This window comes from Numenius arquata, chromosome 2, assembly GCF_964106895.1.
Source record: "Numenius arquata chromosome 2, bNumArq3.hap1.1, whole genome shotgun sequence".
NCBI classification, from domain to species: Eukaryota; Metazoa; Chordata; class Aves; order Charadriiformes; family Scolopacidae; genus Numenius; species Numenius arquata.
This window is the reverse complement of record NC_133577.1, coordinates 4193735-4265823: the sequence shown is the minus strand read 5'-3', so window position 1 is coordinate 4265823 and position 72089 is coordinate 4193735.

The following is a 72089-nucleotide window of genomic DNA, read 5'->3' as shown; positions in this document are numbered from 1 at the left end:
CATTATTATAGCTTATAATAACATATGAGGGCAAAAAGTCATCTTTAAATTAAATAAAACCCTGAGTTAATCTTCTACTTCATCCCAAATTATTGCCGTTCCATCACCTTTCCTTGAGTACTTTATACGTTACAGTGAACAGCGCAAAGTTCCCCCACAATCACAAAATTCGGGGGCTGCAGTATTACATATTATTAGCTTTAAACGACCCAATGCCCTGAAACAAATGAACATTAATAAATAATATTAAAAGAAAACAATATTCAACCATTGAAATAAAGGGTGGGGGTGATATTGACTGCGTTTCTTGGGAATTAATTTGCAATTGTCTAGTGACAAAGAATACCATACTCAATAGAAAGTTCCCATTGGAACGGGTCCAGCGGAGGGCCACGAAAATGATCAGAGGGATGGAGCACCTCCCCTATGGGGACAGGCTGAGAGAGCTGGGGTTGTTCAGCCTGGAGAAGAGAAGGCTCCGGGGAGACCTCATAGCAGCCTTCCAATATCTGAAGGGAGCCTACAGGAGAGCCGGAGAGGGACTCTTTGTCAGGAGATGTAGTGACAGGACAAGGGGTAATGGTTTTAAATTGGAAGAGGGGAGATTTAGATAAGATATTAGGAGGAAATTCTTTCCTGTGAGGGTGGTGAGACACTGGAACAGGTTGCCCAGGGAAGTTGTGGATGCCCCATCCCTGGAAGTGTTTAAGGCCAGGCTGGATGGGGCTTTGAGCAACCTGGTCTGGTGGGAGGTGTCCCTGCCCATGGCAGGGGGGTTGGAACTGGATGATCTTTGAGGTCCCTTCCAACTCTAACCATTCTATGATTCTAGGACTCTGTGAAAATGCTTGGATATCTTGCTGTGGCAGTAAATATCAGATGTGAAAAAAATCATCCTTGAGAAGGAAAAGTTTTTTGTAGTTGAATTTTTGGGATAAATCTGGAAAGGGTCCTTAAAAGCTGTATGTAGCAGAACAAAATGCCGACCTTTCAACAAAACGGTACAATCCTGTTGGCACTTGACGTAATACAGTTGTGACAGTCATCAGGGAAAGGGTAAGAGGGCAGTGCACTGATGCCATATGTAAATCTCTACAGCCTTTTGCACTTAAATTTCTACCTGTCACTTTGAAACTGTGCTAACGTGACAAAGAAATGGTTTATAACTGAAACTTTTTTTTTTTTTTAAATAATCCCAAATAGTACGAAAATCTATTCACAGAGGCTAAAAAGCATATATACAGAGTTTTCACATTAAACAACAACTCACTCAGGATTTTCAAAATGACACAGTCATCAGAGAGGGGTTTTGTGGTGTCTTGTCTAATGGTAGAATGATAATCTATTTAGTAGCTAGAAATGGCCCCAAAGAAACTATTACAGTGGAATAATGTAATTGAAAAGAAATCATCAGAGCCCATAGAACTGGGAAGAAGCCTTCAAACAAAAGTGTTTTAACAGCGATTTTTCCCAGCAGAGCTGTGAAGCCCGTCCGGTCATACCTTCTTGAAGAGGACTCTGAGAGGCACAGATATTCATGGACTTGGCTGGCGGCTAAGCAGCAGATTTTTGTGCCCCTGAGGGAACTTAAGAAGCACAAACTGCAAAAAAATCACCCAGAAAGAAAATAAAGGGTGAGTTACAAGCAGCAATGGCTGACAGGTTTGAAGGAGTCTCTATCCAAGCAACTGCCCTCCAAACGCAGACGTGGTGGGGGGCACTGCTGTGGCTCAGCCTTGCTTGCTTCAGCAACAGCAAGGACCATCAAAACGTGTCCGTTTGGGGGGAAAAAAAAAAAAGGATAGATCAGGAAAAAACATTTTTCATAATTAAATACACACTATTAATCTGACTTGGCCTCCTCCAATGGTTGAACATCACAGAATCACAGAATCACAGAATCACAGAATCACCTAGGTTGGAAGGGACCCTTTGAGATCATCTAGTCCAACCAATGGAAAAAAAACAAAAAACAAAAAACAAAAAACAAAAAACAAAAAACAAAACAAACAAACAAACAAACAAACCCAAAACAAAACAAAAAAAACCAAACCAAAACAAAAAAAACCCACCACACACATACACCACACCACACACAACCCACACACACCATCACACCACCCAACACTAATCCATATCCCCGAGTACCATGTCAACTCCTCTCTTGAATACCTCCAGGGATGGTGCCTCAACCACCTCCCTGGGCAGCCCATTCCAATGCCTGATAACCTTTTCAGTAAAGAAATATTTCCTAATATCTAACCTGAACTTCCCCTGGCGTAACTTGAGGCCATTACCCCTTGTCCTATCATCTGTAACTTGGGAGAAGAGACCGACCCCTGCCTCTCTACAGCCTCCTTTCAGGTAGTTGTAGAAGCACTCTGTTGTCCTAAATTTTACATATGCCACAGGCTGAGGAGCACAGTTTTTTCATTAGCAGTAAGTGACACCAGAGTCAACGTTGTGGGACCACAATCACCATTGAACATCCTGAGAGGCCAATATCTCATGCGGGGAGGCTAGTGTTGGTAAGGTAATAAATTGCTCTCCTCTTGCACTCCTGAGCAGCACGAGGTTCCAGCAAATAGGACCTTCCTGAAATACCCAATTTTTTTTCTAATTCCACATAGTAAACTATATCGGTCCAGAAAAATTCACGGGGAATTATTCAAAGCTTCTGAAAGCTGTAGACTGGGCTACAAGTCTAAGAACTTGCTTGGCATTGCCCAGGATCAGCTCTAGCCCAGTGAAAGGGATTTGGAAGAATTCAGAGAAACCAGAGAAGCTGCCCAGAATGAATATTTTTCTACATGACTTCTGAATTCTGAAGGTTTCAGAATTTTCCTCAGCAGGTCTTAAAGTAAACCAATGCAATGATGGCTCGATGGATAAAACACTTCCTTTGATGGAGTTTCCACTAGGTAGGTTTAAAAGAGCAAGGTTTATATGTGTGTGAATAAATAAATATTTTATAAGGGAACAATATCTAGGAACTGATATGGCCTCATTTCTCACCGTCTCAGAGGGCAATGACACATGAATTCCTAGAAAAGCAAGTAGGAAAAAATATGTCAGATTTGAATTTGGCTTAGACCCTCCACATAACCCAGTGCAGATAAGAATTTTGCTTAAAAAACTTAAAAAGGTGTTGAGATAAGAGGCACATCAGGCATTGACGATAGGGAGCGAAGGAAAAGCCCCGAAAAGCTGAGTTCAGGTCAGTACCTGGTGCCGAACCCTTCCACAACCACGAGAGGCAGGCGTGAGTTTTCCAAGTTTTTAAAAAAAAAAAAAAAAAAAAAAAAGCCACCCTTATATACATAAAAGAGCAGAGGAATTTTCCATGGGGGCGGGGAACAACAATAGAGAAGTGATGACCTTGGGATGGCGCCTGGAGACTGAACAGCTTGGCTATTGTATGGAAACAGCTGACTTCTGCACAGGAAGCAATCACTGCTGATTAGAGACTCCAAACCCCTGCCTCTATTTTCTTTTTTTTTCTGTCCTTTTTTTTTTTTTTTAATAGGTAACTCAAAGCTCCCGAGGCCTCTCCAGACTCTCACCATTTCATCCTGGTGCATGCGTCACGGGCCAGTGAGGAGGGAGGGAAAGAGAGACCTGGAGGGGCCGTGCTGTTCCTGCGCTGAGGTTCCTGAGGGACACGGGACTCAAGGGCACGGGGTCAGCCGAGAAGGCACTTTTGGGCTGAGATTTATGGCTATTTGGCAACGAACCTGGGGTCTGGCCTTCTGTTTCACATTGACTTTGGGGGCTTGTTCCCGGGTATCCCAGTTTAAGAAGGAATTTTTATTTTAGTGCTTTCAATGTTGATTCTCCCTCCAGCCTTTTCTGCAACAGTCAGGTTTTATCAATGAGTTAGATGCTAAATTAATACTAGATGGAACATGTTGTCAATTTATTTCCTTGTGGAGATGAAATTTCTAGTAAGATAAAGATATCTAGTAGGATAAAAAGAGAGGGCACAACTAAGGAGGAGGAGGCTACCCAGAGAAGTGATGGAATCACCATCCCTGGATGTATATAAAAGACAGGTAGATGTAGTGCTGAGGGATATGGTTTAGTGATGGTTTTTGTCAGCATTAGGCTGATGATTGGACTTGATGATCTGAAAGGTCCCTTCCAACCTGGGCCATTCTATGAATCTATGATTCTAATTTGAGGATGAGCTCCTTAAGAAAAATGTACTGTGTTGAAAAGCTTCAGCCTTTACTGAGTCAGAGGTAGAGATGAGGGGAATATAATGAAGCACAAACCCAGTGTCCCAGAGAATAACAAAAATTGTAGGTTTAATTGCACACTATCGGGTTCATTAAACCAATATCCGCTGAATGCGTGGAGGCAAGAAGACAACCACAAACACTGCAGCTGGCTGGCAGGGGATCAGCGGGGAGATGTTTGCAATTCTTGTTGAATCAGGTGGGAAAAACAGCTCTTTGCAAAGATATGGGGAGCACTGAGAGGAGGTGAAGGTGGAAGGACAGAAAGGGGGAGGACACTGAAATCCTTGTTGAAGCTCCCTCATCCACTTTCTTCCAGTGGAGCAACCAGGGAAGAAAAAGCAGGGGGGACAGCAAAGCCGATTTGTGTGTCCACGGAGGCAGTTAGGGACTTAAACTGTTATAAGTTTATCATATTTAGGCTGTAGTCACGCTGACATACTTTATCTAGTGACACCCACATTTGGTATGATGCTGGTTACTCACCGCCTGCCCAGCCCTGCGTAACCCAGAGATGCTGTGACTACTCTGTCCCACCGTGGTGCTTTACAGATCTACGATCGGACAGTCTCAGACACTGTGGCCAATTGCGAAAGATGTAGCCCTGTGGTAAGCGGCTGAGATCCATGTTGATGCAGTGTGGTACTTAGTCACCGAATTTTACATGAAGTGATTCACACTGATATCAGCTAAAGGAAAGAACCAATGAAGAGATGATAGTCCCTGTCTGATAGGACTTTTCTTAAGGTAGCATTTGACTAAAGCTGTAGGCAGTTCGCTATGGAAATAAAGGACTTTCCTCAGGACAAGAGGAAATGAGTACAAACTTGAACATAAGAAGTTCCATCTAAACATGAGGAGAGCTTCTTTCCTTTGAGGGTGCCAGAGCCCTGGAACAGGCTGCCCAGGGAGGTGGTGGAGTCTCCTTCTCTGGAGACATTCAAAACCAACATGGACACGTTCCTGTGCAACCTGCTCTGGGTGACCCTGCTCTGGCAGGGGGTTGGGCTAGATGATCTCCAGAGGTCCCTTCCAACCCCATATCATTCTGTGATTCTGCGAAATCTGTGACCTGCTCTGCAGCAGGGGAGTTGGACTAGATGATCTCTATGGTCCCTTCCAACTCTAAAAAAAAATTCAGTGAAATTCAGTAAATTCAGTGAAAGAATAACAGCAGTATAAAAAACTCTTTCTTTTACTACTCAGTTTGACACTTTAGACTTTTGGTTAATAAACTGGTCTTATTTGTGATGACTGTATGATTTAAGTTCCATCATGCTTTAAAGCTTTCACGTCAAGTGAAAGCAAGTAGAAGCAGTTGCTGAGTTCTGGCAAGCTTGTGGAAGGATGGCTAAAGCTGGAACCACATAACTGACAGTGTGACAATGGACTTAGGTTATATTCCTCTGTAGTCTCCCTTTAAATCCCTGCCAGGACAGCTCACCTAACTCTGCTGACCCTCCCTCTGTTTCAGGTACACTCTTAAGTGCCAGTGTAAATCTTTCAGGCACTCGCTTCTAGAAGTTTGGATTTGGGATTTAGGCAGATGTCTCTTCAGAAATGCACTGAGAATAATGAAAAATACAGCAGTTCTCTGCACAGAGTCAGGAATCAAAAGAATTATTACATTAAGTATCTCTGAGATCTTCAGCCTTCCAACACAGAGAGCTTTCTTCAATACAGAGAATCTGAGAAGCCCCAGAAAAGGGTTAGGCATGTTTAGAAGTGACATGGCTGTTTTTTAAATATTAAAGATATGTATTACTTTGAAAAGACACAGTCATACCAAGGCACGCTTCACTGTATGGTCCCCTTTACCAGTCAACTCCCTTGATTTCTGCAGTGTGGGGACAATATATTTCAGCAGCACCTAACTTCTAAAATGATGTCTTAATCTCAGAAGCTTGGAAAATTAAAGGTTTGTTTTCTATTGTATTCTATTAATCCCAACAATAATGCCATTTTTTAGTATGACTGCTGTTCAGATGAAAAATGCCAAAGCTGAAATTTATTTCACTTACCTTTAATTGTCTAAAAGTTATGGGAATAGACTCAGCCTAAACCAGGATCCCTCTTCAGTCAACTCAGACCAAGAGGAAAATCCACCCTGTCCCAGTTCAGGTCTATCAATTCACCAGGAATCTCCCAGTGTGAGGCATTAAGATTCCTGATGGTACCCAAATCTCAGCCATGGAAAAAACATGTTGAATAAGTGTCACTGTACAGGTGATTATATACATATATCTACCTGACAGTGACTATCATGCTTGTGTGTTCTTCAGGCACTCAGCTATTTGAGATGACTGTTGTGCTGAAGGTTTAAAGCTGCTCTTAGGGTGGGTTTTTATACAATGTTCTTGAATGGGCACTATATGCTTATACAGCATTACACACAGCAAAGGCCTGACTTGCCATTGTAATCTTCAGCATTATTATCAAAATTCTCACAGGCCATATTTTTTCCTAATAATTGACCAAAAATTTCCTTTGGTCACTGGGCTGAGTTGCTTTCCCCTTGTTATAGTAAAGTAACATTTTAATAAATTGACAATCTCCTGATTTCTCTAATGTTCATCCTGCTGTTTGTTTAGCCTATACCGACCTCTCTCAGTATGGAAAAAAAAAATTACTGATCTTTATAAGACATTTAATTCCCTCCTTTTCTCAATCTTTTTTCTTGTTATAGTCTTTGCTGTGATTTTCCTTTCAGTCTGCTTTTGCCCTAAGTTCTGATTTCGGTGGCTCTTCTCCAGCAGTATCGTGGGGCAGGCAGCCTGCCCTCCTGCCTGTCTTCCTGCCCGTCTTCCCGCCCTGCCTGCTGTGTCCCCTGCCCCAGCTCAGCCTCATCCCACTGCTCTGAGCTCACCCAGGAAGCCTCATGATGTCTGGATCCAGACAGACAAGTGACCAAGAGTCAAAAAAGTCATTCTTCTCTCTTTCAGGTTGGATGGCACTTACTCATTGGAGGCAGAGGGAAGTAAGCATCTTTTTTTAGAGTGCCTGCATAGGCAGCACAGAGGGGATCCACCAGCAGTATTTCTAGATACAAAAATTTAAAAATAGATTTTGTTACCGGAGCGGACTGTGAGGGGATGATGTTATTTTTCGTAATAATTTCCTCCTCCCACACAACATACTACCCATCCCTACATACACTCAATGAATCCTTGGTCTGGCATTTTCCTTCCTCTATAAACATCTCAGGGTGATTAAGTCATGGCACTATCCCCAGCTACAAGACCTGCTTGTGATCCATGAGCTGGGCTCAGGCCTAATGCTCCGTAATTAGTTTGTGAAAGACAAGTTACTTCCATTTCCTTCTTACCAATCTCACGTCATTGAAGTTTGAGCCTTCCTGAAATACTTCTGGTAGGGAGATGTTAAATAAGTAGAGCACACGTCTATCTTTTTCCACAGTACTCTAGAGCAGAAAGGGGGATTTATTCCATAGGATTTGATGAGAACTCTTTAGAGATGGCTACATTTTGTCTTTATATTCCCATATTCAACTACAGACTCATATGGTACTCATTTCTACTTGCAACCAGCCTTGGCTTAGATCTCCCTTGTGGTTAATTACAAGACTTCATGAACAACCCGAAGTCCTGCAAAGCCACAGCCTGAAGCAGAAGACCGGTCTGCAGCCATATGACAAGAAAAGCACTGTTGGGTTGAGTTGCGTTCACAGTGTCTTCATGTCTGACATGGCTCTCTCTTAGTGACAACCTTCTCAACCCCATTTCTTGTATAATCCAGTCTCTGTCAAGTGCCATGAAACAGCCATGTGTAATATTCAGCAGTCTCCTAGAAGTCATAGTTCGTCCCCATTTACAGCATCGTTCTCCAGAGCTTAAGCTGTTTGGCGTCATAAATGTACGTGGCCTTTCCTTGCTGATGGAAACTCATGCTAGATGCGAAATGCTTTTAAACCCTTCTATAACGAGCGTGCTATTCATACGGAGAGGGAAGGAGAAGCAGGAGGTAGTTCGACCTGTCATCCACTTCCACCAGAGGCTCCTGAGGATACTGTTATGGCTCAGGACTACTCTCTTCCGCAGTCCAGAATAATGCCCACCAGCCAGTACAATGTGTGCCTGCCTAAAGGTGCTGCCATCCATCCCTCTGGAACAAACAGAGGAAATGCATCAGGAGGCCTCGGCTGCAGATGGAAAGCACATCACCCGTGTGCGCAAGATCCCCCAGATGAAAGCCGATTTCAATGAGCATTGTGTTTCAAGGCCCACTTCCTCCGACTCTGGAAAGCTTAAGGAGGAACATCCCACTTGTGTCTGCCAACACAAAGGGCCGCTGTGGCTCGGGAGATGTTATCGGCCTTCCCGTGCCACGGCAGCAGCCTTCCAGTGGCGTCTCCCAAGAATTACTCATTGTTCCCGGGGAGGCTTGACTCCTCTGGGTGGGATCTCATGGCATCCAGTTCAGATGGAAGTAGGTGGTGCTGGGAGGCCAGCCAGCCTCACGACAAAGATCTCCGGCTACGGGGGAGCTACACTGGGGGACCAAGCTAACAAAGTCCTTAGCGATCACACATGTGGATACTGATTCATAAAATGCGGCCCTTTTTGTTGGTTGTAGTTAGTAAGTACCATTTTGGAGCAATCAAACCACTGAACAATGTGAGTCTCAGCTCCTAGATTGAGTCTAAGAAACTGAGATGTCCTTGTCCTTCTTTTTTATTCATGTTCACAGGCACTATTAATTTCTTAAAACTCTTTCCTATAGTTTGCAGCCTGGAGCTTGATTCTGTCACGGCCGCCTTAAATGGGGAAATGAGGAGTGACCCATGCTTTTAAAGACCTTCATTTGAAATCCAGAGGTTCTGGGAGACACAGGAGACCCTTGAAAACTGCAGTCAAGTTCAGTTTGCAGAAGCCTCTTGCAAGGTGGATGCAGGCTCACATTATCCAAACCTCTTGTCTCTAAAATTAGAATGGAGGTATAAAAAGCAGCTTCCCTGGGAGACTTCCTAGAACTGGTGCTTCTGGTGCCAACAGAAGATACTGGGAACAACCACTTTCCTCACAATGATTTGGCACCGTGGCTCCCAGACGGCACCTCGAAGCACTAAAAAGGAAAAGGAAAAATGATCTGAACGTTTCCGGATTTCAGCAAAACTTTGATTTGCAGTCTGGCAGGCTCATGTTTGAACTGAGGAATTTATTTGTTCTTTTTTTTTTTTTTTTCCCTTTTCTCTTTTCTGTCATTCCAGTAAATCCATCTCTGGCTTCTCTTCCTTATCTCTTCTTTTTTTTTTTTTTTTTTAGGAGGTCAGTGTGAGATAAACTGCAAAGAAAAATTGTCTGCCAGCAGTGATTTCTTACATATAAATGAAAAAAAATTGAAAACATATGTTATGGAGAGGTATGGGAGAAAGGCAGCAGAGAGAGAAAGAGATAGAGCCTTTCCAAAAAGAAAACATTTAGTCTGCCTTACAAGCAATGGAAATTCCAATTTTAGAAATTGTGCTACAGGCTAATAACGTACAACATTGTTGGCTATGGCACATGGAAAAAAAAGGAAAAAAAAAAAAAAAAAAGCTTTTGTAATTCTGTCCCTCTCGCCAGAGGAATGACGCGAAGCCAGTCAAGCACATCAGGGAGAAATGCTAATTTTCCACAGATACAGCCTAAGACCGTTCAGCTAATACTGGTCATGCATAACTCTGTCTTGCGCCTGTGCTGTAGAGGTGTATCATATCATTTGGTAAAACACAAACTTTCGAGCTTTTCATCCATGGCAACCCTGCAAGCTCCAGTCAGCACCCCAGCCATCGGCATGCAGGGAGCCCGGTGGACTAAGGACAGGAGTTTGCTGCATAGTTCTCCTAAAATAATGTTGTTATTTTGTGTAGCGTATGCCACAACTCCATGGCAACCCCAGCCGGGGAAGATGGTGGCTGAATGTTGACAACGATGCTGAGTTATCTGCTGATAACCTCACTGACACAAGTTTCTGGACTTGGTGTCACGCCAGTCAGCTGTTGATGGCGTGTTGCCACCAACCTCCACCAGCCTCCACCAGCCAGGAGGAGAGCAAGGTTTTGAAAGAGCTGCTGACAAACAAGGCCAAATGTGATGCCTGGACTAACTTTTTAGTTCAGTGGTTACCTCCAGAGTGATTTTGGCCTGTGGCTCTGTTTGAACCGCTTTCTCAAGGATGCTGTGCTGTTTCTGTGGAGGTGGGGGAGATTACTTGTGACACAGTAATCAGTGCAGATATATCCTCTGTGGATTCTGGACTATGCCATATGGCTCAAGCAGAAAGAATGATGCTATTAACAGCTGACATGACGGCAATGCGATGTCCTGGATGAACAAAAAAGGAATCATTACAAATGCACGGCACAGAAATTCAAGGTATCCCTGCATGAAATCCCCAGTTCACTTACAGGCCTGAACTGCAAATATTTGGCACAGCTTAACAAGAGAGAAAAGAATAAATCCATAACTGTTTTCCCGTGTTACAGACCAGTTTGTGGTGGGTAATTCCTAATGCATGTCAGAACAGCCTGAAGAGTGCCAATGAGAATTGTCTCCTTTGGCCATGATGGGTCAGTTCAATAGTTAGGGATGTAGCAGGGCTCGAGGCAGCCCTGGATGCACCCACTAGTATTTGGGTACACCTTGAGATAGCCATAAAAGTCCAACAACATACAATAGTGAAAACTCCTGTGGCTGGAAGAGCTGTCCTTCGTCAGAGCAGTCAAGGTGAACCATGACTCCTAATCACACGTATTGTTGCTTAAAATTCCTACATTATCCTATACCCCACTACTGTGTGGAGTAAATTATCCTATACTCCACCAAAGTTGTAGCTGAAATTGGGATTTTCATTTAAGCGAAAACATACAAATTGAAAAAAGATACCTCCTTCACTTGCAACCAGGGACAGGCTTTTAGTCACATTTGGGTGCCTTTGGAAGCAGAGAAATACTTGTATGGATTGGAAAGAAATGGCAAGGGACAAAAACTGTTAAGAGTTTAAAATGCCACCATACTTAGCACAATGGATGCTAATTTATAGTGGTCTGGCCATAAGACATCCCTGGACTGAACTGTGTGAAGGCCAAGGGAAGGGAACCTGGAAGAACAAATTTCTTCCCTCCTCAGCTGTGACACTATGGACCTGTTTTCTGAGCAACTCTCTCAGTGCCTGGGGACTTTGCCCCTCACTCCTACAGGTGGTGGCAGGCTGGAGCCTTTGAGGCTTATGGGATTGTATTTAAGTGCTCCAAAATAGAGGCTAGATAGAAGTTAATTACCCAAAATTTGCACACCTGGCAGTGCGTAGCTCCTACTGATTTGTGAGGTGGTGGATGATGCGCTTTGGAGACTCCCAGTCTACGTGTTTAGGCATCAAACTGCATTGGCACATTTAGCTGACAACAATCAGCTTTAGTCCCAGTGCCAGAGATGATACTAAAGGCAAGCAAGAGCTAAAAAGAAGTCATATGGTTGGAAGCAGCTTCAGGAAAGGGGTCTCCCCAGTTAACCACAGTAGCATGCCCATCGTCTTCTGGAAAAATGTGGTCACAGAGGCCTCCTGGAACCTCCACCAGGAGATAATAGCTGCTCACTTTGGACCTACTGATAAGGAGGGAGTGACAGCTCTGTTGCAAAAAGGCAGAGAGGTCCTTCGGGAGCAGTACAACTCTTCAGTCAGATGGTGATAAATACGGATAGCTTCTGGACCGGACTAGAGGGCTGCCAGGGAAAGTGGCTGGCTGAGAAAATTGATGTACTTTTGTCACTGTTCCTACTCTACAAGTCGAAAGTGGCTTCAAGGCAATTCCAGACCAGGAAGGTCTGCAGCACTGACAATAGAAAGAGACAGACATGGCATAAGTCCTTGGCAGAATTGTAAAACAAATGCTAAAAACCACTTGCTAAATGAGCATGATAGATACCATTTTCTTAGTTGTGTACTCCCTTTCTTCCCCACCCAAAGCCATACAGATGGCATGAATATTTCTTAGAGCTTCCTCATTCCTCATTTCTGGTGATAAATTAGAAAAAAAAAAAAGAAGTAAAAAAAAAGGGGGGAAGGGGGAGAATGTCTTTTATCAGATTATTTATCTCTTTCCTGGCTCTTCCATTTGTTTTGGAGGTGCACGTTTCCAAAGACATGTGTCTGTGATGCTGCATGAATTGCCCTTCCCCAGCTGCCACTTGGGAGCACGATCAGTTGGCATCTACCGCTAAGGTTGTTTATACTGCTCCAGCGTTAGAAACATTTGCAATCTTAAAGAGATGCATCGGGTCCAAGGAACAAACCTAGGTGGTGACTCCTCTTAGTCAATGCCATCCATTTCTGCCTGCAGGCTACTTTGTCACATCATTTCCAGGTAGCTTGTGTTGTCAGGAACAAGATATTGAAGAGCATTTTGTCACTGACATTCCCTTAGGACAAATCGGGTTTAGGAGTGCATGAGTCCAGCTTTTCTACTCTGATAGAAATCCATTAAGCACAAGAAAAGGGAACTGCTGGCTGCTTTTTGCTGCTTCTTAGCTGATATGCCTCAGTTTGCTCTCATCCATGACCCTGGGCAATGACTCTCTTGACCACATGCAATGGAGATGTCAGGATCTGTCAGTACAGATGTGTAGGAGGTCTGGCACACACTCGTTCTTCTCCTCTATCAATAAATCTCCCATCAGCTCTATTTGCTCAGCTTTGCTCCCAGCTGACTTGCTGCAATCATGACACTATAACTCACCTGAAAACAAACTGTACACCTTGTTCCAACAGATTCTGAGGGTCTGTTGCTTTCCACGTGGACAGTCAAGGCCTTCCATGGTATTTTTAGAGTATCGTGGTGTTGGAAAGTCCAACACAACATGACACCACAAGCAGCCTGAGGTTAATATGTACAAAAAAATCCCTTTAATGCCAGGTTTTACAACAGCAAAATACTATATATAGTTCTGTGGGAGATAAGGGTAATTCAGCCTGATACTCAAAGGTATAAAGTCATGAGCAGTGAGAACTGGAAAGAAACGCTTCACTCTGTGTGTAGCAATGCCTAATTGGGTAAGGACAACAAGTTTTGTCTGTAATTCCATTTGATCACCACGTGCTACTTGTTACTACCCAGGCTGAATACCAGACAGGATTGACTAATAGCTTCACCCAGCGGGCCAAATCTATGTTCTGAAATGATGGTTATTTTTAGGAATGCAAATCAGTACAGAGACTTACTGAATCAAATTTAGGCTTCTTGTCTTTACCTCAGAAAACCTTCTCAACTTTTTTGTTTCTACGATAAAATTATCATAAAGCTCCTATCTTCTTCTTTGGTCAGTGTTAAGGCTTCGGACTTCACCACCTTCTGTTTACATCACACAAATTTGGTATTTCTTGCAAAATCTAACACCAGAACTCCCTCTCTGAGAAGATCTCCCCTTTCTCTGTCCATTCCCCTCCTAAAGCCTGTATCTGTGTTCAAGGCCGCAGGCAACATAAGCAGAAGAGCTTAGCTGAGCGCTAGACTCAAAAGTTCTGTACTTGGTTCTGAGCAAGCCCATCACCCATTTTATACCTCATTTCCCTCATTTGTAAATGCTACTGGTGACAGTTTTTAGATTTAGTAATGATCAGAGCACAAAAACCCCACATACTACAGCGTAATGTCAAGGCTGGGGTCTATCTGGCTGTCACTATATTGCAGACTAAGCGAAGAGGTTCCTAAAGGTGGCAGAAAGTTCTCCATCCACGCATCTCCATTCCTGCGCTTCTAGCACAGAGTGGCTACATTCACGTGTTGTAGCAGTTGGCCCTGGGTCTCTTTAGGTCCCATAGGTTATGTCTCTGGCTTTAAGACACAATGATTATCCTTTTTGTGGGCTGTTTTCTTTTCAGTTCAAAGGGATTGAAATAATGACAGGGTTGCTTTGCAGCCCACCCAGCTGGTACTTTTTGGGGCCTGATACTGAGGATATGCATGCTCTGGCTTGAGGTTAGAGGCCATGTAGAGTCACTGCAGGGGACAAAGCCCACTGGAGGATCAGGTAAGGCAGGGGAGCTAACTCCAGAGCATCCATAAGAACTTTTAAGACTGGTTCATAGAGTGACCTGTCATTCTAATTGTGCTGTGAAATGTAGCTGCAGTGATTGGAACCGGGCTGAGGTAACACCTAAGCAATGTAGGCTCACATATGTGTAGCACTCAGCTGGCCCTCTTCCGTTTATCGATATTTCTCTCACAGACACCAGGGCATCTAAAGCTAAAAGCAAAGGCTCACAGCAGGAAGCTCTCCAGGCTTATGATCAACTGGCAGAAGAAAAGCTCTATAAAACCCTTTCACCTTTGAGGCAAATACCCCTCTGTGTGAACAAGAAGATAGACTTTCTCAGAAAGAATGTCTGGAGGAGCCACTGGCATGTCTCCTTTCCTGTTTGTCTTGATATCCACCTTCTACTGGAAAGGGGAAATCCAGGAGTAGGACACTTGCTTGTGATGTGAATGCACCAGCAGGGTGTTTGGCCAGGGCGATATTCTGCTGGGTCACGTACCAGACAATGCCAAACTGCTTCGACAACAGAGTGGCATCAAAAAAATAACTTGGGAGTAGTGCTTACTGCTTCTGGAGTTGCCCTCCTTGCCTACCTCGTCTTTGCCTCAGTCTCTTCTGGAAAGAGGTGCCGGCTCCGAAGCTTAGGTAGATATATGTATGGTGCATCCATCCTGGCTTATGTGGAGCTCAGAAAGATGTGCCTTTCTCTCCTTGGCGTTTGTTATTACTTATGCCAAGGGTTGTTCATACAAGCCTGGGGACCAGACACATAAAAGTTCGGAGCATCACGTCACAAACTGAAGTTCCTTTGTCCTTGATGCGGCCTCAGAGACCCAACAGAGTGATACGCTGGTTCTGATTTATGTGCATATCAACAGCAAATACTCACCCTGTCCCTTTGGGTCTCCTCCACTTCCCCAGCCTTCTCCGCAGAGACTCCGGCTGTATTAATTCCAGCTGGGCACATGGGTTCAGAGAGTGGAAGAGAAGTAGTGAAGATCAAAAGGAAGAGAGAGACACTCTCTTTCGGTGCCGCTTTGTTTTGCTCCAGGAAGCCAAGAGACAGCCGTCCAGACAGCAGAAACGACAGGTCATGGAGCGGGCACTTCCTACCAGACGGGAAGCCCAAAGGCACCCTTTAAGCGTCTCCATTCCCTCCTTTGGACTTTTATTGCCCCACCGGGTGCTGCGGTGTCTCAAAGGCACCGCTGTGATGGGCAAGCCACCCTGCGTTGAAATAAAGCTGTTCAAAAAGCTTTGCCTTCAGTGTTGAGTGCACCATCAAGGAGAAATCTCTGGATGAGTTATGAGGAGCCGCACGATGCCAGCCGACGGACCTGCAGTGCCAGGAGCCCCATCATTGGGTACCAGAGGGACGTGGCTGAATCGGTGTGGATCATGAGCGGAGGTCCTACAGCACCTTTACGAGGAGAAAAAGGCAGCTGGCAGACCCCCAAACTACCTAAAATGTGTCTTCATTGATCTGTTCACTGGTTTATGTCGTACCCTAAATGTCTAGTAAGGTTATCAACATGAAATGTTACGGGGTATCTGAGGAGAATGTAACATTTCTTTTAAGTTAAATCAATTTTAAAAGAAATTACAACTCTGCCTTCCAGCATTAGTTTGTAGGGTATATCCTATATTTAATGCTTTTGGTGTAGTTGCTGTTTACATTTCACAAATGCGTGGAAGCTCCCGGCATGGACTGTAATGGTAGGCCATGTCCAAACACAACAAACTTACGTCTCATCCAAGTATTGATGAATTACTGTCTGAGTAGTGTGTGTGTGTGAGAGAGAGAATTAACACATGGGAGAGGAAAATCTGGCTCCTGGCAGGAAATGCTTGCACATATAGACACGTCCATATATTTATGCATGTATAGATTCATTTTCTACTGGTTTAGTTGAAGGGAAAGCACAAGAGGGGCAGCTGTGACTCTGATTTGGGAGCCTCAGCACTCAGATTGGTGCACCGTGAAGGGTTTCTTACTCTGTGCTGGCCAGTAATGGCCCTTTCCCACTTTGCATTGCCCCAGAATGGCTCTAACTTTTAGGACTGATAGAGGGTGGCATAACATTAAACACACTAGCCCTTCAGAGCCTGTTTTGCTGCTGGTGCAACCATCAGCGAGGGATATCTGCCAAGGGTTTTATTCTCATGGAAGCACGAGATAGCAATTTGGCTTCATATAGCACGACTCATTTCGATTCAAGTGATGCCATTAGTTGCACTATGGAGATGAGTGTTGTCAATGCACAGACATTAATAAATACAATTAATACTGAGAAATCTGGAGTTAATTTTCTGTACCACAATTATCAGGCTGTCTTGAGCTCAGGAACCAGATGTGACGTACTGTTTCTAAGTTTAGGTTTTTGAATTAACTTCTCAAGACAAAATATGCCAACATTTTAAATAACTAAAAGCGTGAAGCTAAAACATACAAGTTAATATAGGAACAAAGAAACCAAACTGCGGAAAGACCCCAACCTCTCTTATCTTTCTGAAAAACCAGTGAGTGCGGTGATATAACAGAAAGGGAGAGGTGAATGAAGCTCTGAAAGCCTCCAGGTTTTCAAATTGTTCCAAAAGTTGAGCTGATGCAAAGCAGAAAGATAGAAATCTGCTTTGCTCTTGTGGTTTGTGCTGGAAAGTGTGTATCTGTCAGTAAGAAGAAATGTGACCTATTGAAGTGCTGAGATACACACCAGTAAGAACCAGCTACCAAATGAAACAGGCATGGTTTCCAGGGCTATGGGAAGAAGATGAAAACAGCATGGAGAGTTTCACAGGGAAATTACTGGAAATTGGTTGATTACGGGGGTTATGGGAATTGATTTTATATGAGGATCCAAGTATTCATTTACTTACTGAACTGTGTGTTTTCAAGTGGATGAATACTTCTGAAAAAAAACCCTCATCTTTATTCCGGTTAAGCTGAGTGTGCTGTAACAGCTCATATTATTTTTCATGTAAGTTCATCCAGTTCTGGGTAAACCCAAGGGGGTATTTCATTACATAGTAAAAGAACATAAAGATTGTTCAGCATATCAGTCTAACTTTGTTTCAAGATTGAGTAGGTTCACTTAAAAAAAATAAGAAAAAAGAAAAAAAAAATAAAAACCAAGTTTGTTTCAAGATTGTGTAGGTTCACTTAAAAAAACCAAACAACAACAACAAAAACCAAAAACAAAGAAAATAAAGAAAAAAAATAGTCAGTAATATTTTAAGAATTGTTTAGGAAAGGTTCCTGATGAAAAGATTACATTTTGTAAGTTGCTGAAAGATTTCAAATGGTGAAAGATCCAGGTAATTTCTGAATTACGAGAATTTTTCAAGAGTTGCTTTCTGTTAAAAAAAAAAACAACAAAAAAAAACCCAAAGAAAAAACCACACCTATAATTCATTGTATTTGGAAAAGACTACAAAAGTGCACCACTCTGATTTCATCCAGCCCATAAGCACTCTGTTTCCATATCAGTTTTGCTTTTTATAGGGTTGCAAAGGAGCTGGAGAAATTCAAGTGAATTATTTCACCTTCTACAGAGCAGGAAACACACTGGAAAAATTCCTGTGACAAGTGCAAGCTGTTGTCCACTCTCCGGTCCCTTGTTCTCACTGTGCACAGAGCAAGGGGGTCACCTGAAGAAAAGCAAAACACTAAAGTCATGACTCTACCTTAAAATGATTGTGCTGGGTAAATCACGCTTGTTCAGTCCCATTTGTAACCTTTTATACCTGGGCCAAGTTCAAGTGGTCCCATAAGTTCATGACTGCTTTGCATTGCCAGGCTGCCACAGAGCAGCAAGAGTAGACGGATAAATGTGATTCCAGTCGGCTGGATTCAAAGAAGAGTTGGCCAGAGTCCATCCACATGATGCTGGCATTTTAAGTGCAGTATCTGCTTCAATAAACAATGTGCTGTGTTTGCTAAATAGGTTGGATTTCAGCTCAGGTGTCCTGTCTGAATGCAGCCCCAGCTGGGGTGGGAGGGTTCCAGCACAGTTTTAAGTTGAATAGGCAGTTTCTGCAAGACATGAGAACTCTGCACTTCATCACAACAGTGGTGGGTCTGGTCCAAAGGTCATTGAGGCTGATGGAAAAGCTCCAGCTGAATTCAATAGCCTTGGGGCAGGCTAATGTGTGTAATTTATACTTCTCTCTTTTTTTTTTTCCCTTAAAAATTTCAGATATCTGTTTTCTTGTATAGAGCCACACCTTTCCTATTTCTAATTTCTTGTTTGCATTTGACAAATATTTAAGAGCCCTTCACAGACCGGACAAGAGTGCGGCAGAGGGGAAATTACCAGAGTTGTTAGTCAGCCTGGGGATATTTCTCAAGTTCTAGGGTGCAAAAGAAAATCCAATTTGTATTTGTTAGTCCATGCTTCTGATCCACTGTCATCAAGCTGAAATATTTGCCTTATATTGCTAAATAAAAAGATCTTTAGAAAGCTTTGCCAAAGTTTATTTATTAGACACTGTTTGGTGAACTCTATTAATATGAGAAATGCTACCTTGTATTTACTTCTATTAAAAAAATAACTTTTTCTTCCAAAAGGAGTTGTATATGTTGATTAAACTGATATATCTGTGTTTCTCTTAAAATTGTTCTACTGTTTTTTTCCTCACTTAGAAACTCTCTCCTTGGACAAACCTAGAAATTTTCCACAGGCTTTTTAATCTGTACAAGTGCTGTTTCTAGGCCTGACAACTGCTGCCCTTGTTAAAATTAATCAAAGAAAATACAAAAAGCATTTTCCTTTTTACCAAAAAATGATGAAGAATACATAAAATAATATATTATTGAAAGATTAGTGCTATCATTGTCCATACCAGTCAATTGTAGTACAAATTTATGACATATGAAACAAAATGTCAAAATCAGTGATTCAGAGAAAGCACACACACACGAAACTCAGAAAAACTGTCTCAGTGTGAAATTCAATTATTTCCTACAGCCTAAGGAAGTCCAGAAATTAGCTTTTTTCTTTGCTGTAACTCTCAGATGTCTGCGAATGAACGCATCGGCGCTGTCTTGCCATGATGTTTGTGAATCCGTTCAGTGTTATTGGATGGGAAGATTATATTTTGCTGAGGAGATAGGAGGGATCAAAGTAACTACCATCACGCTCCATCTTACCTATGCCGAGTCACACTGTTTTTAGTTGGAAACAGGGTTTGCTAGCAAGGGGCAAAAAATGCATCTGAATGTGAAAGCTTTTCATTCCTGTTCACCCCAGTTTTCCCACACCCTACAATATTCTACCCACAGCTCTCCTGTGCCCTACGACCAACACTTCATATAACCTCATTGAGAAGGGATGAAGACAGAGTCTCTGCCCATGCTTTGATCCCTTCTATCTCCTGAGGTCTTACCCAACCTTGTGATGAGGAGAAAAAGAGCCTGCTGTTACCAGGAGGAGTTGCCCCCTATTAATGATGAAAAAAATAGGCTTTGACAAAATAAGGGATTTTACTTCAGTTCCTTTCTTTGTAGTGGTTGAAGATATTTGTTGCCAAGATACTGTTTTCCTTTATATACATTATCATAGAATCATAGAATCATTCAGGTTGGAAAAGACCCTTGGGATCATCGAGTCCAACCATCGACCCTACTCTACAAAGTTCTCCCCTATATCGTATCCCCCAACACCACATCTAAACAGTTCTTAAACACATCCAGGGATGGTGACTCAACCACCTCTCTGGGCAGCCTATTCCAGAAATCTTTCAGACAGTAAGCGATCCTAAGAGATGGGTTTTCCTTTTAAGTTGATTTCTTCAAACAGATTTAAGAGACAGCAGCATTTTGACCACCTCCTGTCCTTATCTTCTAACATACATGTACTTTTTGGTTACTTGGGAAAAGAAATGGTTGCAACAGGAAGAAATTTCTAATTATATTTAACATTTGTGGCAGTGTAATGGGCAGTACAGTCTCTTGTAACATTCTTGTTTAAGTGCCACTAAATGAATACACATGGGTCCTCCTTTCACAGGCAGAACTGCAGTCATCCATCAGCAGTTGTTCAGCGAGGAGGGAATAAGGTTTTTTTTTTGAGTGTAGCTATTTAATTTTTAAACTTTTTTTCCCAATCAAATGAAAAAACATTTCAAAATCTATGTCTGTTTTCTTGTTATTCCCACTGGCGGGCTTAGCACTGAATAATTCAGCAGACCGAGTAGCCTATGCCAAGTATAACCCAAAATCCCCAACCTTACAAAATTCAATTTCAAGTTTCTCACCTTAAGCAATACATTTAATAAATTATGTATTTTCCCCTCTAATATGCATTTTCCAATGGATTGCAAATACCTGAGACACTATCCCCTGATACTATTCATTTTCATATTAAAGGAAGAAAAAAAGCTGAATATGTTCTAAATATTCTCCTAACCAAAAGCCTTGCTGGTTTGTTTTTTGTCATTGAATCTAACCCTGGGAAAATGTGGCTATAGAGAAAAATTATTCTGAGTTCCTGTAATCTACACTAGTTACTATTGCATGAAGAAAACGAGAGGTAAACATCTAATTAAATGTATAATCATCTCTTTGTGTAATTTGCCAAAGATATAATTTATTCTAAATTTACTGAGGAAAGTACAGAAGAAGGAATCATCAGCACAGCCTGGTAATTAGGTATGTGTCCTCTGGCATGTGGCCGGGCATATTTTAGACCAAAAGTGGATCCGAGCTGCACATTTTTTGATGCAGATCTTGACTGATTACGAACTCTCCCAAGCTCAGGGTGTTTGGCTTAGGGTGCTGGCAGAGCCCAGCGGAAAGGGCACAGCGGCGCCCTGCATCCGGTCAAATTCCTCCATCTGTCAATGGACACTCACGGGATTTCGGGTTGAATTTTAGCCGTTATCACGCTTTCGCTGATACACACCACGGAAAGCAATTAAGAGGTTGGGCAATCTGATGACTATGAAGCTTCAGGGCTTGTTAAAACTGCTTGCTATCCTCCTTGGGAGGAGCAAACATGGGGAAAAAAATACCCACCATCAAGAGCTACTATGACCTCTTCTGACCCCTCGTCTCTTGCCTCTGAAAGAGAAGAGTGAAAAAACGTCCAAGTCCCTGCGTTAGTAACAAGCACGTGTCCTTGTAGGTAGATCAATTCATTTCCATTAGCGTCACAAGTGGAAAGAGAGCAGTGATCTAATCGGCAGCGGCTTTTATCAAACAGCTTGCCTAAGTCTCCTCCACCGAGCTTTCTGCTTTAGTCCCTTGCCAAATTAACCTTGAAGTTATAACATGACTTTCTAGATCCTACCCGGTGTCTGCAAAGGAGTTATGTTTCATTTTTAAATGCTGTAGCGGTGGGAGTCAAGGACAACAACATTTTGACATCATTAAATAGGTAACACATTATTCTTCCTTAGAATAATCTTCAGATAAGTAAGGACCTGATGGTTATGCTGGGTGCTTTGTGGTCATAACCACAGAATGAGTAGAAATGATAATATCTGGCTTCACGTTCCTGTAGTCAGGCTACAGGACAGATTCTCTCACTTATCCTGAGCACTGCTTATCTACAGGACACAGCGAGACTACTGCCAAGGCAAAATACTACACGGCATGTACCCCCAAATCTCCGTGAGGAGAAATGACCTCCAGTGACATTACTAGGAGACACCTTTTGAAGGGACAAGAGATCATCGTCTTGCCAAGTGAGAGCAAGGGGTTTGGAACCTGTCTTTTGAGGGAATGTGATTGGAAAGGTGCCTCTGGCAAAGGGGATAAAAGAAACCTAGACACAGTAGAAACAAGAGAAACAGTTGGCAGGTCTTTAATGGGGGGAACATTCTCTAGGAAGACTAAGAGGAAAGCCTGTGTTATATCAACCGTTTGACAGATTGGCTGGACGTGGCATCTGGAAACACGTCGTAAGAATTTGCACAAAAGCTTTAATTTTCCTCGAAAGGCATTTTTATGTTAGACAGGACTCTCACTTTCCGTTTGTTCCACAGCACTAACAATTGCAACTTTGTCCTATCTGAAGAAAATAAAAAGAAAAATCTTCATTGTCCTTTATTTATAACTTTCAGGTACGTTTGAGAAACACTTTATGTGGCAATGGGAAATAAGTGGCCACTTATCTTTTCTGGGAAGAGCCACTTAAGTTGACGCAGCTGATTCAGTCCTGTGGAGTTTAATGAAATAGGAAAGAAATTTTTCCATCCAGCACATATCACCATTATAATTTGCTGCTTGTTTGGAAATAGCTGCTATCTTTCCTATGCCAGCTTTGTAGCATCATAAGACCCTCTCTGCTCTCTTGAGAAATATGGTTTTTAAGAGCATGTAAACTGAAAAACAGAAGACTGTATGAACCCCATTTTGGAGGAAGAAACTATGCCCGGAATAACAAACATTACCATATCCTCAAGGCAGGCAATATTCAGAGATGGGCAACAGAAGAAGAAATAGTGAAAAAAGGGGTCAGAAAGCCAAGGATCAGAAGCCGCCAATGTTTTTTCCTGCCTGCATACAGTGACATGAATCCCCATTCCACGAGTCAGCCCCTATTTTCTTCCTCTGTAATTGATAGACCTAAAGCTCCAGCAACTACCGAACCAAGTCCCCGTGTCCTTCCAGAAGGCCTGGCTGGTACACAGCTACGTGGATGCTGCTTTGAGCAGTCTCCCAAGGTGCCTGTGGGGCTTCTGAACTCTGATCAGAAATGTAATCTGTTCCTCCTTCTTCTCACCAGCATGTGATTTTTCTTGCTTTCAGAACCAGTTAACAGATAAAAAAAAAATATAAACCTTCTCCAGGGTGCTCCGCTCTTCAGCTAGAGTATTAAATACAAATATTAGTTAATATACCTGGTGCACTGAACAATATAAGAAAAGGGAAGTTGTATTAGACTATAAATAAAGCCATATGCATCCTCATCTCTGAAGAGCTTTTCAGTGCATTTCTCTGGCTGGGCCTTGAGATTAAGTAGAGCTCTTTCAATTAAGAAACGAAACTGCAGCTAAAGAATCCACTGTAACTGGGTCAACACTAATTACTCGATCATAAATAGTTAAAAATGAAATAGGCAAGGTGGAAAGGGGAAGAAAGCTAAACAGAGATCATGCTGCTCTGCTGGCTTTCTTTTTTGCATATCTTCAGAGCTATATGAAACCCTCCAGGAAACGTCTGGCACTTGGAGCAGGAGCCTCTGTTATTACACTTAAAACCACTTAGTTGAATGGATGCCTTTCAAACTCGGAGAGCAGCCCAGCTAAGGAGCAGAGCTAACTATACACAATTATCTCTCGGGACTTGGTGCATGTTGCAATGAAGTCTGACTGTGTAGGCGCAGGTGAGCTGCGCTCACGTCTAGATTTCCCCGAGGAGAGGATTTGAGGTGAGCTTTAAAACCCTCTCCATTAACTCTCTCTGCTACAACTCAGCTGAGCACTGGGAGCCAACATACATCTACTCTCCCCAGCAGCACTGTGCCTTCTTTCCAGCTGCTTCAGAGCCAGGGGGATATTACAGCAGTGGGGAAAGCCTGTGTCTTCCCCCCCAACCCCAGGACGTGAGCCAGGGTCCAGGGTGGAGGAACATTCCCCTGGGAAGAGGCGTTCCCCCCATCTCCCCTTTATGGGATCTGCGCCTGCTGTTGGAGCCGCCTCTGCCCCCAGCAGCTGTGCTGGGAAACTGGTACTATGAGAGGGCTGAAAGTGTCAGAGATGGGGGCCAAAAGGCCAAGGACTGCAGGAATTCCCTGAGGCAATAAAAGCATGCAACATGAGTGCCCATCACCAGCCCCTGGCTACCACAGCTCACAGAGATTGGAAACCTGGGGATGTGGAAGACGCTAGAGAGTGTAAAACAGCCTAATAAAAGCCATAACTGAGCCTTAATTAATATATAAATAAATAAATTACTGGTCAGAGAAAGATGTGCAAATAATTTAAATTCACTGGAGAGAAAAAAGTAAAAATTATAATTTGACACTCAGCTCTACAGCTTGAGACAAGGGAGGGCAGAGTTCTGGGGAAGGATGGGATGGAGATGCCTTAACCTGCACCATGTTGCATGAAAACTGCCCCAGAAGATACAGCGTCTTCTACTAGAAAGAACCAATTTTTGTTTTAAACTCACGAATAAGTTGAAAGAAATAACTATAAAGGCAGAGAAGGGAAGGAACCAAGAATAGGGCCAGCAGGAGGAAATCAGGAGGAGGCAGGCAAAGGGGGCACGTTCCCAAGCCTTGGGAGAAGGAGCAGTGTGCCCAACATGTGTGGGAAACGACACATGAACGGGGCAGAGATACTGCAAAGGGAAAAACTACTCCCTAGGCCAAGTGTTGGAGATGTGAGCAGGCACGTTGACAGGCAATTGAAGAGGAGCCAGGGCTTATTTTCCCTGTTAAGACTGCTGCGACATCGTCTGCTACACTCCGATTTCCTTTTTGAACGTTCGCATCTGTTTGTTTTCTCCTCCTGCGTGCCAAGTGTATAGTGACATTTTACACAACCCCGTTCTCCAGTGGGAAAAACGCCGGAGAAGAGTCTCCAGCAAAGCCTGGGCTCAGCCCTGCCGCATCCAGAGGGGATGGCACCCGAGTCCCACTGAGTCTGGGACTCTTTCAGCCCAGGAGAGTCACTTTTCTCAACAAAAACATAACAACCTCAGGTTTCAAAGTGCAGTGGGAACAGTAACCCAGATGTCTCAGGAGCTGCTTGAAACATTTAGGCATTTCATAAAATGACTGGATAAAAAACAAGCTAGAAGACTAGTCAGTTGACTAAAAGCCTGTTACTTTTACTCATTCCACTAACTGGATGACTGAAAAAATGACTGGAAAATTGCTGAAAATTGCAGTCATTTTTCAAAATGACTGATTTCACTTGCAACTCATCCAGATGTGCCAAGAATAGGAAATTGCATGGGGACTGTTTCTGCAACGGTGAGCTGCACAAAACAGCTTCTCAGCATAGTCTCTCCTCTTACAGAGTGAATTAGTCTGAAATAATAGCTGAAAACAACTAAAAGGCAGACAGCAAATCAGTGCCTTCTTTCTCAGCTTAGACTACCTCTAAATTTGACTTCACGCTTTGAAGGAATTGTTTTCCCATGCTAAGTCTGCTCAAATGTAGCAATCTGTGGCAGCAGTGTCCTGAAACTCTCCTTAAAGTGGTGTTGAACCTGAGAAGGCTGGGAACAGCCAAAAACTGGGGGGAAGGAGGAAATGGTGGAAGAAGATGTCTCTGATGTGCAGCATTCAACTTCAGCACAAGAAGGACATGGACCTGTTGGAATGGGTCCAGAGGAGGCCACAAAGATGCTCAGAGAGCTGGAGCACCTCTGCTGGGAGGACAGGCTGAGAGAGTTGGGGTTGTTCAGCCTGGAGAAGAGAAGGCTCCAGGGAGACCTTAGAGCCCCTTCCAGTCCCTAAAGGGGAGATGGGGAGGGACTCTTGATCAGGGAGTGAAGTGATAGGATGAGGGGTAACAGTTTTAAACTGAAAGAGGGGAGATTTAGATTAGATATTGGGAAGAAATTCTTTGCTGTGAGAGTGGTGAGACACTGGAACAGGTTGCCCAGAGAAGCTGTGGCTGCCCCATCCCTGGAGGGGTTCAAGGCCAGGCTGGATGGGGCTTTGAGCAACATGGTCTGGTGGGAGGTGTCCCTTCCCATGGCAGGGGGTTGGAACTGGGTGATCTTTGAGGTCCCTTCCAACTCTAACCATTCTATAATTCTATGATGCAAAAATACAAGATACCAAATTGCTCTTTACTCTGTAGCATGTGAGGAAGAAGAAAAACCCATTCTCAGATGGCTTTCTCCTCTCTGAGGGATTACAAGGGGAAGGGGTTGTGTGCCCCCTGCATTTTCTGCAGCCAATTCCTAGCCCCACTCCACCACCCTTCTGGCTCCAGCTCTCCTGGCTCAGCGATTAGGCGAGATAAAAAGTTTACCTTGGAAAAGGCCACATCCTTTTGCAACAGGCAGAAGCTTGTCTGCTGCTCACTGGTGGGCAGACAGATGGCTTTGTGTCATGGAGTTACTTGTTACAACAACAGGTAAAAAACAGCCAAGAAATTCTAAGAATATGGTTGAAGAAGGGACTTACATTGTATTCAAGTATGTATTATTAAAGGAAGTACTTAGGTAAATATTTAAGTAAAGCTGAGAACTCCTGCTCACCTCCTGTCAAATCCTGTAAGTACCTAAGCTCCCTGACGTAAGAAAGATGTGGACAGGCTGGAGAGGGTCCAGAGAAGGGCCACCAAGATGATCAAAGGACTGGGAAGACGCCATGTGAGGAAAGGCTAAGAGTTTGTTCAGCCTTGAGAAAAGAAGGCTGAGGGGAGACCTTATCACCACGTTTCAGTATTTAAAGGGTGGCTACAAAGAAGATGGCAATTCCCTTTTTACAAGGAGTCACATGGAAAAGCCAAGGAATAATGGGTGCAAGTTAATCCTGGGGAGATCCTGATTGGACACAAGAGGAAAATTTTCACACTGAGAACAATCAGAAATTGCAATAAACTCCCCGGGGAATTGGTGGGTTCCCTCATCGTTGGACACTTTAAAGATTCAGCTGGACGGGGTGCTGGGCCATCTTGTCTAGACCGTGCTTTTGCCAAGAAAGGTTGGACCAGATGATCCTTGAGGTCCCTTGCAACCTGATATTCTATGATTCTATGCAAAGTTGGAGTTACTAAGAGAGAATCGGAAGGCAGCACCTCAGGTGGTGAGAACTGCTATAGTCCCACTGGTTCTTAAATAGAGCCCTGACAGGCTTGCTGTCAGCTGAAAAGAGGATCCTGTTTCTTGGTGATGTAGAAGTGGTCAATGGTCATTTATCTTCATATTCGTGGTAGAAAGGTCAGGTAGAGCTCTTGAAGCCTGGGTTTGAAATTTTACAGTGGTGTTCTGGAAGTAAAAATGGCAGCTTTAACATTAAGCAGTGCTGTTTTATTATTAAGCAACGTTGTTCCATTACTGTATACATACAGTGCTAGGTAGGTAGGTATGTTTTTATATATATGTACATATACACACAACATGCACCATGCCATTGTATATATATTTAGCATACAAACAGATATCTTTAAACCCAAGCTTCCCTGTGTTATTTTATAAGTGCAGCCATTAATTGCATTCTTCCAGACTCTGCATCCTTGCTCTGACATTAAGGTCGGAGACAGCTTCGAAAATGTGCAAAGTGAATTAAGAATTTTCCCAGACAGATTAGGTACATACTTACGTTTTATAAACCTAGTCTTAGCCCTCTTTTTCAAATCTCCTTTTCTAGGAACTCCATTAAAGCCCGAAGAACAATAGTTTGATTATATCTGCTCTGGGACAAAGAGCTGTGTTACGTCCCAGTGTCATGCTGTTGTTTTCAGTGAGCTCTAGAGCGGAGAATGATTTGATGTGGAAGCTTAGGGCCAAATTTTGTCAGGTGACTGGAAAGATGCCTTTAAATACACTCAGTCACCTGCCACAAAACTGTTTGTATGGCATGATTTAAAAAAAAAACAAAATAAAACAAACAAGAAAACAAATAAGTAGGTCCAAGTCTAACAGGCTGGATTCCCTTGCTAGAGAATCACAAAATCACAGAATGGTATGGGGTTGGAAGGGACCTCTGGAGATCATCCAGTCCAACCCCCTGCCAGAGCAAGTCCACCCAGAGCAGGTTGCACAGGAACGTGTCCAGGTGGGTTTGGAATGTCTCCAGCGATGAAGACTCCACCACCTCTCTGGGCAGCCTCTTCCAGGGCTCTGCCACCCTCAAAGGAAAGAAGTTGCTCCTCATGTCAAGATGGAACTTCCCATGTTCAAGTTTATGCCCGTTCCCTCTCATCCCGTCACTGGGCACCAGTGAAAAAAGACTGGCCCCATCCTCCTGACACCCACCCTTTCAGTATTTACAGGCGTTGATCAGATCCCCCCTCAGTCTTCTCCAGATTAAAAAGACCCAGGTCCATCAGCCTTTCCTCATCAGAGAGATGTTCTAGGCCCCTAATCATCTTTGTAGCCCTAACTGAAGCTTCATGCAAGGGAGAGGTGTATAGAAAAGCAGGAGGTTGTGTCTACGTTTAAGGTTTGTCAGTGGCAAGACTGACTTTTCTATGTCATTTTCTTCACAGCAAAAGCCCTGAAGAGCTGAGTTTCTGAGGCCCTCTGGAAAGGCAAATGTGGCCGTGCTTGATATTTTGGCTTGGAGGAGCAGAGTGTTTCTGCACAAATGTCCTGGTTGTTCCCTGGCTGTGCTTTTGTGGGGTTCACATCATGGTGGAGGAGGAACAAAAGAGGAAAGTTTGATTGACTGATCGCCTCCTGCTGCACAGAATTACATGCTGATGCAGATGCCATCTGTGATGCCCTGGAACGGCTCTCCTGCACACACGGGTGTTACATTTACCCATGAAAACAAATGCCCGCCCCAGATACACTGGAAATGGATTAAGCATTGCTTAAAACATCCATCTTATTTGCAAAGGGTGTGGGTATCTGAGATAAATACTGTTTGAACACAACTGCGACCTGTCAAGCATGACTTAATGCTTGTATTTTTTCATGCTATTTTGCTGCTCCTTTACTTCTGAGTTCCCTGTGACTTAGTGAGGTATGACAGGGTATAGATGCACGGCTGGTCTTCTCAGGAGGCTGGAAAACCAGCCTGACTCAACTCTGTGCTACCATGACCGATTTTCAGTTGTTTTGTAGGAGGTTAAAGAACTCCAAAGCTCATTCCGAAGTCTGGTGACTGCGCCACCATCTCTGCCGTCAGCACAACCCTCTGTAGGATTCAGGGAACGCTCTCAGGTTTTGGTCCTAAGTGGAGCAGAACTGATCCTCTGCAGGAACAGCTAAGAAGTGAAAGCAGACATGATGTTGCAGCAGTATCTGAAGAAGTAATTACATGTGTGCAATTAAATGGTAGAATACTTGCTGCAGACAAAAAAAAAAAAAAGTTACACATTTTACGTAGCTTCATATCCAGTTGTAGATATCTGAATTTTGCATGCAATTTCCCATGAATCCTTCATGCACCAGTGACGCACAGCCCTCCTTGCCTTCAAGGTCACATTTCTCATCTGTATATATTCCACAGAAATTTGGACACAACTGTCTTGTTGTCATTTGATCCAGCCATTCTTATGACCTGGAACAGTACAAACAAAGGAAGACACGTGAAATTAGTGGTAGACACACCATTGTCTGAGCATAGGCTACTTTCAATAGGTCTAAATTATTCTGGAACAACATTGACAAGATTCTATAGCCTACCTTACAGTGTCCCTGCACAATCTGGCGATCTGTTGTGGTGGTGGTATGTAAAATTTTTTAGTTTCATACTGTTTGCAGTTGTTTGCTTGACCGTATAATCCTTGATATTCTTTTTACAATTGTCTGGAAGACACATCTCCACAATTGCCCTTGGTTAATTCTGAGAATCTGAACCTCTCTTCAGTGCCACTCCATCTCTGGGAACATTTTTTCTTGAGTCTCTAATGAGTACTTGGAGTGGAAGTGACTGCTGACAAGGATACTTATCTATCTTTTGATTAGAGGGGTTTGCAAAGGATTACGTCCATTCTGTGAAAAATGTAAACATTTCAAATGTTATTTTTAGCCCCAGTTGGGCAAAATGACATTTCAGAATGACCCACAAAATACCAAAGGACCTTATAAAATTGCTATGTCAGAATGTTCCATTTTGACTCTTTGTTTCTACACAAGTCCATCAGATGCTTTGCATGGAAGTTTATGAATTTTTAGAGAACGTGTCCAACAGTTATTTACATTCCTGTGAAATATTTTGATTTTACTGGATCACCACTTTCTACAAGAATAGTTTTCTACCAGAAAATTTGCAACAAGTTTTACTTTTGGTTCCCAGACACTCTTTATCAGTTATTATTGAACATTTTTCTCCTATGTTCCTTTGGAAATTCTTATTCTAGTGCTTGGTTATGACTTAAGATGTTTTTGTAGTTGACATGGCTTATCAACTCAAACATTGTGAAAAATATGTTGTTCAAACTAGTCTGTACCTTTGGATTTCTAATCCTGTTAGTTAATGAGTGCACTGCACTTTCTTTCTCTAAACCTCTCTCACCCTTTGTTTGGAAGCAAGGCAATAGTGCTACTTTTTTTGAAGGATTAGAAATTAATCTCATAAGTGCGTATACTCACTGTCAGTTAATTGCCTGTTGATGCCAGCAAGAGCCAGTTCTAGCAATATTTGGTCAGAAAGTTATGTAGTACAGTGAACAGGACAAAAGAAAACATACTCCTGCTGTTCTGTGGTCTTTGATTTGTCCAATCATTGCTTTCAAGTATTTTCCAAAAGCAAGTCATGGTTGTTATGTAAAGACTAGATTTGGCTCCTTGCTAAATAGGTTGGGGTTTGGTTTTTTTTTTTTTGTTTCCTGGTCCTGCACTGTAACTTATAATGGAATCAAAGGAAGGTTTGCCAAATAGTGGTCACACGGAGAAGATCTGAATTCTTCAGCTGGTCTTTGGGCTCTTGAGGTTCTAAGAGATGTGTTTGAAATGTCTTTGTGAGAGCGACGAAGAGAGATAAAATTTATGCTGCTGTAATTCCTCCCCCTGAAAGACGGGACATACAGTATGTCTCATGCTTCCCCTGCGAGGACTTTTCTCCTTAAAAGTTGAAAGTTTCAGAGTTTCAGCCCCGAAGTGGCCATTGTCCCCTCACATGGCACCATGTACTGGGGCAGCACAGGGTACACTGGGAAGTTTTGGGGGAGCTGGAGGGGAGCAGTGTCACCTCCCCCAGCACATCCCCAGGGCTTGCAGTGCTGAGCCTTCCTTGTGTCCTGCGGCACTGGCTGCACGGGACCAAGGAAACATCGAGAATCGGACGATGCTCTGCTGGAGATGCTGAGCTTCCTCAGCTGCAGCAGGAGACTGAAAGAGAGAAGTAAAGTTTCTACAGTTAATGTCAGAAACGAAGCACGTGGGAACTTCTCAAAGCCAGACACTTTTGGCCATAATACCACCGTGGCAAAAGCAGGGAGGAAAGGCCTGTCTCAGTTCTCACACAAAACATTAATTGCCCCACTCATGAGGGCATGTAAGAATTGCCCTTCTTAAGTTTTACAATCTGAATGAATTTAAAATAAAACCAGTTCAAGATCCCCCTACCTCCTCCACAACTTCATACAACTTTGTTCCTTCTTTATGTGTAGCTACAATTTATGTTATAACCTCATATACTCTGCTTTTTGAGAGTGAAGACACTGAAAAGAGTGCAGCCAACAGAGCTGCAAGGAATCGCTTTGCCAGAAAGTGCACTCAGGGAGAATGGAAACTATTTGCAAAGTTGGATCTAAATCAGTAAATAGTTTCAAGCAAACAAGCAGCCTGCATTTGAATCAATCAGCTGGAGTTGAAGGGTTGTGTTACCAAAAAAAAAATCAAAACATGTTCATGGTTATATTATTCAAGAATTTCAACTTCTGGTATTGAAACAGGTCTGATTTTACCAGGTAAAATATCTCCCAAAAGAAAAAATGAAATATTTCATTTTCAATTGATCACAGCGTTTCGACTTAGCAGAAAATGAGGTTAGTCAGATATCTCATTAAAAAAGGGAAAAACAAAAAAAAAAAAAAGCAAAACATGAGAAAAATATCTGTTGTGAGCAGCCCGGACCACTTGGGATTTTTCAGTCTTAGCCTGGCTTCCCAGAGAAATACCAGCTTATATGAATGCTCTGTATAACTGTGTGCACCTTGCCTAATCCCCATCAACATTTTTTGTGATCACTGTCTGGTTTGAAGCTGTCTTGGCTGAGCTGCGGAGAGGCTGCAAAGATATTTCACTTTCTGCAAATTTTTTAAATAACAAGTGATGAGAAGGAGACTTAGGCTCATCACAGCAGAAGACAGGCCAAAAAAGTGGAAGAAACACCATGATGACCTTGACTGATCTCGAACCCAACCTAGGGGAGCAGTGCAAATCTTTGCTTAACTCAAGACAATCTGGTTCAGCTATTAGGAGGAAAGGATGATTTGCTTGTGTAGGTTGGTGAGAAGACAGAGATGAATAGAATTCTGTTAAAAGGTTAGTCACCTGCGAGGTAAAATCCAGAGAGGAAAAGAGACAGCTTTTGATGACCCTCCCAAATCCCCAGTCTTCAAGTAGCTCTTGAGTCTGTATCGTACACATAAAAAACACCTCCATAGCAAGCGGGAGCTGAGGGTATTGTCTTGCCTACATAAGAAAAAAAAGGAAAAGTAAGCACATGGCATCCCGTACCTGCATGGAAGCGTGGCCACGTCTTTGCTTTTGTGACGGAAAAATGTTTCCCTAATCAGCACAACCATTTTCATCACCAAACCATTGTGTTGTTTTCCATTCAAAGGAATCAAGTCACGCTGACTCTATACTAACAGCTTAAAGATCGGCAGAAACAATGAAGAGAGCTGACTTTATGTAATCCTCAGCTGATATCTGGGTTTGAAGTCTTGCCCACTGCTCCCGTGCCAACTTCAGCAAAACAAGTTCTTTCAGGAGCCTGTACTTCTATTCTTTGTCCAGATGTAGCTCTGGAGCAGGCAAAAGGGACTCAAGAAGGGGGACGAGGAGGAGCCACTAGAATTTTTACTGAACATGCCTTTCGCAGCTCTTGGATTATGCACAGCTTTGTTATTATTCATGCTTTAAATAAATAGACAAAATATCCCGCCTTTTATTCTGTTAACACTAGACAGGAAGAACAATTCTTTACATCATGTTCGGTGGAAATGCGTTCACAAATATACTGTGCCCTTTAGCTTTGGGCTTTTACTGTCAAATTGTTTGCTGGCATGGATTAACCAACAGAACTACGTGCGTAAGCCCTTCCCTGCCCTAGTGGCAGGTAGATTTAGCTTTGTCAATATGAAGAAATCTTTGCTAAAGCTTTCAGCTCACCTGTGTTTATTAAACGTGATTCTTATGTCCATATTCCTGACCAGTATTGAGCACTCTGTGGAAGAGCTGAGTTTGGGTAGAGTTAAATGCTAGTAGACTTCTACACTTCTGTCTCCTGTCCCCATCACATTCGTTCACTAGAGAACGGTGAGCTGCATCCATGTGCAGTTTGACTGCCCCTAGAACCAATTTTATTCATTAGTAGAGCTGGATGACTTGTGGAAAAAGTATTCTTTGAGGGTAACAGAGCACTGGAACAGGCTGCCCAGAGAGGTTGTGGAGTCTCTTTCTCTGGAGGTGTTCAAAGCCCACCTGGATGTGTTCCTGTCACTCTGGGTGAACCTTCTTTGGCAAGGGGTTGGACGAGATGTCCTCCAAAGGTCCCTTCCAACCCCTATGATTCCAGGATTCTGGGATTCACAACATTTCTTATGAAAATTGAATCACTTCTCAGCTTCATGTGAGCCATCACTTACTATTTTTTCTCTCCCATTAACATACCTGCAGCACATCTGAACTTTTATTGGGATGCAATGACCGTTATTTAAGTGGCTGTTATTGCATCTACTGCACGTTTACAAACTTTGATGTCCACTATGTTTGCTGCTGCACAATATATAATAAATAATATAAGGATGGAATAAAAAGACAATGAACTTACAACCCGTGTACAAAGGAAGGTAGAGGAGAAGAAGCTTGGTGACTTGAGCTTCCTGACCGTGCTACCACCAGTGACTGACCTGAGATGAGGGATGGCAGCTGCTGGGCCAGGATGATCCTGTTGTCTCTAGCGTAGGGTACCACTCTGGGGTAGTTACCCCTCTAGGTAGCTATTACAGCTATAGTAGGTAGCTACTACCCAGCTCCGTGATGACATGAGATGTCTTCATGAGCTGTAGCAGAAGCCAGTCTGGCTCCCTGGCAAAGACAAAGTAGGCCATAAAATCATCATGGTCACTTTGCTGCCTGTAGCAGAAGACCGAAACTCTGAAGTGCTCTGAGTGGTTCTTGATACCTTCAGTAGAAGCCCGTACTTCACCAAGCGCATTGAAATAAAGCAGGCATCGACTTGCTTTATTTTAAGGAGAAATTATTTTTTGCCACAAGCTGTGAAATGTCTCTGTTAAATAACAAGAACAGAAGGTACGACATGTAAAGCACTTTTGTGTGTAGGGCCTTATTACTAATTTATTATTTTAAGGATTGCGACGTGAGTACATTTTCACTGACTCTCGATGATTCATAAAAGGACACCTACAGTAAACAATTGTTCTCCTTTTGGAAACTTTATACATAATAAAAAATTGAAATACATGGAGTTTAACAATTAGACTATTGATTTAAATATCCATTGGTGCCAGGCTGGTGTTACGATGAAGTTTCTTCCTCTATAGTGTCACATTAATGTGATTCAGATGAAGTTCTACTACTCAATTGCCTCCTTCCCTCCCTCCAGAAAACACTCTTTCAAGATCATTAATTTCAATATTAGCCCCAGAAAATGTGCAAGCTCTTTCTTTTTGTGGTATATTATTACTTGGATATAAATTAAGTACAGATAACATTTTGGAAAGCAAGGAATAACTGCACATATAAATTGTATAGATGAATGCATGTGTGCTTATTCACAACTTACTGAACTTAGCTCATTGCCCTTGGTTTTCCAGCAGGCTGTGAGTATCCAGATGCTTCCATCCCAAGTGAGAAAAATAGATGAGACTACCCAGGCTTTCTTGCTGTCCTTCACTGGATTTTAGAAGAGCTTTTAAAAGGGTGGCACGTCAAAAGACAAGTGAGACATTCTGCTGTGTGCCTCGTAAGTACTCTGGGAGGCAATGGGGCAGGCAGGCAAAGAGCCAGGGTCTTGACCGTGCTCAGATGGTCTGAAGGAGCCGAAACCTGGCTCAGGAAGGAATTCCTGCAGGATCAACTGGATCCTGCAAAACTGGTACAGAGAAGCAGCTCTTGCTCCAGGCCAGCTCTCTATCCTATTCCCTGGTGCAAACTGTACATTAGGAGGGAGAGTGAGCATGTGAAGCATTTTCAGGGCAGCAGTTCACTACTACTGTCCTCTGCAGAGATGATATCTTTATCACAGACGTGGTGTGTGCAATATGAGCCCCTCCTCAGCTCTGTCCTTTGCACGTGACAAATGGGCTGCTGGTGAATGCTCCAAGGTGTCAGCATCCATCAGCTCCCCAAGGATCCCCCTCTGCCAGGTGGTGGCTGTCAGTAGAAGAGACTCTGGTCGTGTGGTTTTTTATCTGTCTGAGAACACTTTTCTCTAATTTTCAGACCAAAAAGACTATTCTGACCATGACATTTGACCTCCTAGAAGGGCTTAACAAGGATAACAGGGGCTTAAAAAATGACCAGGGGAAAAACTAACTGACCCGAGTGATTAGCTTCATTACATGGTAAAGGCAGACATGTCAAGAAAAGAAGGATTTACTGTTTTGTTTTCACATATAAAGCAATGGATATTAATCTGCCTAAACTTGCCTTGCAATTTTCATTAAAGATATTTTATGTTCATATATGTGTGTCTATACATATATACATGTATGAGCTATTATATACTATCAGATTCTGTCCTTCTTCATAAGACAAGGATATCTGAAAATGTGTCTGTCATTCCTTAACTGTCCTTTTTCCTATGTATAAAAACTTAAGGCTTGTTTGTTCTGAGCATTCAGAGATTTCAACTTCAATATTAACAAAAGTAACGTAAAAGATCCAAACTGCTCTACTTTGTCTAGTTTGCATTTTGCTGCATAATACAAGTACACATAGGCTCAAGGATAACCCATGTAACCTGGCTAGAGAGCACTTGAATAATGCCAGTTGTTATTTTACAGTTTTCTACTTTGAAAAGTACCAATTTTAGGTCCTTTTGAAAAAAAATGCAATTTACTTATTTAAGTATCTATCACAATTTAAATTTACTGTGATTTGTGCCCATTATTACCTTTTCTCAGTGGAAGCAATCATTGCTCTGGTAATAGAAATCAGAATTAAAACCAGTGGAAAATGTGAGTAAAGTGAAGCAATATGAGAATCTTTAAAAATGCTGCCATTTGCAAACTCATTTGAAAAACAATAGTTTCTTTTTTACTGTAAAATCCGTAAGAATAGGTAATACATCATTTCTTATATATTGACAGTATTTGGTAGTTTTCTATTTATGTGATGGTTTCGATTGTTAAATAAAAATGGCTGATAATCTCAGCCTTCTGTCACCAAGCAAAAGAAGACAGCTGGTAAAATGCCACAAAATGAGCTATCTGAAACGGTCCATGCCGTATTTCTTTGTGAAACACGTTTGCTTTTGAGGAATTGTGGTGGGAACGAAGCTACTTCCATCCAGTTTAGTAAGTCTAAGCATAACTGGAAGCACAGCCTGTATGACGTGGCGGTCTGTATATCATGTGGACGTATGAAGTTCATGTGATTATTATACTTACTTATTATACTTACAGCTATGAATAAGATGAACAAGTCCTTTTGCCACGCTGACGGAGGCTAGAATATTAATATATTTATGAGATGTTGAAATGCTCTGCAACTGTCATTAGCAGCGGCTGTAAAAAATGACCTCTTTCTTCTGCCTGTGCTTGAAATTTATAACATTGAAAATGAGGAGCCCTGTGATCTCCCCCCAGGTTTGCTTGCTGCAGTGGAACATTTGTTAATACGTTACCGTCATGACGAAACTCAAACTATAATCTGCCAAGAAGAGAGGTTGCCAGGTCAATCTTCTGATAAGTACGGCTGATTTTCTTCAATACAGCAATGGAAAATATGCAAATTCATGGGGTAACTAATTACCCCTCGGGAAAACTTAAGCAACTGGTCTGAACTGTCCTGTAATTAAAACCATCCAGATAATGTAAATAATTATCTTGTAAACATTTCACATTGGAAACTTTCTGCAACTACTTATTCTCTGGCTTTGCTTTGTGTTTGCCAGGCTCTTCAACACATTTTAAGCTCATTAAGGTTTAGCCCCTGCCAAGGACTTTCTGTCCCAAGTCACCCAGTCCTCGCAGGTGGCGGTCCCGAGCTGTGACACCGCTATCTATTCATAGCCGAGGGGGCAGCACATCCTAACGCAAAGGGGAAGTAAATAGTAAAAGCTCTCATTTCTAAGTAAATGCAAATCAAAGAGGAAGGACCTGGGTAGTCAGTGGATGGCAGAAATGCTGAGAAGGAAAGACGAGGAGTCAGGTAGGAGGGAGAATGGGGAAAACTGGAGAAGAAATGAAAGAGGAGAAGGTGATTTTTACAGTCTGGGGAGTGTGAGAGAAGAAATGAGCCACAGAAAGACGGTCAGGTAGGTTTAGGTGTTTAGCGTAGCTGAAGGGAGCAGGTCATGTTGAGTTTAACAGTGCCAGATCATGGCAGAAATGAGGAAGAAATGATGCAAGGGAGCAATAGGCATGAGGCGATGATGGTGTTAGGGGGACAAGACAATTGAGGTGAAGAGTGTAAGGCTGGAGAGAAGCCAGGGCTGATGGCAAGGTGAAGAGAGACCAGGCCAGGTGAAAGCAAGAGTACGGGGTTTGCATTTGGCTTGTTGGGAGAGAGGGTGAGATCACAATGGAAATGGTAAAACACAACCAGAGCCACAGAGACGTGATCCCAAAGGGGAAAGGAGAAGGGCAGGAAAAGGGGAGAAATGAAAGAAGAGGGGAAGAGTGAGGATGGTTGGTAAATGGCAGGCAAGCAAGGAAGGGGAACACGCTGGAAACCTTTCAGTGGACACATCTGAGTAAGCCGATAGAGGGAACACTCTGCAGCGGCAGCAATTTCCTGTGTTTTCCTGTTTATAGACATCTTATTTGAATGACCTAGATAAAATTGCAGTGTTCTCCATCTTACTTCTCTAGTACAATATTGACATTTATTTTGTGGGTGTGAAGATGTGCATGACTAAGAAAAAAATATTTCAAACAAGGAAATGGCATTAATTCTACCCAGCCCTTGCTGCTTGTCTGGATGCTCGGTATTTCAGAGGGTTGTGTCGACTGGAAGAAACAGCCTTTTGTTTGGTGCAGGGGTATCACGTTGAACCGTGCACGGAAAATATTTTCCCTCATAAAGACAGCGGGAACTTGCACAATAACTCCCGAGAATTTCATACTTGCGTATGAACCAAACCACCGGGCCTGATTGACCCCTCTACTGCTTCGGTTTTCCACTGCATGAAATCTACTGGCACGAGCAGCCTTACACTCACACAACGCTGGAGTAACGCAGGAGAGATTCCCACCTCCTAATTGCATTAGTGGGGCATTTGCTATTGTATAAACTCATGCCATTCGGAGTTTTTTAAGAGGTTTCCGGGAACAGTAAATTTATATACAGCTTTTGCTTCTTAAAACGAACAAAAAAAACAACCAACCAAAAAAAATCCTCCAGGGGTTAGAAAAATCAAGCTAGAGAGGAGCAAAACCTGGAATGTGCAAATTTAGATCCACATTTTTCCCGAAGTGCTTGGTTTTGGCTCATTATAGGCAAAAACATAGCCACAAAAACCAAATGCAAATCAACGCCATTAATATGTGGATCAGCCCTTGGCCAAAAATGACACTGTAAAGAAGAAAATTAAAATCCCAGGGAGACCTCTCAAGCCACTGTGCACTCTTGTCTTTCAAAGTGAGAATTTAGTCACCAAGGGCACTGTTGGCTTGAGGATGCTCAGAACTGCTGTCCTCCATGAACCCGCCCAAGAGAGCATGGCAAGGTCTCCCTACAGCTGTGAATCAGTATACCAATGCTTTGAGGACCTTTTTGAAGAGCAGCAGCCAACTGAGTCTTTCCCTGCTGTCATTTATTCTGGTGTGTCTTGTCTAAGGCTGAGAAGGGAGATGATGGTTATTCTGAGATAAACCCCAACCTGGAACCACCCGTTCATTCATCTCTTTTAGGAAGCCATCAGTTACAAGCCTACCCTCTACGTACATCATGGGGCTGGCCTTTCACCTTCTTGCTCCGTTATAGGTTATAGAAGCTTCCTGTTAATACCTTCTGATGTTTGGGTGTGCTGGGGTAGGAGAGCACCATTGAGAAGAGGGGTTGCCATGCTGTGTTTGTAAATTCTGCCCTGACTCTTTGTGTGGCTTATTACCATGTCTGAATACACACTTAATGCTGAGCAAGGGAGAATAAAGAACGCATCAGTGCCAAATCAAGCACTGAAAACACACCCCTAACACCCACCAAGTTTAAAATCACATGATTTTAAAGAAAAGCCATGCTGAAATTTTATTTTATTTTATTTTATTTTATTTTAAATTAACTGTGGATTCATGTATTTTGGACTTTTCAGTGGTGCGTCTAAAGCCTCTTGGCTTTCTCTTAAATGGAAGTTGAGTTTTCTCAACATTCATTGGAGCTTCTGAGGAAGCCTTTAGGACTAATTAATTATAAGGCTGACTCCTCTAACGTCAGCAGAACTAGTTACAACACATCCATACCCTAGAGATCCAGTCTAAATTGGAGCCAAGTTCTGCTCCAAGCTGTAGTGGTATGAACATGGAGCAGCAGACATACAGATTTACTCCACAAAAAATGAAAACAAATATATAGTGAAATTACAAGATCCAGATGTATTTGTATGTTTTTTTCTTTATTGTTAATTTAAAAAACCAAACAAACAAACTAGGTAAACTGGAATAAACAATGCTATTTTGCAAAAACACAGACTATTTTCCAATTAAAATGGCTTGAGATATTAACCAATGATGTTGTCTAGACAAACATAAACTTGAATGTAGCCTTGAGCCAACAGTTGTTACGTCAGTCCACTCAGGGCATGTTCATCCCAGGATGAAACTTAGTGTACTGAAGAGGCCCAAGCTAGTAAGTTCCACACGTTGTGCAGTCCAACCAAACAGGATTCATTTGCTGGAGGATTCTGTGTGCCAGCACTTGGCTGACATGGCATTTCAGCTTGTTTTCCACATAGTAAATGACCTGGAACCGCTGGTTCTGGGCCTGGCACAAGGGGTACGAACTTGGAAGTTCCTGCATCTCCCATACCTGAAGAGTTTGGCTTACAACTTGGGCTTCTAAACCAAATTCAACTTACAGTCTCTCTGTGCTCTCCTTCACTTCTGGTGACTGGATTAGCAGTAGTTGTAGGCTATGGATCCATATTCCTCTTTATCCCCTTTGGAAAGACCTGACCTGGTGGGAAGCAACCTTTCCAATATTTACAAGTAGATGCTGTGGTTAGCTCCTTCGCAAAGGATGCAGTAAGCAAAGATAACTTCTGGTACCTTTTATTCTTACTCGTTTAATGCTACCTGTATGTTTTACCCAAAATGTGCTCAATATATAGGTTAACTTTTCATTTTATTGCTGCCAATGGCTTTAGAATTGATATATTTATGTATGTGAGGTATATGCTATCTCTTTAGTGGGAGGTGTCCCACCAGTCTAGTGGGTCTAGTGGGAGGTGTCCCTGCCCATGGCAGGGGGTTTGGAACTTGATGATCTTTAAGGTCCCTTCCAACTCCAACCATTCTATGATTCTATGATTCTTTCTACATGAAAATAATCACTGCTCACTATAATATAATAAATATAATATAATGTATTGTAATGTAATTTAATGCAATGTAAAATAATATACAATACAGAATCACAGGATCACAGAATGACATGGGGTTGGAAGGGACCTCTGGAGATCATCCAGTCCAACCCCCTGCCAAAGCAGGTCCACCCAGAGCAGGTTGCACAGGAACGTGTCCAGGCGGGTTTTGAATGTCTCCAGAGACGGAGACTCCACCACCTCTCTGGGCAGCCTGTTCCAGGGCCCTGTCACCCTTAAAGTAAAGAAGTTCCTCCTCACGTTTAGATGGAACTTCTTATGTTCAAGTTCAAGTACAATACAATACTATACTGACTCGCAGCTGACACACTGTTGCTTGTTAACCAAGAAACCTTTCCAGAACAAGTCAGATAGAACACGGAAAAAAAGCACTGAAATGAGGCTGTGGGTGAGTAACAGAAGAGATGCCCAAGCATGGGAGATGAATGATCATTAGAGCATAAATGGAGCTGTAAGTGGTTATTTAGGAGCCCCAAGGATTTCTGGCCGCTGGTTGTCAGTGCTAAAAACGTGTTGGACAGGACATGCAGAGTCAGCTAATGCCTGGGCCAGTGCTCCACAAAGAAGGAACTCGAGCACTGGTAGGTATGTGGCTGAAGGACAGATAAAGTCCTTCTGGCTTCCACTGGCTCGCTGATATTTTCCCCTCCTTCTACTTATAACTTAATCTCTGTCTGCGGAGTTGCTTCCTTTGCACGCTATCCTGTATTTATATACCTCTATAACCAGGATGATTATAGCATCCTAAGTGGAATATCTGGCCCTTGGTCCCTCCCTGCGGCATTGCTGCTCTACGGTGAGGGCAGGGCTGGGGACTAATCCCTCTCAGAGGGGCTGCCAACTCCAACCTCTTTCCCAGGTCTTCTTCAAATATATACTTCAAACAGCCTGTGTTAATCAGGCTGCCTCTAGGCTTTACTGCCCAGCCTGCAGCTGAGCTTATTTTTCCATTTGTGTTTACTGAAAGCTGCAATTGGACACATTAACCAGCCAAAATGATAAAGGCTTTACCTCATTCCTGTAGATTATTATTTTTGTATTCATTTTCTAAAGAATAACCAGGCGCTTCTAGCTAGGGGAGGTGAATCACAGAGGCAATTCCTTTTCTCCCTTCTTTCCTCTCCCTTCCTGCCCCCGAAAATGAGAAACAAAATAATTCCTATTAAGGTAACGACAGATAAAACGGACCCAATTGCTTTACTGTAGTGGCTGAAAGCACGCTGCCCTGCACAGAAATTGCCTGGTTTATAGTGCTGTTTGCCTTAACGTTGAGGGAGAGGAGATAGATCTTCAGAACAAGGTCTTACAAAAACATGGACTTCTATGGCAGAGCTAAACTGCAAGCTGCCTGGCTAAAAGTCGTATATAAATGAACCCCCTGACAGTTCGCATTACACTTATAAATATAAAAGGGATAGAAAAGGCCTGACCTGGCACCCCGGCTGGTTTTGTAAGTGTTATTTCACATTCCTACAAGTCAAGTGAAAATCCCCAAAGGCTGGCCGGGGTCCAGTGATATCTCCCCATGCCCTGGCTCGCCTCCTCAGCTGGGTTCGAAGCGCGACGGTGCAATTGGTGGCTTTTCTGAGCCCGTCCAGCCGGCGTGTGTAGCCAGGGGACATCACCGGGGATGGCAGCCACTTCGAGCCTTGCTCCCAGGCTGTTGGCAACGTAGGATACACGTGCCCCCGGCACCCTACGCCGGCACCAAAGCCAGCCGGACACCAGGCAAACTGAATGTTGAGAAAATAAGTGTCACCCAAGCTAGTGTCGTCTCATTTGGGTGACAAACAAAGCCATGGGGTTAGGGGTAAGGGAGCATCTGAAATGCTAGGGCAGCTTTACCACTTCTGGGAGAGGTCTGCTTCTTGTTCCAATATGACCTTCTGGAATGGCTTCGGAGTTGTCTGGGGCACAGCATCAGGTGTTTTTGCAGCTGACAACCAGAATTTAAGTATCATACAGAGAAATGAGTTAGGACTACAGGACTGAGAAAAACGGAGTCTTACACAATGGTAAAAGGATAGAGCAGGCACTCCAGAAGATCCCTGTTGAAGGTACCTGCTGCTACTGACACCTCTGCACCTCTCAGTTCCTCCCTGGTAGGGTTGCCATAGACCTTGAGGGACATATTTATTCATCCCGTGGCTTCTTTGCAAAACCCCTTGGGGAGTCACTGAGCAAGGTTGTCCTTGAGATATTGAATATCACCCTACGTGGCCACCCTCAGAGCAGCACAGGCCAGCAGTAAGGTGTCCACATGGGCCACTACTGCAACGCGGAGAAGAAAACAGGGCCACAGAGAATCATTTGAAGCACTTCTTCAGTGATCTCTTATTCTCCCTCCTCGCACCACAGTTATTGGTTTCCTTCACATCCCTTTTAACCCAGACAAACACTGCAGCTTTCTATTGATTTCAAAATGTAGTGAGAATCCCAGGTGGCTGCAGTTTTACCCCCTTCTCCTGAGCCTCAGGGACACAGCGCGATCTTTGCTGTCACTCCAGTCTCCTGGCCTCAAAGCAGGCTGAGGTTTTGTTAATGCTTTCATTTACTGATTGTAATATCCCCACTCCACACCACGCCCAGAAGATGAGAGATGCTGTGTGTGTGATGTTGGAAAGGAGCCTTCCCTTGAATATATACTGTGGAAAGGAAAAAGCCTCCTCAATGACTCAAGAGCAGCTTCATTGACCGGAGGGGTGAGTTTCTTAGGGTTTTCCTAAGAAACTTCTGCTACCACAGCAGCCAGGACATCTTGAGAAAGAGGTTGTTTCCGTGTCACAGGAAGAAAAGGTCCTACAATTTGTCATTAAGGTCAGGATAAGCATCCAGGCCCAGAAGTTCTTAACATTTTGTGGTTTATCACTAAGAAAACAAGGAGAAATGAGAAATCTAAGAAAAGAGGAAAAAAAAAAACCAACAACCCCAAAACTAATGAAAACTTTTCCTTGCACTCTGTAGCCCAGTTTCAGATAGGAGGCTCTGTGAGACACTGTGTAACTGCAGCTTGTGAGGGGCAGAATTAAGATGACTTGATTAAACCTGCACAGCAGAGACAGACTGGAGGGCAAGGAGAAATGGATAGGATATTTTGATAGACGTGGGACAACTGTGTCCTGTGCTTCTGTTCAGGAGCTATTTTAGTTTGTCTGTGGAGCAAACAAGGCAGTATCTCTGAGATAAAGAACTCTTTTCCTGTTCCTTCAAAATTAGAAATTTTAGATGTTTAGGAAAAGAGAGAGGAAACAAAAATTAACATGTACATAGATGAGCCACCCTTTTTGATAGGAAATAATAAACAAAGCAATGTTTGATTTAGGATTAAGGAGTCAAAGTATGCATGTGCTGGCATACAGATAATTTCTGAGAATGCCTGAGCTGGAAAGGAGCTTTTGTTCACACCTGTGAGCTTTCACACGGGAGCAGAAAGCACCCAGCTCCCTGCCCTGGCCGGCAGGCACTGCCCGGTGACAGTGCAGTGTTTTACTTTCCACCAATGGCAACAACACCCCAGGACAATTCTTCACGAGGCAGTCAGCAGGAAATATATCTTGGTTTGCTCTGGCCACATTACACACAGTTAATCCCGCTGTAACTCCCATAGCAATTAAAAACTCTGATTTAGATCCTAGGAAGACACTACCTTGCTATTTTAATCACCCACTTCTTTTTATGCTAGTAGTTATACCAAGGCTCAACTTTCAAACTCTTTTTTGCAGGTTGTAGAATCATAGAGTTGTAGAATGGTTCAGGTTGGAAGAAACCTTAAAGATCATCCAGTTCCACCCCCCCTGCCATGGGCAGAGACACCTCCCACCAGACCAGGTTGCTCAAAGCCCCATCCAGCCTGGCCTTGAACACCTCCAGGGATGGGGCAGCCACAGCTTCTCTGGGCAACCTGTTCAAGAGTCCCTCCCCATCTCTCCTGTAGCCCCTTTAGGTGCTCGAAGGGGCTATAAGGTCTCCCGGTACCCACAAGTGCAAGGATGGGCTAACAGGGATGGCATCGCTGGCCATCCCAGTGCCAGCAGCTAGTCACCAGTGAGATTTGCTGGCTCTGCCAGCAGTCAGGTCACTGAGTAAGGAGCAGTTTGGTCGGGGGGATGCTGTTGGAAGCTGTACCCACTGCTTTGCAGCTGCCAGCTTCTTATTACTCTGATCCAAGAGTTGTAAGCGTAGCTCTCTGTGTCAGCAAGGACACCATAGGTACAGCATGCCTACAAAATGCATAGGCTGCTGGGTGGTGGGGCCAACCTGCGGTCCATCAGCTGCGTGGGTGTCCAGTGAGCAAGCCCCAGCACGAGCCTGGTCAGCATTTCTGGAGGCAGATGTAGCTCTTGGGACCAGGGCAAACTTTCTCACCTCACTTGCTGACTCAGGATCCTTCAAGACGATGATCTCATGTCCCTTTTCTCTAATCCTCTCTCCCCTTTCAGGAAGCAGCTGTTCACTGCTTTTTGGCTCGCTCGCTGGTTGCGTTGGCTGCTTTTGAAATCGAAGGCTTCATTAGCTGTTATGGTCTGCCACAGATCCACTTGTACTGACCTTCAAAATATTCTCAGCTTAAGGGCCTTCTCTGATTACAGTCTAGAAGAGTAAGTCAGGGACAGCATTTCTATTCCATAAGAATTCACAGTTATTTGACATTTCATAGACTCATAGAATGGTTTTGGTTGGAAGGCACCTTAAAGATCATCCAGTTCCAACCCCCTGCCATGGGCAGGGACACCTCCCACCAGACCAGGTTGCTCAAAGCCCCATCCAGCCTGGCCTTGAACCCCTCCAGGGATAGGAAATTTGTTTTCATTGTGAACTGGACTGAAAAATTCAACACACTCAAACTTTCTATGTCACTGAAATTCTTAATGTTACTCCAAGGAATTTTATTTTTTTTCTATAATGCTGCAGTGTTTGCTAAGATAACAGTATTTGCCTTCATTAAGGCTGAAATATTACAGTATAATGTTGGACAAAATTTATGAAATATTAATATGTTAAATTTAATTTAGTGATGCATTTAGATACATCGACTTCATAATGCAACATGAAAATACATCCAAATGAGGAATTTGAAATATCAAACATAATTGGGAAAATAGAGACAGCATATTTAAATCTGATTTTTGAAATGCAGTGGAATTTAATTTATTTTTGCAGCAGCATCTTTCTGACAAGAGACATTTTTCTGTCTTCTGTCCTAAAGCTATGGTTGGGTCTAACAACCAGGGGGTGTCCTGATTCAGCCAAAAGGAGTATCTTACCCTCCTCCTTAGTATTTATCCTCAGATTTTTGCCATGGAGGTACTACTAATTATGGTGTTAAGAAGTAGGGCATTATTGGAAGAATTTCTGAGATCACCACACTGATATCAGCAATATCCAAAAGAAGAAAAAACTGAGACTAGGTCAGGGTTGTGGCAGAGCTCAGAGATAAACTTAACTAAGCATGAAAGGAGGTATCTCACGTTTTGCATTCAAGGTAGGATCTGAAACTAATAGCAGGCTAAATCCAAATCCAGGAAGAGATTTAGACATTGTGAATAAAGTGAGCATTTTTGCATCTGTCTGATATTTAAAGCCTTTTTGGAATGTGTTTGTGTATTTTGTATTAAAAAGTCAATGAATAAAATTCATAAAGGTAGGGACAGCTCTCTTTCAAGAGATCTAAAAGAGATCTTAAACTGAAAGAGGGGAGATTTATATGAGATCTTAGGAAGAAATTCTTTGCTGTGAGGGTGGTGAGACACTGGAACAGGTTGCCCAGAGAAGCTGTGGCTGCCCCATCCCTGGAGGTGTTCAAGGCCAGGCTGGATGGGGCTTTGAGCAACCTGCTCTAGTGAGAGGTGTCTCTACCTATGGCAGGGGGTTGGAACTGGATGATCTTTAAGGTCCCTTCCAACCCAAAGCATTCTGTGATTCTGTGATTCTATCTCACTGAGATACAGTTATGCTCTTCCAGCTTGCTATCACTCTCTAGCCTTGCGAGCTTCCTCTTGGTCCGACAGTGGCTAATCTTGACAAGGAGACACCTTACCTTATTACTTTTCCTTCCATGGACCGTCTTCTGAGGATGTGGAAGGTGATACACCCTGTTTCCCTCAGCCTCAAGAGACCTGAACACACACAGGTCTTTGTCTCCTAAGCAAGAGATTTAACCACAAGCATTCAACACAATGGAACATCTCCTCATCCAGGAGCAGCAGGAGGTATGGTCTGCAAGAAAATAACAAGAATGGTTGTCTGTACTTGAATGGGTGGCTCAGGTGGCAATGTTTTGGAAGAAGCTTCAAAGTGTAGTTCCCTCTTTCACCCTGGCACATTATTCAGGAAAGCATCTCAGTCCCTGAGATTGACAGGGATTCAGGTGATTCCCACTCTTCAGCCTCTTGGCTGTTTTATGAGCTCTGGGATTGTCTGTCCAGTATCCCCTCCTCTAAATTCCCTGTTTGCAGCACTGGGAAAACAAGTGGCTCAGACCAGGCTGTGAATTCCACTCTCATAGCCAGGATCTTCAAAATTAAAGGGTAACAGTGTGTGGTATCATCATGCCTATATCCCTTTAGTTCTTAGAAGTGGAAAAATAGCCTCCAGATACAAATGCTGTCATAAAACAGGTGTGGGAGTGGTAGCAATTTTTTTCCCTGCTGACCAGCATATCTCAAACTGTCAGTTCAATGAAGTCAAAAGTACTGCAAAGATTTGGGCACGGTGATCAAGCGAAGCCACTGTAAACACACCGTAACCCAAGAAATAATCATGAGCCCCCATATCCAGACTAGCTACTCTTGAGCACTGATTTCCCTCCCAGAATTAGAAAGGGAAGAAATTCAAAGGAATAAACCCACCCCTTGTATTTTCCTGCCTTTGGGACTGTAAACTTTTTCTGACATAATTATCTCTTTGATACTTTGGTACAAAGCCAGCAGAGCAGAATCCCTAGAAAAGAACTTTGAAATGTACAGTTTTAACCCAGTAAAAATGTTTGCTACTTCTGAAGATAAATTCTATGTGTGAGAGCCACCATTTACAGGCTGGACCTCAAACACTTTATCAACTGGTACCACTGGAAAAATTGAAGTATTTTCCTGCAGAGTTCCATCTTTCGCCCCCCCTTTGTAGTTCCCTCCTCCTTTGAGATGCTTCATTTTGCACGTTTCTCTTTGTCCAGCATTTTTAAAATGCTTCTGGCAGAAACTTTTTACAAGAGGGGAGGATGCCCTAGGCTTCTTCCTGGAAACTGGGAGACTCTGTGTGTGGGGAGGCTGACGCCAGCTCTGCGAACCTTGTAGCTCTGCATTAAAAAAAAAGGCTTTTTTTTCTTTTACTTTGAGTAAACATTGGAAATCCATTATTTACAGACTCTATTGTAAACATCTGTGGAAGAGAAGTCTTCTTATTGTACGCCTGTAATGACAAGGGCAAACCCAGCACAGGAAGAAGGAAGGACCAACCCACTTAACAGAAAGAGACTTATTTGAATTCATTTTAAAGCCACCACCAAACAACCGATGGTTTAGCTGACGCAGGACATAAACAAATAAGAAATATCCAGGATACCTACATGACATTCTGGCTCCATGAAAACGAGCAGGAGGTTTGACATTGGCATTGGGGTCAAGGCTGAGTTTCTATTCTTTTTTTCCTAAAAAAAAAAAAACAACTGAAATTGCTCAGCTCAGATTGTAAGAGGTACTAGAGACGCATTTTTTAGAAACTTCCAGGACACATAACTATAGAAAAAGCGAAAACGTTGTGCTAACTCTAAAAAAGGAAATCCTATGATAACTTTACAGACCTTGGCAAGGGACATTTCCACATTGCTACTGGCTGGCTAAGCTCTTGGCCTTAGGTCATCAGTTCTTTCATTTGGTTATTAGCGCTTTTCTCTTCAGTTGCTGTCTTGTGTTGCACTTGTGACTGCACTTAGAGAGGGGAGATTGCCCACCATTCTCTATCCTGTTGCACTGAAGGGTCTCCCCCAGGAAGTCCCCACAGCCTCTGTGATACATAGCTTATCCCAACTCTGAGCCTCCAAAGAATGTAAGGGCAAATGTTTGCTGCCATTTTTTGACAGAAGACTGAATTTGTAACATTATTTACTTTCCCTCAAAATAACCCCTACTTCAGCTGTTGAAAGCAGACAGAATTAGAGCTAAGGTTTGATTCTCTCCCTTGTTATAAATTTTATTTTCTCAGGGTTAATCAGAAACAATAATCTGAAACAATAATTTTTTACATAGTTGTATCATCAAACTTTTTCCCTATTTTATATTAATCTGTTGTCGTGAATCCCCTCACAGACAAAGGTAGAGTGTTCATCCCCTCTGCCATAACCTTCTCAGCTCCCACTGCTCCCACTCCCTGAAGAATAGCCTCCACCATCAGACACTTTTCATGGGCTTTAGGCAACGCAGACCTTGGTGTAACCCAAGTGGCTGATTACTGTTCCCAGTACAAGGTAGAAAAATCTGAATATGCCTTTGCAGAACCCAATCCCAACTAATATTTTTTTTTCTTATGACAGTTGAAACTACTGAAGAAAGTATGTTCCCAATGTTCCCCAATGTTCCAGAGAAACAATTCACAGAATCTAGAATAAATGTTATTTCTTACATACTGATATCTCACCCGTCAGTAGGAAGCTTGTGGAAGGCAGTGGGAGGTTTGCCTTCAAGAACAATATATTGCAAAATACTAAACTTTGCCCCAGTCAGAAAAAAGTGTTAGTGATACCCTCTGTATCAGATAGCAGATATCAGATGGTGCATGATCACTGGCTAAAGCTATTGTTATAAACAATTGTACTTAAAAAAACTAAGCTAAGAGTTTTCCTTCTTCTCATTGTCTAAAATGCAACTCAGAGAAGCACTTGTATCTTGAAATATATTGAAACATTATTTTACAGTCGAGTCTTTCTGTCATTGCTAGTAAAATAGCACTTCTGATGATCATTTCCGTGTTTAAGCAAGTAACATAACTCTTCTGTAAAAATTTTCTTTGAAAATGCGTTGATGAAAAAGGATGATTTTTTTCTCTCCTGTACAAAACCTACCACTGGACACTGTACGTTTTTCATTCGCATGATTCAATTTCAACATTTTTGTTTTGAGGGGTTGTCATTTTTGGTGTCCCTGATGTCACTTTACTGCTTTTCTATCTTGTTTTTCCATGAGACGACAAGGGGTCAAATTAGAGAGCAAAGAGCTGAAAAGCCTCCACGTTACTTTCATTTTGATCAACGCATCATTGAATTGAAATTAAATTTTTCATTCAAAGCTCACTAGTTAGAAACTTGTAAACACCAATGAACACATTCGAAGAAGGTAAAAATCAGGTTTAGATGTATTTGGTTTATTGCCATCTTTATAATCTCTGTGATGTCAACCAGTACGTCACAAAAAAAGCCTCAATTTCAGCAGAAAAAATGATGAGGTTAAAGAACTTGGATTTTACTACTCAGAGGGAGCCATACTGTGTCTTTTGCAGAATTCCTCTGTACAGCTCTCCAAAGCTAGGAATAACCTAGGAGCCTGTCAGATTTATTTGCCCAACTTTTACTGATTTTTTTCCCTTTCTTGCCGATTTCTTAAGGTAAAGAACTAAGGTAAAGATATTTAGCAGAGCAGCTTGATTTACTAAGCATAGATTATATGGCTATAGAGTGAACACACTCACTCTATTAATCTTTGGAGTAATTCTGTCACACCAGGAGTGGATCTTGCCTGGAGCTGTCAGCCGTTAATAATCTCTCCAGCAAAAGGGAGTTTTTAGTGAGTAACTTACAAAACAATTATTCTAATTGTGCAAGCTGAAAACTGGTCAAGTCATAGACTCGCAGAAGCTGGAGATGGTTTGGTCATTTAGTCCCTTCCTGTAACGATGCACGATTATTCCCTACAAGGCATTTCATGCAATATGTTGTCCCAGGCTGATTGTAAAGACCCTAAATCTACAGTTCTCCAGTCATTTTGCTGTGGGCTTCTATTCACAGTCTAACAAGCCACAGGAAATCATTGTTGTTATTCAACCTACAGTTTCCTTTTTAAGTGTAAATCATGACTCTCAATGCACCCCCATGATTCTGTCTCCTTTCAGCTGATTGATAGACCTCATGGACCTTCTGAGACAACATCATTCAAACCCACCATGTTCCTGCTAGCCTGGCTTTATGTATCTAGTGCTTCCAAGCAGACCAGAAATCAGTATCATCAAATATGAAGGAAAAGAAGAGAGAAAAAGATAAATTAGTGAAAGAATGCAAGCTTATGTCCATATTTGCCCAGAGAAGTGGTGGAGTCCCCGTCTCTGGAGACATTCAAAACATGCTTGGACACATTCCTGTGCAACCTGCTGTGGGTGACCCTGCTCTGGCAGGGGGTTAGACTGGATGATGTCCAGAGGTCCCTTCCAACCCATATCATTCTGTGATTCTGTGATTCTTCAATAGGTTCTGGCAATAGTCAGACAGACATTGACTGACCTGAAGCTGTGCAAGTATCAGCACAAAAGGTCCAACAGGTATCCACGGCAATGTCAGCTGCTGCTTTCATTTGCAGAGTTCACAGACAGTGACCCTTGCTCTATGCCTAACCTCAGAGGTCCAATTTTCCCAAGGATTTATTTTTAAAATATTGACTTAAAGGGAAGGGACGACAAAACCTGTAGACTATGTCCTGAACACCCACAGGAAAGGAAAGAGTTTAGAGACTACAGTGGCTGCCAGCAAATCTGCAACACTGGTCTCAAAAAACCCAGTGCCAGTCTCTGACTACAAGCAAAAAGATAACATGCTTTGGCATAGCAGACTTTATCACCCTCTACAACTACCTGAAAGGAGGTTGTAGAGAGATGGGGGTCGATCTCTTCTCCCAAGTCACAGGCAACAAGACAAGAGGAAACAGCCTCAAGTTGCACCAGGAGAGGTTCAGATTGGATATTAGGAAAAAAGTTTACACTTAAAGGGTTATTAAGCATTGGAATGGGCTGCCGAAGGATGTTTTTGAGATGATTTTTGTCAGTGTTAGGTTGACGGTTGGACTAGCTGATCTGAAAAGTCCCTTCCAACCTTGGCAATTCTATGATTCTATGACTCTAAGACAGTGACACTGCTGTCCAAAATGGTCCAAGTATGATGGTGGCAGAGTATGAAGCAATGTGTGATGAGAGGCCAATGTCATGACTTCCCTGGTGCTGAAGGGTAGGACTTCACCTTTGAAGGTAGAGCCACCCCAAACTTGGATCCTCCAGTAGAGGGCTGGCAGCCAGGGTGGTGGACTACACAGCAAAGAGCAGGTTTGTGCCCCTCACTGTCGGCACTTTGACTTCACTGGAATTTCCCATCCTGAACATTCCTTCACCTCTACATACATAAAACTAGGCACATGATTTTCCTGTACATAATATTTGTCACGTCTTGTAAGTTCTCTTAGTAGAAATAATTGGGGTTTTGTACATTTTCCAACAGAATAAATGTAAAACAGAAACTTCAGTGAATGACATTTTTATTTTTTTTTCTTTTTTTTTCCTCAGAGTAGTTCTTAAAAGTACAGAAAATAGCCAAATACAGTTCATGTTAATGACGGAAAGCTTTAGCTTCCTGTGGCAACTCCTACTTAATTGCCTTTAATGAAAAGACAGCAAGAAAAGTTATAACTTTTTCCAGAAATATAGTGATTTTTTTTCACGATTACAGCAGGAATCACTTATATGCTAATTACACATAAATTATGCAAACCTCCTTCAAATATTAATATTAATGTATAATATGAACTTTATGTGAAAACTGAGGAAGGAGATGTTCTTTTTGGCATTCTATAAATGCACATTTCTCACCTTAAATTAAAAACCGCTAATGATGATCGTTTCAACCTAGTTTAATCCATTCCATTTCCCCCCAGTTCCAGTTCCATTCCAGTTCCCCCAAGTAACCAAGTGATCTGGTCTTTTAAGGGACCTAGGACTGGCACTTGGTCTAGCCTAGCAGTCCTGGAAAGGGAATAAATACAAAGTCAACCGGTGGGAAGCACTGAGGTTGTTAGGAAATATAAGGGTAAGGTAGTGAAGAAAGGAAAGGCAGGTTTTGCTATGAATGTTTTGATAAAGACTGGGAAATCCCTCAGATAAAGAAGGGAGTACAGCCTAGACCACGGCAAGAAGGAAAGTATTGGCTGGGCTGAGAGGACCAGAAGAGTTTGTGAAGGAAACAGCACAATTTACAGGTCACTGCCACAGCCCAAAAGGAAGGGGGCGAAAGGAAGGTTTATTCTCCAGAGTGGATCATCATTTGGATGACAAGTTTGTATTTACTACTGAAAGCCAGTTTATCCAAAATAAAAATCAATCTAAATGTGAGATCTAATGAGGGAGACAGAAGTCCATACACCAGGAAAGATGGAGTGCAGTGGCATTGGTGTCATGCCTGATCTTTTGCAAAGCTTTCAGCTCAGATCTGATGAAAAAAAGCCATTCCTCTGCTTTTTTGTGACTGCCTAAGGACAGACATTATTCAGGCCCCTTTTCCGCAGCTGACTCACATCCTAGCTGCTTGGTTGCGATCTGTAATGTCAGATTCATAATAACATTATTAATAATGTTAATTGATTGTCCTATGGAAGCAATTTTCAATCCAGTAGAGGCAGCATTGGGAAGGAGGCATATGGCAAGAAGCCTGCAGCAAGCTAATCTACGGCTGACACAACCCTCCCATCCGTCAATGCTTTAACTTTGCCAATGCCTTTGTTTTTTGGATCCGGAGCTTGAGCTCTTCACTTGCTTTAGGTGTATTTAGGGGAGGGGTAGGCTTCTGTAATATTTTCCCTGAAATTATATCCCACTGCTTTCATTCTGGGAGTGAAAATCCCTCCTAGAAATTCTTTCCAGCCTCTCGGTGCCCTTTATAGGTACCCTGTGGCTGCAACCCCTTCGTAACACGGACCCCATGGATTTCGGCTCAGCTGTCCAAACACAAGGACGACCTGGAGAGTTACAATCACTCGATGCTGCAATCCGTCCCACTTTAGCTTTTTTTGGAAACAACTCTTCATTTCCTTCATGTTTGTATCAGGGTAAGTTGGAATCAGCAGCCCTTAATCACAATATAGCATCTCTAGGAAACATACTAATAATTGTTAAAATTAAGGGAAGGAAGCGAGCAAGCATGTGTTTTTATATATAGGTGCATATAATCCAGAAGTTTAGTGTTACTCTGCTGGAGAACACTGCCTGAAATAGGGAGGAAAGAGCAGGTGTTTTTTTTTTCCTTTAAGTTCCAGTATTAGAATATCCCAAAGGACAGACATAGTGTCTTTAGAGCAGATATATTCCTTTTTGGTTTTTGAGTCCATCTGCAAATGATACAGAATGTGTTTCAAAATTTGCAGTCTATAAAGATTTCTTCATCCCCTGGCAGCAAAATATAAAGAATTTTTCAAATATAGTCTATTGAAAAATGTGTCACTATGCAACAGATTTGCACATGGACTGATCATTGATTTCACTTACTACTCCTTTAAAAAGGCAGAAGGGGATGAAATGAGAAATATTAGTCAGATTAACAGGAGAGTTGAAACTGAACTTGCTCAGAAATGAAAGTTCATGCAGGAGAGACAAGAAGGAAAAAAAAAAAAACAACCAAAGAATTCTGAAGGACCTTTTCTAGTCAAAATGCCAACGTGGGCAACTAATGTAGATCATGCTTTTTCACCTGGCTTTGCACCACGTATCTTTGCTGTGTTGTTGGTACGTCATCTGCTGCCTGGAGCTTCATGAACTGGAGAGATGTGCTATCACAATATAATTTTGCTGTGAACTGTTTAATTGCAGTCACATTTCTCCCCAGATGTGGTTGCTTTTTGGTGGTTGGTAAAAGCAAATCCTGCACACAGAGGTTAAAGCTACACAATGTTTTCTGCTTAAAAAGCGCTACATAAAGCCAAGCTATTCATAATATCTGTGTTGTTAGAAGCATGATGTCACTTTTTCCAGTCAGATGGTGCCTGATCTGATGTCCTTCCAAGCTGATGGAAAGATTCCCATTGATTTAGGGGATACTGGATCGGCCCAAAATTCAAAATAAAAGGAAGAAAAGAGGAGACTGCAGGCAAATCTTTCACGGACAGAGTTGACTCTCTGTGCTTCACAGGGGTACAGGTATTGAGGGCTTCCTAGAGTTGGTGTTTTTCCTCAGCCATGAAGGATCCAACATATGAGGAACTGAGGGAGCTGGGTCTGTAATCCAGTGCTACCTTGCCTGCCAGGTGGATATAACCATCAGGTAGGGTTCTCCCTTAGGCCTTGAGATACTGCACTCCTGGCTTTTCCATGGCGTAATCTTCATAAAACCATAGAATCATAGAATGGTTCGGGTTCAAAGGGACCTTAAAAATTATTGAGTTCCAACCTCCTGCCATGCTTCCCCTGCTTCTCTGGGCAACCTGTTCCAGTGCCTCACCGCCCTCACAGGAAAGAATTTCTTCCTATGATCTAATCTAAATCTCCCCTCTTTCACTTTAAAACCGTTACCCCTCGACCTATCGCTCCACTCCCTGCTCAAGAGTCCCTCCCCATCTCTCCTGTAGGCCCCCTTTTGGTACTGAAACGTGTCTTCTGAACTATATGAAATCCTGCAACTTGGGAACCTCCTTGGGATGTAGGAAAGGGGGTTTCAACTGTAGAACCCAAGGCTGAGCATTTTCTTGGGAAGAAAACGTGGATAAAACAGATACCATGGCTAATTTTGGAGGGCAGGGAGGAGGTGGCTTTGGACACAATTCACAAGTCATCTCCCAGGTCAAACTTGAAGCATGTGTAAGAGCCTGAAGACTCATTCCAAGGGAGGTAACAGGCTGGGGAGGCAACTAATGAAAACAGGCACCTACACAGTAAGGGGGACTGCCTGGTACCTAGCTACATGTTAGGTTGGTAAATCTGGGGTTTGGCAGATGTGATCTCATCCTTGACATGACCTTCTCTTAAGCGTGCTTTTAAGAGTTGTCCAAACTCAATGGACTGCTCTGGTGGCTCGGTGTTCCTGATCAAACTTTTGAATGATTCTCAAAAGACAAACTGCAGACAGGTCTTACCCAATGTGAATTTATTGTGCCCAAGAACATCTCCAACCCCCAAAAGCAGAAGGTTTAACCTGGGTGATCCATCAGACTGCTGGTTAGACAGTTTCCCTCTTCAGAGCTTGAAGGTGCATTTACATGAGATAGGGTATTTTGTAGTAGCAGGAGGTGACATTAAATGATAGGTCTCAGCCAAGCCTTGTGTTAATCATTTATATAGATTCTTCCTTCACAAATGCAAAGAGCTTCATTAGCATAGCCAGGTTGGCTACAGATGTAGATGCCCCTCACTTCATCTGATGCATAACTGGCTAAAAGGACTCGTAACTAAAGTCTCTTTATTCTTGTGCAAGCTGCTGTGAAGATTGCTTAAACTGCGACTGAAGATAAAATCTGAGTGCATTGACGCTTCATTCCCAGGAACAATGACCAAGCTTTTTAAGACAACAAATTTACATACTTGTATCTGAAGGCAGAATCTGGCTTTCAGTATCTTGATCACAGCTGAAACATTAAAGAGAAAGCATCAACATAACCTCAATTGCCCATTGTGATTTTGAGTGCTTGGCGAGGCTTTCACCTCACCCTTTCACCTGTCACCAGAAGTGATTTGATATGGAAACAAGGGCTGGAATTCCACAATGCCATTGTCACAGTTATTCACGTTGGCTTCAATGGCTATTACCATAATAAACATCACTCAAACACCAAGTGCCCAGTCCTGATGGATTGCTCCATTAATTAATATCTACAGGCCATTACCATCTTGACCTGCACAGCTGTGTTCTGTCCCCTTGAAAGTAACTCTCAAGTAATTACCTGGTTACCAGTGAAGTAACCACTGTTTTTAAAACTTTCTTCAGAAGTTCAGAAAGTGTCTTGCATTGAACTTTTTAAAATTTGTTAAGAAAAATCCTTCAGTTTTAATAGTAAGTGTTCAGAGTCAGATGATCCCTTCTCATACTGCTCTGGGGATGATAGATCTGTACTGTATAGAATCATAGAATCATAGAATGGTTTGGGTTGGAAGGGACCTTAAAGATCATCCAGTTCCAACCCCCCTGCCATGGGCAGGGACACCTCCCACCAGACCAGGTTGCTCAAAGCCCCATCCAGCCTGGCCTTGACCCCTTGAATCCCCTCCAGGGATGGGGCAGCCACAGCTTCTCTGGGCAACCTGTTCCAGTGTCTCACCACCCTCACAGGAAAGAATTTTCTAACGTAAATGTCCCCTCTTTCAGTTCAAAAACCATTACCCCTCATATAATACGCTTTAAGATCATCTGAAGACAAAGTTAGTTTAGTGGAAATGAAAACCATACTCTAAACAATCAAAAAAACTTATATTCTCTTCAAAATACCAATAAGTGTGTAATAGAATTAGAGGTGTTCTTCTATTTAAAAGCAGAGCATTGGTCCCACAACACCAAATGTCCCCCTGTGGCTGTAATCACTGTAATAGGCTCTGCAGTTCTCACAGAGCTGGATGGCTGGAAACCAGCGTATTAAGAAAGAAAATCAATCCACAGGTGTTGCCCAGATATTCCAAACTCTTTTGGCTGACATACATGCAGTTCCTGTCCAAGCCTCAAAGAATAAATCAGCACTTACTCCCCCCAAAGCCAAACCAGGACACGACACAGGACACGTTGTTCTTCTTTAGAGTTTCCTCAGTTCCCCGTACAGTCCCAGTCTGTCTGTCTCAGCTCTTCCTGTTCCTGAACCATACGGCTCTTCTGAGTCCCAAACAAAGGATGCTCAATGCAAATAAAAAGATAGGCAGATAATGATGTCTTCTAAATATTTGGTGTGGGTGGGATTTTCCCCACCAGCTGACTAGGGGGAAAAAGAGATAAGGCACGTTGCCTAAACCAAATGTCTCTAGCAGCCAACTTGGAAATGCATGCCAGTCAGCAGACTTTGGTTTAAAGTATCAGAAGACAATAAAAGCAGTCAAAAAGGGGATGAGTAAAGAGAAGCCCTTGACGTTAGTCACTGGTTTTGACATCAGATCATGTATCCTGGGTCCACATTTCCACTGTTGTAACAGCTCCGTGAAAAGCCTTTTAGTGCTTTAAGGATCATCCAAGTGGTATGTGATTGCTAAGAGGACCCAGGAGGGAGGCAGCTGAAGGATGGGAAGATGAATGGAAAGGAGAAATGTGTGGCAGGCCCAAATGCCTGTCTCGATACAAACACAGCTAGCATGAACCCCATGACCTTTTGAATTGCCCACAATTGCTGGATGTTAAATCCTTCTGGAAGCGGTGCAGTGCTGGTTTTGTTTTGCATAATTAAAGGAAGTTTGCATTCTAATGCTTTCATCCCTGGTGGTGTCACAAACCACTGAAACTCTAGGAGCAAATTATCCAAAATGGAGGTGTGACACAGCTTCCTGACTTGGTCATTTTGAGCTTATAAACTACGGCCAGTCTCTTACCATTACACATAGAGTTAAGTGCCATGTATGAGGAACCACCTCGGGCTGGAATGTCCTCCTCAATGATAACTTGCTTAATCAGCCAACTGAAGTCATGCCATGTGTTTGACCCCAAACTTCCTCCAGAGGTGCCACCATTGATCAGAAGGAGGTAGTCACAGGCACAGGAAGTGATCGTGCTACCAAAACAAAACCAGCTTACAATTTGACAGTCTCATAGGTCATTTATGCTGCACAGCACCAAAAAATAATAGCAAAAGCGCACTGAGGAAGAGATTCAAGCCATAAGTATGTTTGATTATCGGTTTAAAATGTGTCTTCATGCTACTTCATGCTTCATGTTCTCATCCAAATAACTAACTTCCTGAAGTTGATTATGCTGTCATTTTTTTTCTCCCTGGGGCTGAGTTAGCGCAAACTGAAATAGGTAGTGAAGTCATCCCAGCCTGCAACCCACTGAGTGGTTAACAACTGAAGAGCCTCTATTTGTCTGGGTCCTAAAGCACTTTAGGAACCGGATTGAAAACAAGCTTGTAACAAGTTGATGTTGAATTTGCCCGTGTGATTGCCTAATTTGTCTGGATTGCAACTACGCAATCCAATACTGTAGCAGCTGATGTATAGTCTCATTTTCCCCTCTGGCTTTCTCCCTTTGTAGTCTGCATGTAATATAATTTAATGGGCAGGCTAGATAGCCCTGTGGATCTTGCTGTACTTCCACTAATTGTATTAAAGCCTCCAAATGTTGTAGGTCATTTTCAGACTTCCATAGTGGGCCTAATTGGCATGAGTGGGAGCTGAGGACATCCAGCTGGAGAAACTCAGTTTCAGGTAGGACAGATCAGGAGTAAAAAATACCTAAAAATAGAGTGTGTATATATATGTTCAAACAGAAAAATAAGGAGCTTTTGTCTTGTTTTCTCTCTTGTTAGGACCGTGCCCTCTTAGAAGAGTTTTCTCCATTTAGCACTCAGGCTTCCTTTGGACACCACAAGGTTCCCAGTAGAGCCAGTGGCAAATCTGATATTGGGTTTGATGTGACCACAGCCATGCTAATGCCTCAATTAGCAGCCACAATCAAAAGATGAAAGAATAAACCATGAGTAAAGAGAGATGCTGCTTGCATGGTTTTGTCCTAATGACTTCTCTGGCAAGAGACAGTGACAAGCTGCCCTTGAACACGGCTGGCAGTTCAGTGTCCCTACAGTCCACAGTGACCAGGAAGCTGTTTTTCTCCAGAAGAGGATGATTCCCTGGAAGAGCAGCCTGTGGCTTCACGCTCCAGCACTGCTCCCGAGGGCTGAGCGGTCACCGGAGCGGCATCGGGAGGCAGGAAGTGGGGAAGCCAAAACGCCCCGGGAGCAATTCAAATGCCTACGCAGAGACGGCTGAGGTCACCTGCTGCTGCTCCACAAGGGTCTGCTGTTGGACATGAGTCACAGCTGAGTTTATGTCCTTGGTACCCTCAGGTCTGGGCACCTGGCTTGCTCTACTTGTGTCCTGTTTGTTGGTGTGGCTAAAATTGTCCTTCTCACTGACCTTCGTCCTGTACCTGTGCTCTTTCAAAAATAAACCTAGCCAGGCGTGAGGATCAAAAACCTCATCCCTGTACCCTGTCATCTTCACTAAGTTCCACAGACTGCCAGGTAGGACCTAAAGCCTGAGATTATCCTCATCCTCACCAGAAAACACTTTTGACTTTATGGGAGGGCAGCATTTTTGCACTACAACATTTGAATTCTGATGAATGTTATCCATTTCATGGGAAGAAAGATGCAGGAAAAAAATTGGTTGTTTCAAAGTGACATTGAGAAAGAAAAACATTTTCATTTCATTTCAACTCACTATGTCAATTTATTATTTAAAGAACTTGTTGTAACAGCATTCCTTTGGTCCAGACAAAACAGTCCTTTCTGTTTCTCTTCTACCTCCTCCATTTTCCATATCTCTACCATTTGTCTAAAAAACAAATTCCTAAAAAGAGCAACAACTGCGTAAAATTTATTAGGCAGCCTAGGGAGCCATTCTGGATTTTGTTCACATTCCACTTCAGCTCTGACTGAAGCTGCTGGGAATTTAACCAGTAATCTCAACAGGAACAAGATCACGTCCTTTTGGTGGAAATGTCGTGACCTTCTTCCATAAACTTACTGGTGTAGAATTTGTTTTCTTTCAAGCTGCGTATGCATATGAAAGCTATTCCAAGGAAGAGATGAATTTGGAGAGCTTCCTTCTCCTCTTTTCAATAAGTGACTGTCTAATGGGTCTCTGTGGGATGGGATTCATTTAGGTTTCCGAGCTCCTGTAGCCTGAAATCTGCACTGCAGCACTGATGGTCTTAGCACTGAGTACAGAGAAAATAATGGTGCCAGTTTTGCCATCTACATAGATAAAGAGGGGAAAAAAAAAAACAAACAGAAGAGGAGTTTGCATCAAAGACACATAAAATTAAGGGCCTCTTTTATACATAGCTTTTTTTTTTTCTATTAACAAATTCATAAATCTTGAGGAGTTTTGGAAAGGAATTTGCCAGACGTGACAAGCCATAACAAAACCTGGATTTAGTTGCTGTTTATTGGTAAACAGTTGAATTTCCTGCATGTGAGAAGCAGAAAGGCAGCTGTTACTTACCTGTCCTCCTTTCATGGTAGTGAAGCATGGGAGATGTTCCTGCTCACAATGCCAGACCCGGGTATCTGCTATGTCCACACAACACCATTGGAATGCCAGAGCTTTGACCTCAATATCCTACTTTCTGGGAGGAGAACGTGCTTCAGATGTTACACCTGATGTTTCTGTGTGTAAACATTAGGTAGTTTGAGGCACTTTCTGGAGTGTAAGAGCTGGCTGTGCTGTTATGTCAACATGTCTACACTGTAAATGTGAAAGAAGAAGGGTATCTAAGAAGGGGTTGCTGAAGGTAGGCAGAAGACAATCAGGACCTTAAAGAATTCCCAGCTTTGAACTGGAATAAAGTCAACTAACTGAAAGGTGAAGGAGGGTGAGGATTTATTATGGGCTCCCATATGTACAATTCTTCATGACCTCATGTGCTCCAGTACTTACAGGTGCCACCTGAGCCGTGACTCACAAATATCTCTCTTCACTTCTGACCTTTTCCCTACTGTCCGGTCTCGTACGTCTGGTTGTCACTCCAACATTTACTGCAGTTCTCCAATACTCGAGTTCAAAAAAACCTCCTACTTTTTCCTCCACAACAGACCTAGATGTTTTTCTCCTCCAGTTACATTTCTGTCTGCTTTGCTCCTTGTCTTCTCAACAGCAGACTGTTTGCTTGGGATCCCTGTCCTCCTGGGTGTTTTACCACGTTATTTCCTCATTGTGGGTGCTGCCTTCACTTTCTCATGCACTTAAGCTTCTTGCCTTTGCTTGTTTAGACACTTCTTTAGAACACTTTTATTCTCCTCCCCCAACATCTGCACTTCTCTACAGTGGAACTGCTGCTCTGAACCTTTCAGACTTTAATTGCAAACGCCTTCAGGCAATTCTGAGCACAAGAGCACAGTTGCAAACTCAAAGTTGCACTGCTTTCCTGAACTGACAACATGTATTTGCTGCTGAAACGCGAGACTTTCTTCTCCTTGATTCACCGTTTCATATCTTACAGCTTCCTCGGACATTACAGGAATTCAGAGATGAGAAGTTTTCCCTTGAATCTGGGCCTTATGCATAAGCTTCGGGAGAAAAATCACAGTTTTCTTTAAGTCCTAGAAATGTTTGGTTCTGTACCCCATTAAGCAGCATGGGCAAGTGTTGTTCTACCAACTTATGCTGTTTCTATGAACAATAAGACATTAGTCACAGAAGACATCAGCAGTTACTTAAGGCAACACATTTCCTTGGACTCCTCTAACACTTGCCCCTCCCTGTGCATTTTGCAACTATTTCCTGTTCCTTTCCAGGGTGATTGACCCTTTGTACATTTTAGGTATTCTCATTAAGGGCAGTATTGGACCCATATCTTAAATAATGTTAGAACAAAAGACTTCCCGAGAGGTTCCCAGCTGTTCTGGCAGGGAGCATGTGACGCTAAGTGATTCTGCGCTCGGAGACACGGAGACACCGTGCACCATCTGAATGTCCTGAGGGCAGTTTTCAGAAGGAGGTATCAACGCACAGCTTCAAATCAACACAGTTTCCGAGTCTCCCTTTCAGTTTCACTGAGGTTAATTGCCATTTTTAATTCCAAAATGCAGAGAACTGTTCTGAGTCCCTGTGCATTCGGTTCCTCCTATGTTCTCGCCCAGGTAGGAGCCTCATTTGCTGATGCAGAGAGCGCCCACTACCATAAGGTACCTCCCTGCATCCTCACAGGGGACGTTGAGGGCTAAGTGGAGGAATGGAGACTGCAGAACTACTGAGAATCAGCCTGGCGTTAACTTCTGTGAAAGGGGGGACATGTCTAGAAGAGCTTTTATTGACTTGAGGCCCACGCTAATTACTTTTCCTCACAGTACCGAGGATTTCATCAGCTTGAGCCTGGTTAGCCATGCATAGTAACAGGAACAAGAGTTCCCCTAAATACAGTCACACAGCAATAGCCATTTAGGAGTGCGTGTGTAGGGGGCATAAAACAACTCAGGAAAACTCACTGTGTGAAAATGGCTTTCAGAGGTGCAATTATTCACATAATTTCCACAACCACGTTCGATGTTGCTCTGTCTTCTGCCCTGCCTGTTGTATCGGTCTCTTTGTGGAGCTGTAAGATCTGCAAAGACAGTGATCTTTGAAATTACACACCACCTAGTACATCTGGAACACTCTCAAAATTATTTACTTATGGCAGAAACGAAATAAAAATAAATTAGGAATGAATCTGTGCACTGCACTTCCCACTTCCCATTCTCCTGTCCTGGCTACATCTACTGTAAACAAAGTGTAAACAGCAATAAAATGTATTTATAGCAGCAATAACACTAACTAAAATATGGAACAAAAGGTTCATGGGTGCCAAATCAGTTTGTCTCTGTGTCCACAGAAAAGGAGTTTACTGAATGTAAAGTTAGGAATCATCTTTCCTCAAAGACCATTCTTGTCTACTCCTTAATGAATAAGTGATCAATATTTCCTCAACACAAGTGCTAAGCAAGTAGATCACCTACACTTGACAGTGGTATGTAAGGACCAGGTGAGAACATCCTGCCTGGTCCAACCTGTGCTTGATGCTTACCCAAAGCCTTGTCTTGTATAAAGAAGAGACCTGTGTGTGTATTTGCATCTCTGCCTACATCAGGAGTGTGCTTTTGAGATGAGAGTTCTAGTCACGCGCACATGCTGCATGTATCATATCTCAAATCATCTTGGGTTGCATGAAATGGTCTCCTGAAGACATGCCCTGGCTGCCTGTGAACATCCCATCACTGGGACCAAACCCGAGACAGGGTATAGTGAAAACCTTGTAGATGTTGGGTCATCCTTTTGACTGCTGTGGGTGTCTAAAACAAAACAGAGTGAGTTGCCCTCTGGAAGCTCCTGTTCTCCTCAGTTGACCATGCAGACAGCCGAAGTTGCTTAGCTCAGATACAGATGACTGACTTGACAGAATAGGAAAGCCAGGAAAGATAAATCCCACCCTCGGCGTTGAATTTCAGGCAGCGTGAAATGCCCTTTGTTCCTTTAAACACAGTCACCGTAACAGACAGGCTTAATATATCTTCCTGTTTCTTTTTTTTTGCCTTCACGGTGCAGAACATACTGTTGACAACATGCTAAATAATGACAGGTAGACAACTGGTCTCACAGGGATGTGGCTGAGTCTCCTTTTGGCTCTCGGAGAGCTCAGGGGATTGTCTGATTCCTCTGGTCTCTCCTCACAGGAAAAAAAAAAAATCACCTCTCTAAAAGTTGGGGAATGGTGAGTTTCTCATTTTACAACAGCTGAAATGTTTTTACATCAGGACGTGACAGTGGATAATGCTCGTACTGCAAATAACTGTCATTACTCCCCTGGTCCCAGCCCTGACCCTTGGCCATTTTGCTTCATGATACAGACCTGTGGACTCAAAGCTTTGCCCTCAGAAGCAGGCCAAAGCACAACACCGTCATAAAACACCTTGTCGTAAAATAACCACGTAGAACAACCCAGCCTGTCAATGGTTAAAATAAAAAAAAAATGCCCATAAGAGTGCAGGCAAGGCTACCAAGGAGTGCGCACAAGGTCGTCTGGCTCTGACCAGGCTCTCCGGGCTCCTTGGGGCAATCAGCTGGTCAATGCTGGCAACTGCAAGGCCAGTCAGGCACATTGGCTCCTGTTCCCCATTTTGCCTCTACAACAGCTTTTCCCTGTCCACGTCTCTAAGTTTTTTACTGCTCTGACACTTTTATATTATGCTATTTTTAATGGGTTTCTGTTACTGGTATGCAGTCCCAGGATTATGACTATCAAAAGGAACAGCCAAGGCTTGGGGACGTTGCTCAGGAGCTTTTTGAGCACACATCCCTCAGATCAGAGGAGCTTTCAGTCAACCTGTCACTGCAGTTCTTCTGTTACTGTAATTTCTCTTCTTTGCCACTTCCTACTCCACTACTTTTATCCTGTGGCTCAGCACTTACAGTCGTAACATTTGACTGCACATAAAGAAAAAAAAAAAGAAAAGAAAAAACAAGAAAAGCAGCTGTAGTTCTTAAAATCTAAAAAAATCTTAAAATCTTAAAATCTGGTTACTTTGCCACATGAGTTGACATTGAAAAATATGTGTCCTTGTTGCTTGAACCTGTTCCAGAGGTCACAGAATCACAGAATGGTAGGGGTTGGAAGGGACCTTCGGAGATTATCTAGTCCAACCCCCCTGCCCATGATGAGAACATCAGTTCTGTAACAGGAGTCTTGGTCAAAATCATAGTCAAGATTTCCTACCGTGGTTTGCCACGTTAAAGTAGAAATAGACCCATCAGGTTAATTTCTGATAATCTCCACTGCACTTTGCTTCACAGCCCTTGGAGTGAACAAGGTGTGAGTGTATTTCCAATGCTGAGTTCAAGCCTCAGACTGGCCCTCATTTTCTAATGAATCTGAGGAATATTTTCCTAGTTGAACTTGGGGACTTTCCATGCATTGACGAAATCTGGGTCATGGCACAAATGTGTCCGGCGGTTGGACTCATTTCAGTGTCTCACATTATGCTGCCTCCAGGGCTCACCTGTGCTAACCCCAGCCACGTCTAGTAACTAAGCTCAAAAAACACACATGGAGGGGAGACGGAGTTCAGCTGTGTCACTTCTTCACAGGAAAAATACTTTTCCCACCCAGCCCAGCAATCCTCCTCCTTTTTTCCAGGAGACTCAGAGAGCGAGAATGAGTTAGACTGTTCCCTAGAAGAGGAGTGGTCATCCACCCTGGTTTTCTGTGCCAACATCCTCACACGTTACAGGCAACCTATTTTAGAGAGTAGCTCCCTTCTCTACTGCGGAGATGCCATGAGATGTATATAGTATTGGTCATCTTTCTTCTCTTTTTATGTTTTTCCTCCACTGTGTTTCCTGGCTTTTGTCTTTGTCTCAAGAAGCATGAGCAAGGGTACTGCCCTGCTTTTTACTTGGAAAAACTGATGTGTCCTGTGGTAAAGGCAAAAGCTGCAACACTGCGGAGGTTAGTTATCCCTCTGGCATTTGTCAGGGCAGGGGGTGACCAGCGGTGAATGGGAAAACAAGTGGGAAACATGGGAGGGGTCTGCCACCAGTCCCTCTGCTTGCATTGAGGACCTCTTGTCCCCACAGCCTGGCACTCACTGCAGCCTGGCACTGCCAAGGACCTCTTCTCCTCCGGACACTGGCTCCTGGGCTGTAATTCTACCCCTTTCTGTGGAATTACACCATATAAACTCAGCTGTACGTTTTCCAGGGTAAGAGATTTCCCAATTAGTAACGTTCACCAGTTTATGAAGCAAATCTGGGAAACTTCAGTGATACAAAGAACGCTTTAGCTTTCAGCTGACCCAAAGCTGTGCAGCATCCCATTAACTTCACGCTGCCAGTGAGCACAAAGTCTGATTCACGGTTATTCACAAGCAGAAAAAAGGCAAATTAAGAGCAAGCAGTTACAAACAAGAGGATTGGTGTTTCCCTTCATATGATTAGCTCTTGTCTCATTGCCTGTGCGTCCAGAGAGTTTATGGCCCAAAAGATAACTAAATCTTTACTTACCAAAAGATAACTGAATCTTTCAGCCTGGAGAAGAGAAGGCTCCAGGGAGACCTTAGAGCCCCTTCCAGTACCTAAAGGGGCTCCAGGAGAGATGGGGAGGGACTCTTGATCAGGGAGGGGAGCCATAGGATGAGGGGGAATGGTTTTAAACTGAAAGAGGGGAGATTTAGATGAGATATTAGGAAGAAATTCTTCCCTGTGAGGGTGGTGAGACAGTGGAACAGGTTGCCCAGAGAAGTTGTGGCTGCCCCATCCCTGGAGAGGTTCAAGGCCAGGCTGGATGGGGCTTTGAGCAACCTGGTTTGGTGAGAGGTGTTCCTGCCCATGGCAGGGGGTTGGAACTGGGTGATCTTTAAGGTCCCTTCCAATCCAAACCATTCTATGGTTCTATGATTCTACAGTGCTGTTCATTAAAACTGTGCTTAAAACATGATTTTGACAAAGACATGCACAACTCTGCTACAAGTAACCTCTGTGAGCTCTGGGTGTTTGCTTTTTGCAGTTCTTCTAGGTAAAGATTTGGTTTCTGACTGCTCGTTTGGCCATGCAGTAAATTCAGCTTGTATTTTAATGGTTCATCTGTGGTGTGGATTTTCGGCAGCGTGAGAATTGCGTAAGTGGTTGTTTTTCCCACACTGAAACACGAATGGCATGGCAGATCCTACCTGCTGAGGCATCCACGCCAGTGGGATGTGCGCTGCCCGTCAGCAGCAATTCTAGGATTAAAAAAAATGAGTAAGAAAAGAAGTCACCGCTTTTGTGATGACATTTGCTATGACTGATCAGTAGGATTTAAACCCCTGACCTTCAGTGTCATAACACAGATTACTTAAGTAATGTCATTAGCTGGTGGCAGAAGGAAGGTGTTAGGCTTTAGGGAGACTGGCAAAGAGCACACAGAAACCTGTTGAACCAGAATATTCGGATGTCACAAGACTCTGACAGATTCATTAGAGTGCTCTTTTATGTTTATATAATAAGAGTTTTAACGTACCTTAGGTTTGAAAGGAAGAGGAAGAATGAGGTGTTTCCCTAATAGGGAATAAAGGGGTTTTTTTTCCCTCATATGGTCTCATTGCTGGAGGAAAAGTGTCTGGCAGGAAGCAATCCTGGATGGAGTCCGAGGGAAAGTCTGCGTTATGCAAGGCTTGCAGGGAATGTGGGCTTCCCACAGGAACAGCACCCAGGCTCCCTCCTGCGCCGATGGTTGGCTGAAATCATAATGAACACGAGACAGAGAAGCGTGCAAATGCTCAAGAGAAGAGCACGGAACTGCAGTGAGGACTCGTCCCCTTTCCCTCAGGCTGGGCTAGTAAGACTTGCTGCAATTGCAGACTGTGGACATCAAAGGGAAAAAAAAAAAACTCAACTGATTGCTGCTGCCAAGCTTAGGCACTGTTTATTGAAATTCCCTTTAGCTATTGACTTGTAGCGCTGCAAAGTCCCAGGAGATTTTATTCCATGAGGGTTTATGGCAGAGGCAATGGAGATGAAGAAGAAACTGTATTCCATCTCCGTTATCATTAATGAACAAAGGTATCCAAATGTGTCGTCTGATAAAGGCTTTTTTGGCCAGAGCAGGGCTCAAAAGGGAAGCGAAGAACATGCAGCTGTTAGGTCCATTGCTGCTGTGTGCACAGGAGGGATTGAATTGAAGGAAACGCATAACCAAGCCAGCCTGAGATAACAGCTTCCACCTAATCCCCAACCAACAGTCCCCAGCCTCCGAGCCCTCGCTGGGGATTTGGGAAGCCCACTGATAGGTTTGCAGGGTCCACCACCTCCTATGTCTTTCTGAACATTTTAGAGGGATTCTGGCTTTTGTTCCCCAAAGAGGCTCTATAGCTTTTCCTTTAATTGTTTGACAGCCCACTTCCAAAAAAAAAAACCACACCACCAAACCCCCAAAAAAGCAGTGCATGTGCAAAAGACAGAATTGCACCTGCAGTCAAGGTGTATTAAAGGTGTAAAACTGGAAACTACAGGCAAATATATCAACTGAAAGCTCTCAAGAAAACAGTTCATGAACCACATCAGCTGATATCAAATGCAGAACAACGCGGCTATATAAAGAAGAAGGTTGGCTGACATAATTGCCAGAAAACCGTCCTCATTGATGGAGTCTGCCAACAACAGGTGATGTAAGAGCTGGCAACGAATGAAGCTGTGAATGTCAATGTGATGTCTGGCAGTATTTCTTGAGAGATGTTCGCAGCATAGCAATTGGAGACTTACAGAACACCATTGAAAAGAGATGCCTGGGGATAAACCTGTGCAGTCTGACTGCTGCGGCCAACAGGAAACATCTCCCGCGTGTTTCGTTCTTCTCTTCTGCGCATCTGGCTTGGGCTGGACTGAGCATTATAACTCATGTGCAATGAACCAAGTCCTCTAAGACATTCCTGGCCCTTCAGTTGTTTGCTCTATGGAATCATAGAATGGTTGGAGTTGGAAGGGACCTTAAAGATCATCCAGCTCCAGTCCCCCTCGGACACCTCCCACCAGACCAGGTTGCTCAAAGCCCCATCCAGCCTGGTCTTGAACACCTCCAGGGATGGGCAGCCACAGCTTCTCTGGGCAGCCTCTTCCAGTGCCTCACCACCCTGACAGGAAAGAATTTCTTCCTGACATCTAACCTAAATCTCCCCTCTTTCATTTTAAAACCTTTACCCCTTATCTTATCACTCCCCACCCTGATCAAGAGTCCCTCCCCATCTCTCCTGGAGCCCCTTTAGGGACTGGAAGGGGCTCTAAGGTCTCCCTGGAGCCATCTCTTCTCCAGACTGAACAACCCCAGCTCTCTCAGCCTGTCTTCACAGGAGAGGTGTTCGAGCCCTCTGAGCATCCCTCTGTCAGTGTCCCCACAGTAAGGTGGCAAAAGGTGGCACGAAGGACGGCGGGGAAAACCAAGTGTACCCATGTCTCACATGATGGCAATGCATGGTCAGTCATGTAAGTGCAAATGTGCTGTGGCGGGTGCTGTGAACTGTAGCAGCTGCAGGGGTGAATACACATCACCCCCTGCCATCCCTGCTGTCACCTGGAGGTGAGGAGCTGCTCAGAGAGTCAGAGGAGGTCACCGCCACTTGTCTCACGGCTGACAGAGCCTCACTCGGTCCCACCAGAGCCCCTCCGGAGAACATAACTCAGCTGTGTTTGCAACATGGTGGTGTTACCTGTGGCTAGAGAAAGGCTGCTGCATGTCAGGTCTCCAGCTCTTTCTGTCTCCGTCACTCGGAGTCATTTGAACCTCAGCACCGGGCAGGCTCCGTCCCTTCCTGCTGCCTGGTGTGCCCGGCTGCCCGAAATGCTGTGGCTGCAGTTTCTCTGCCAAGGACACTGTTCAGACGGGCATATCTACATCTGGCTGAACGAGCCCGTTCGTTTGTCATCCTTTCCCCTTCTTGGCACGTCTCGTATCTGGTGCAGTGCTTGGCAGCTCGGTTTTGCTGTCTCTGGCTGCCCTGCCCCATGAACGGTGCCGGGCAAAGGTTGATATTTGAACAGGGATGGAGCCGGGTGCGTCCATGGGTGCAGGGTCACCCCTCGAGTGGGTGTTTGAACCTTTGTGCAGCTCCAGAGGGAGGAACAATAGGGCTCTAAGATGAAAGTCAGGGGTTGTCAGCCTGTTTCTCTACCAGCAGGGTTTTTACTCTCAGTGTGGTAAGTAATTCTGGCCTTATCGCCCAACCAAGTGGAAACGGAAAGAAAATATTTAGAAGGTTTCAGGGGAAGTGGAAAATTTCTTGAGAATTAAATGGACTGAAGCATAAGAAGTCTCTGTCAGTGAGTGAGTCAATGTGTCCTTAAACTACAATGCAATGCTTAAAAACCTGATGCGTTTTATGAAATGAGATCATGGTTTCTCCATATTTTGAGAAAGCGCATTCACGTACTGAAAAAATAGCAAAGAGCAAACTAATGTGCATTACTTGGCAAGTGGAGCTGACAAGGCAGGCAGATATCCAGTGTGCTGCCATCCAAACGGCAGCCTGGATAAAGCTCTGCAGCTGGGAAGGGGAAAGAGGAGCATGGGCAAATACTTGCCATGTGTATGCTCAATAACTGCTGCATGCCTTCCACAGCAAAACCACACATTCCTACATGAGAGTTGGGGTTGTTCAGCCTGGAGAAGAGAAGGCTCCGGGGAGACCTTATAACAGCCTTTCAGTACCTAAAGGGGCTACAGGAGAGATGGGGAGGGACTCTTGATCAGGGAGGGGAGCCACAGGATGAGGGGGAATGGTTTTAAACTGAAAGAGGGGAGATTTAGACTAGAGCTGAGGAGGATATTCTTTCCTGTGAGGGTGGTGAGATTCTGGAACAGGTTGCCCAGAGAAGCTGTGGCTGCCCCATCCCTGGAGGTGTTCAAGGCCAGGCTGGATGGGGCTTTGAGCAACCTGGTCTGGTGGGAGGTGTCCCTGCCCATGGCAGGGGGTTGGAACTGGGTGATCTTTGAGGTCCCTTCCAACTCTAACCATTCTATGATTCTGTGTCCTTCCCAGTAAGGTGCCACAGCAGCAGCCACGGTTGAGGAAAGGGCTCTTGCCATGTGGCTCCAGAGTGTGCCGTGTGTGACTGCATGCGTGCCTGGAAAAAGTCCCATTTTTCTACAGTGACACGGCTCCAGATTATGAATAATTTAGATAACACTGTAATTAGGGCCATATAAGTATCATCTAGACAGAAGATTAATTCTTTCCAGCTGAGAAAGTTGCCTTTGGACCGAGCCACGTTGCCAGCACACTGGAGCTCGAACAGCTCTTGGGTCCCTTGTGTCCTTCTGAAGGACCTTCAGTCCTCTCAGCTGTTGAATTGGCATCTTTCAGTTGCACTAAGTTCACTTGGAAAAGTAGCTGATAAGTAATCAGGAAAAAACCTTTCTACAGACAGAATATTATCTGGGGAGCCTTGTCTGCAGACAGCAGTATCTTAGGAGAGACCTTCACCTCAAAAACTGCAGGTCCATGACACACTTTCATAGAATCATAGAATGGTTAGAGTTGGAAGGGACCTTAAAGATCATCCAGTTCCACCCTGCCATGGGCAGGGACACCTCCCACTAGACCAAGTTGTTCAAAGTCCCATCTGGCCTTACCTTGAACACCTCCAGGGATGGGGCATCCACAGCTTCTCTGGGCAACCTGTTCCAAATTACTTTCAAGTAGTCCAGAATTTTTCTTTTATTCTCTTATTTGACTTTTGCTTCTCATGCTGTGATCTAGTCAGTCAGACCTGGGTTTGTAAAATGATTTGGTTTTGGGCACAGAAGCTGAAGCCTGTGAGCTGTTTTCAGACACCATGGGGCGTTGCTCTTCTGGGAGAAACTTCCACTGTACCTGGTGGAGGTATGCACACTGCAGATGAAAGTCCTGTTGTCCTCCTCTAACAAATCCGTCCAGTAGGGAGCAAGAAGTTCTTTAGTAGTGAGCACCCCACTCTTGCAGTAGCTTAGGAAATTCCCATGCCTCATTGCAGAAAAACTTGCACACCTTAAAAACATCTTAAAGGGACCTGAAATGAAGAGCAGGACAGAGAAGATTATAGGATCTTTAGGATGCCTGTCTCTAAAGCAATGCTGGGGAACTCTCCAGAATCCAATATGTAGT